The sequence below is a fragment of the Artibeus jamaicensis genome, unplaced genomic scaffold (assembly GCF_021234435.1).
Source record: "Artibeus jamaicensis isolate MK-2021 breed Jamaican fruit bat unplaced genomic scaffold, CSHL_Jam_final contig_585, whole genome shotgun sequence".
In the NCBI taxonomy this organism is placed as follows: Eukaryota; Metazoa; Chordata; class Mammalia; order Chiroptera; family Phyllostomidae; genus Artibeus; species Artibeus jamaicensis.
This window is the reverse complement of record NW_026521894.1, coordinates 4,830,482-4,902,570: the sequence shown is the minus strand read 5'-3', so window position 1 is coordinate 4,902,570 and position 72,089 is coordinate 4,830,482. Positions and strand designations below refer to the sequence as shown.

General features: G+C 42.1%; 1 protein-coding gene and 1 long non-coding RNA gene across 2 annotated transcripts; one reads left to right on the top strand and one right to left on the bottom strand.

The window, feature by feature from the left end:
* Positions 1-22,378: 22,378 nt before the first annotated feature.
* On the bottom strand, positions 22,379-46,779 carry POU2AF1 (POU class 2 homeobox associating factor 1). Its single transcript, XM_037152352.2, is given in 6 exon segments — positions 22,379-24,753; positions 27,323-27,588; positions 27,673-27,715; positions 28,211-28,341; positions 46,522-46,639; positions 46,642-46,779. Coding segments are annotated over 6 exon segments (996 nt in total). The 5' UTR covers positions 46,765-46,779; the 3' UTR covers positions 22,379-24,438.
* Positions 46,780-46,806: 27 nt separating this feature from the next.
* LOC119054466 (uncharacterized) lies at positions 46,807-67,913 on the top strand. Its single transcript, XR_005083522.2, has 3 exons — positions 46,807-46,894; positions 55,612-55,712; positions 67,623-67,913. It is a non-coding gene; the product is annotated as an uncharacterized LOC119054466 (long non-coding RNA).
* The last annotated feature ends 4,176 nt before the right edge of the window (positions 67,914-72,089 follow it).

Genomic DNA, 72,089 nt, shown 5'->3' with positions numbered 1-72,089 from the left:
GTTCCTGTGAGAAATAACAAACTAAGATGTATACAGTTCTTAGCATGTGGCCCGGTCCCTGATAAAAAGACAGTGTGTGTCATCTCGTGCTATCCAGGTGAGAACTAGTGAAATAACATACCCAAGGGTTGAAATCCAGGACTGTCTGGCTCTCCGTGTGGATGACAGGGTGGGATTGCCAATTGTCCTAGGTCTTGCCCCAGCACTTGGAGAAGGGAGTTTGGGGTACAAACCAACTTGTCCTAGTTTGCTCTAGACTCTCCCAGTGTTAGGACTCAAATTCCTACATCCCCCCAAACCTCCATTAGTCTGGGGTGGCCTAGGACAGTTGGTCACCCTAGGAAGAGTGCTCCTGGAAAAACAGAGCTCTGGAAACTCAGAAGCTCTTCACACTCCGCAGACTCACTAGCTTTGTTTTATGACGTTTTAGAAACTCAGTTTCATAAAAAGAGCATATTTGTTAATTTCACCAAGAAAAAAACAAGCCTCCTCTGCCAAATCTGCCAGGCTCTGTTCAACTTCATGCTCTGTGAGCTGACAATCTCCCAAGCCTCTCACCCCACAGATGAGAAAATCAAAGCTCAGCACCAGCAGACATGGCCCAAGGCTACCCAGCTACCTAATCCTGGTCTCAGGGCTCCCAGTCCTGTGATCCATTCGGCACACCTGGACTAGATCACCCTTTATGCTGGTTTTGGAGAGGGCAGCTCAGGCACAGGCAAACCCACACGAAACGCTTTTCCTTTAATGGTGATGATGAGCAGGTGCTGCTGAACATCACTGTTGAAGGTCCTGGGGTGTGCAGTTTCCTACAGATAAAAAGCCTCTGGTACCCAAACAGACCCTTCTTCCTGTGCCCAGATGCCCCCATTTCCTGCTCTCTCAGGAAAGAGAAGTTTCCAAGAGGCACTGGAGACACCAGCTCCCTTCTGACTTCCCAGGCTGCCCAGTGTGATTGTTGTCACTTCTGGAGAAGGGAGAACTAACTTCATAGTCCTGGGGTTAAAAGGGAGACAGCAGAGTCACCAAGACAGGAATGTTCGCAAGCATAAAGATTTTCTTCAAAAGCTCCTTCTCTCTCTCTCCCAATTTCCCTGTTGTACCATACTTAGGCCTGCCCTCCCAGGGCCCCAGGGAAAGTGTCCAAACTTCTCCACCATCAAAGCTGAGCCCTGTGGTGTCCCATTCTCTTGCTGCCCTGTCCTCACATTCCCATAAGATGGAAAGCCAGCTCTAAAGAGCTCCAAGGTGCTAAGATGCTAACATGCTCCTCCTGTGGAATTTCTACCTTAGGTTTCAGTGGAATTTAGAAGCTGGAAAAGGGGGGATTGTTGCAGACCGCTCTGCCTGGTTCTAGGAATTGTATCTCGATCCCTTGTGGCTAAGGGCCAGCCACGACCTTTGGAATGCAAGCTGCAGGAGACAAAGCTTGTCTCTGGTAGCAAACTCTGCCTCAGTTTCCTCCCTGCCCCCAAAGCTTGGTCAGAAGTCAATGACAGGTAAGACCCCTCACGGCAGGGGGGCAACCTAAGCCAGACTCGATCACTTGGGAGGCCTTCATGGAAGGACTCAGGGGGCTGCAACAAAGAGCAATGGACTCTCACTCCCCAGCTTTGACATAGTCTCCATGTTTTCTAGGAGAAGTGCTTCCTGGCTCTAATCCCCTTAAGCCTGAATACCAGTTGGGGAGAGGTGCAGCTCCTTGCCTTGCTAGAGGGTGTCCTGGGGGAAAATCTGGCATCGCAAAGACTTGCTGATAAACCTGTGAAATCTGCTCTGCTAAGAGTACTTTCGTTCATATGATAAGGGTCCGAGAGGAAATGAGTATATCTCCCAAAGTTTTTACAACTCTCTTCCTGATGGACACTGACTCAGACTAAGCCCTCAGATTCTTTGAAATGTTATCTACTGTTTGATCCTTGCCACCTGTATTCCTGTGTATTACAACCCAATAAAAGCCCTGGAGCAGGGTGCTCGAGGCCTTTTTCTCCTCGGAGGAACTGGCCACAGCTGGCCTTTGTCTCCCCTGAGAGACTGGACACTGCCCACTTCTCCTCCCTAAGCAGATCAACTCATGTCTTGGCCATATTCACTCGTGTCCATGGCACTCAGGGGGACTTTCGAGAAAGTTGCCCCCACAGGGCACTAAGCTTTGGGCAATCCTTTGGCACAGTGGAGGTGGGGAAGGGCAGGATGGAAGGGGCAAATGATAGTTTTTCAAGCTCATAAGGATTCAGGAGCTCTGGTTCCAGTCCCAACCTGCCTTGCCAAGTATCAGATTACCACGAAGGCTTCCAAGAAGCAGGTGTACAGTGCATGAACCCTTTGTTTCTCTCGAACCAAGGATTGCCAGCGCTGGTCTTACCCACCAGGCCCGTGAGAAGGCCACTTCTCAGGAGAGCTGGGCCCAACCTGCCATTTGGGCTCGGTTATCACTTTCATGGTTATATTTACCTCAGTTGTCACAAGAGCCTTGGCCTCCTGGCTTCCAAGCCCACCTCAGTCCCCAAACCAGAGTGGACCCAGTGGGCAGCATCCCACGCTGGTGCGTCCTGTACCTATTCCCCTCCTCTCTCCCATCATGGTCAGGAAGGGGCCCTCTCTTTGAAATCCCATGGGATATTTCTGGAGTCTTGTAAGTCAATCCATTACCCTTCCCAACAAAACTTTCAGAGACACAGAAACACTGGATCGCCTGCCCAAGATCACACTGCTAGAGGATTCGAACCCACATTTGCCCCTTAGGACCACCTACTTCTACTTATTTGAGATAATAACCCACTAACACACATGAAGTGATTAATTAGCACAATGTCTGGTATATTTTGAGTGTCTTATAAGCCATTAGCTTTTCTTCCAGATAATCTTATCTGGCATTTACAAAGGATGGGGAGGGACTTAAAGGGATTCCACAGTTTCCTCCAGTTACTCACAGCAAGTGGAAGTCGAGAGCCTTCACTATGCGTGATGACTATGCCATGACAATAGGCAAGTTAAGCCCACAAAGTGAGAGCATTACTACTTCACCATGTTGTCCTGCATATTTGCTGCACAGAATGTTAAAGAGGTTTGAGTTGAAAAGCTAGGCTATTATAAGGCAAAAACATCAAGAGTATTTCTTGTGAATTTGTAATTTTCATATGAAGCTGATGCCCATGCTGTATGGTTTTCTACCTCTCCTAGGCTGACCTGTCAGGTTCAAAGTCATGGCTTTTCTGGATCATAGCTGCACTTTTATATTGGCAGGATGACAGTATTATCCAGTCTCCTGCCTCCAGGAGATGGCACTTGAGTCTAGTCCAGGTGCAGGCTTGCTGTCCCTAAAGGTTTTCTAGGAAACACATCCCCGAACCTCCCCTGTCCCCTTGCCTTCCCATGCAGCCAATGATAACTCTCATCGAGTGCTGTGTATGCAAACTCATGGCCATGTGCTCTGAGCTTTTCACATAGCATCTTCACTGATCCTCACAACAACCTGAGTTAGTGATATGTTTGCCTCCATTTTGCAGATGTGAACACTGAGGTTCAGAGAGGTTGTCCCTTGCCCAAGTGGAAGGCTGTGAAGCCACAGTGCACATTGCTCGCTGCCTGTGGCCTGTGTGTGTGTCCTTTTGTTTTGTAAGCCCATTTTCTCTGGTGCCGTCCTCCCTGCAGAGAGCACACTTTTCCATGACATGTGTGGAACAATTGTTAAAAAGTTATATACTTATTGGTGCAGCCACTTAAGGGGATCATTTGTCAGTATCTGTTAAAATTTTAAATTTGCGTACTCTATCACACAGCGATACCGCTTCCTCTGCCTTAGAAAAAGAGTCATAAAAGTGCCCAGCAGCCATGTTCAAAGGTCTTGGTTGAAACATCATGGTAATGAAAATTTGATAACAACTGAAATATTCACCAGTTAGGGAATGACAAAAAAATTAAAAATTAAAACTAGAGTATATACACATAATATAAAATTCTAGCCAGCAGTGCCAAAGAATGAGCGAATCTGCTCATGCTTACATGGAATGGGGGTCAAGACACAGGGTGAAGTGACATCAGCAGCTCAGAATGGTGCCAACAGCAGGGTTCTATGTGTTCATGGACAGTACATGATGCTGATGGTTTCTGTGCATGTATTTACATGCATGTAAGCATGTAAGAAAAGTTCTGAAATTACATTAGCTAAACTCTTAGCCAGTGAGTGGGAGAAGTGACAGGAAATAGGGGATGTTCTTCAGAAAGAATTCAAGTATTATCTGAGCAGTTTCAATTTTTTCACAAGAATAATGTATTCATGTGCTACTTGTACAATCATAATGAGTTTAAAATGAAGTTGTTTTAATTATTTCCATTAGAGAAATGGTAGCATGTAGTCATAAAGAATATAGCGTAGACTCAGATTTTGGCTTTCATCCTAGCTTGGCCACTCACCAGCTGTGTGACCTTAAATAAGTTGCTTAACTTCTCCGTGTCTTTTTAGCCCCATCTGTAAAATGAACTTGATAATAACACTTAGCACAGAGAATATAGTGAGTAATTAAATAAAGGTAATGGATAAAGTTCTTAACCCTGTGCCTACAGCATGAATAATAACCAGTAATTGTTGGCAACTTTTATTGCTCCTGAAAACCTCCGAGGAACTGTGATCTGTGTGAAGCTGGCAGACATGCAAAATATTCATCACAACTCCAGGATTTTGATCTGGAATATACTGAGAGCTCATGCCCTGACACCCCTACACACACACACACACACACACACACACACACACCCCTTAGGAGAAGAAATGAGAAGGCCATGATACCCAGGAGGAGAGCTGGGTGGACAGCAAGAGAGACAGCACTTGTCTGCTGAGCTGAGAGGATGTTTATGGAAGCAGGGCCAGGACTCAGAACTCCACCTCAGAGCACCTAATGTCCTATCCCCAGAGTGGCAGAACCCCTTACCAAATCCCAAAAAGGAGTCATTTAGAAATAGAAAGATGCAAATATAAGAACTTAAACAAAACATTCTTCCTTCCTATAAGGCCACCCCTCAGTTGACCTTGCTTAATCCCGGCAAGGTCAAGGTCTGAGTAGACAAAGCGGACAGAACAAATGGGGGCCAGGCCCGGTTAGGACAGGGGACCGTTTCATACAGAGCAAGAACTGAAGCCTCAGGCCCTGTGCATCTCAGCCCAGCCAAGACACAAAACCCCAGCTTGGCTATTAGAGCTCCGGGGGTCTCAGGGGCTCTATGGCATGGAGTACTTATCTGAATTCCTGCTGCTGAATTTTGGGGAAAATAACTGTAATCTTAACCTTAAAACATGGGAGAGACAAGTACTTCCCTTGGTTCTTAGCCAGAGCCTGCAAACACAGCTCCCAAGTGCTGCCTTTATACAGCCAAATCCCGTGTATCCTGATTAAGTATTGAGGAGAGCTCTACCAGCCTTATCTTGATTTGCTGCTAACGCCTTCCTTCCCTGAGGAGCTATGCATGCCCCAGAGTCCCCTCCTGAGCCATCACTGCAAAGAAACCGCTCTAAGATACATAAAATCCAATCCAAACTTCTCTGCAAAATAAGTTTTCCAAATTCTTAAACCCTAAAATAAGATTCTCCTTCAGCCACCTGTGTTTTGGGGGCAAGGATCAGGAATATCACCTATGGGACTTAATAACTCACTCATTAACTTTCTACCTTGCAGATGCAGAAGAGTGGGGACTGGGAAGTAGTGAGGCCCTGGGAACTGATGCCTATGCCTGAGGCTGCTCTCCCAATTCAGATCCTTCCAACCCAGGGGTCAGTGGGGCTGGCTGGCCAGAGGGAGTCTAAGAGTGCCTGGCCTAAAGGGAAGAGCCAGCCTGGAGTGAAATTTCAAAGGGACAAAGATTGTCCTCAGCCCAGCTTGCCCAATTATCACCACAATGGCCGTCAGACTGTGTGCCACAGCTGCTTGTAGTGTCTTCTTTGGACACATCCCAGGTCTCTGATCAAGACCCCTGTCCTAGCCACAAGCACCTGCTAAAAGGGTCAGGATCAGCATACAATCATCTCCCTGGAGATGAGGAGGGGGTGGTCCAACATTCTAGGTCTCCTGTTGGACAGAAGCCATCAGGGTCTTCCTCCAGAGGAGAGCTGCTGATGGCAGGGTTCACTGCAGTTAAGGAAGGTGGGGATCTGAGGCTCTTATAACTCCCTGGAGGAGAGAGAGGGTGGGGAGGCCTGCTCTGCAGCCCTGAGAGATTTGTTTCCCTGGCAGAGAAGTGAACCTGAGCACAACACAAAAGGCATGTGTGTCTATTTGCACAGTGTCCTAGACTTTTCTGATAGAATCTCTGATTCAATGCCATCCCTCGATCCCTTCTGCCCCTCAACAGTCAGCAGATTGTCTAAGGGGATGGGGATCACCATGCAGGTGGGACCCCAGTCATCCCCTGATGGAGTCCCAGAGTTCAGGGAGAGGGGGCCACATGACTGTGAAACACTGCAGATGGTCTTCTGTTCAGGCGAGGATGTTTAGGCATTGGGTCTCCGAGGCTCCAGACAGGAGCTTCTGAGAAGATAGGCTTTCTTCTTCCTTGTCATCCCAGCCACAATCACTAAAAATGCCAGGCTCTAGGCTCAGTGCTTTACTTACATTATCTCATCGAATCTTCATTTTAGTCCTTTGAAGACCTATTTTATATTGAGTAGATGGAGAAACTAGAGCAAAGGGGCACCGAGCCACTTGCCCCTAGTCACCTGACAACTGAATGATAGAATCAGAATCTGAAACTAAACTTGTTTGACCTCACAGATCATGCTCTCAGCCTGTCACAGACTCCAGAGCTGAACTTGCTGAGGTTCCTATAGGGTGAAATGCGTTAATACTATGAAGTACTTAGAGCAATGCCTAGCACATAGTAAGCACTGTGTGAGTGTTTATTAAATAATACAAAGCCTCATGGGACCATGGGAGAAGATGAGCTTGAACATCTGTGTAGCCATGATGAAGCCTACAAATGAAGGAGTAGAGTAGGGCTAGGCTGAAGAGCCTCTCAGCCCTCCCTGTCCCTTTCAAACTCCCGACCTTACTCCTAACCCTGTGTGGTGAGAATGCAGGGAGAGTCACCATCAGCATAATTCTCACCCCAGACATAAGGAGTTATGTCTGTACTTTTGCTTGCCTTGGGGCCAGAGAGAGGAAGGCTGATACTCTGCAAGGGCTCCTGGGAAGAGGCCAATCAGTCCCCTAGGCCTAAGAGGTTGGAGTTTGTTGGCATTGGGGTTGCAGGAGATAAGTGTGCATTATGTAAATCACTTATGCCAGGATTCTCCAGAAATTGCCAAGCCACAGGGGAATTGCCTGACTACTTAACCCTTTCTATCCAGCTATAGAGAAAAGTTAGACACTGCTGATCAATACAAAGGGGTTTCCAGGACACAACAACCTGATAAACAGAGTGTAAAACTGCTTGGGGCTAGTGCGACAGGCACACAACTCATCCAGTGGGGTTGTCCTTAAGTGGATCTAAAGCCCCAGACCTGCCTGCCTGTACTTCTTAAAGGGAAATAAATTCCTTCCAGGGATCTCCGTGGCTCACTGGAGGTGAGAGGGCCTTCAATGAGCCTTGGGAGTTCAGACTCATTTACTCTGACTGACCAGTTCATAGAAAGCAGTATTTGACTGGAACACTGAAGGTGAGTTGACAAGGAAAGAAAGGGCAGATCAAGGACACAGAGGCAGTAAAGTCCACAGCTTACCTGAGGAACAGCAAGTGATTGAAATGAAGTGGACTAGATGGTAAATAAAGGCAAAGTTCATTTTTTGTTATAAAAATCACTCTAACAAAGCTAAGAATATTTAATAAAATCATAAATTCATGTCTAGATTTAATAAAATCATAAGTCCATCCAAGTGATTCATGTCACCATTTGGATAACAAAGAAAAAAAATCCACTAGACAGATTCCCTTCTGGTGGGCATCAGAGGTTTAAAACCAGAAGGTAAATTCTGCACAAATACAAACTTGCAATTGATTGCATAGTTGAGATCCTCGGTCCAGCTGTAGCAGACATGCCCCAGGAAGACCAACAACAGCAGGGTCACCTGGGGTTTAGACTACCAGGTAAGAAGCAAAGAACATCAGTTTCTCCAGGTGAGTGGCAGCTTGAGGTACCAGTTTTTCTTGTAGCCTCCATAAGAAGGAATTATGGAATCTCAGGGCAAACAGCCAACCAGAGATCACCTTATCATCCCCTCTGCCTCTAGGCCAAATGATAGTACAAACAGTCTAATGAAGATAAATTGCTGATGCTCATCAGATGTATTTTGTGTCGCTGATGTTTACAGACCATCCCTTCCTTTGATAGAACTCTTAATGAGTTCATGCACCCTCTGGTGAAGGTCTCACCACCTTTATAACAAAAAACTTTTTCTTTTAAGTCAACCATGAGTCCTGGAGTAGAACTGTGAACATTCATGTCTTTAGATGATACGAAATGAACCACTTATCATTTAACATGTCAAATTGGATATCTCAAATTCTCCTTCCACATAATCTATGAAGAAAATCATATTATAATGGCCAAAAGCCCAGGCATTAGGATAAGACAGTAACTGGGAGCTGGCATTCACTAACTGCTATGCTCTTGCCAAAGTCACTGCATTCCTGCAGACTCAGTTATATCTCAGAGAAATGGAGATAACAGCATCATTTCTCTATAGATTGATGTGAAGATCAAAGAACTAAAGCTAAATCTCTTCATAAATAATACCTATAAATATATAATATTATGGTATTATTTTACTTACAAAGGAATACCAATATCATTGAGCAAACAGAAAGTATAATGAAGCCAAAGTGACTATATTAACATCAAATAAAGTAGACTTCAAAACAAACAATATGACCACAGATAAAGATGTATGTACATTGTAAAAAGGTAAAAAATTTATTTATAAGGAGAGACTAACTATCATAAATGTGTATTTACCTAGTAAGAGAAATTCAACATATCTGTGTCACAGAATTAAATGGAGAAATAAACTCATAATCATAATTACAGATTTTAACACAATTCTACCAGTAATTAATAGAATAGGTAGGCCAAAACAATCAATCAATACAACACTATCAGCAATCTTAACTGAATTAACGCTTACAGAATACTTCATCCAACAATTAAAAGATTTGCTCTTTTTAAAAAGAACATACGTTCATTAAAAAATCAAATGGTGGCCCATAAAACAAATCCTAATACATTTAGAAAGATTGCTATCTTATACAGTATATTCTCTCACAATGAAATTAAATGGCAAACCTGTAACATTGTGGCATCTAGAAAATAGCAAAATATTTGAAATTAGTCAAAACACTATAAATAACCTATGGACCAAAGAAGAGATTACAAGGGAAATTAGAAAATGTTCCTAACTAAATATTGACTGTGTCTATGAATATATATAGATAGATAGATTGATTGATAGATAGTATGTCCAGAAAATATCCAGACATGTACTATGAAAAGTAGACATTTATTGAAGAAGATAGAAGATACAAGAAACATTATACATAGGACAATGATGCCTCGGTCCCTGTCAAAATAACTTAGGACCTCACACAGTTCTCCCAATCACCATCAGCTACCCCATTATATTTTCCTGAATCTCATCATGGTCTGAAATTTCTTCCCTTTCAAATGTGATTTTAGTTTTCAGAAAATCTAGAAGTCGCAGGACCCAAATCTGGGCTGTAGTGGGGCTGAAGCACATGGGTGATTTGATGTTTCCCAAAAAAACTCTGCATGACATGTGATTCATGAGTGGGCATGTTGTTGTGATGAAGGTGCCAATCACCAGTTGCCCATAGCTGCAGCCTTCTGAATCATCCAAACAGTTTCTACAGAGGAATGTTCAAGCTTAATGCAAAATTTGATGCAGATTAGTTGCTCTCTACTCACTCAGTCATTTTGAATTTGATGGCCACACACTACACACACTCATGTAATGGTGTCTACCACCCCCACTGACTAGTACAGTAAAGTCATTTTTGTTCACACACACACATTCCAGTCCACTCTCTTTGGCTGCCAGGTTACACTGATGTCAAGCAAACCATTGTCATTATGTTAACAATGGCTGGACTTCTTCATGACAGATCTTTTTTATGTACATATAAATGTACACATAAATGTGTATATATATGTATATATATTAAATGTAAATGTTTCTTTATATATGCATATATAATGTATATTTATATATATATACATATATATATTTACAAAAGTTGTTAAAAGAAAAATCAGTGACCTTCAGATAGATCTTTAAATATAGATCAAATGTAATTCTCAACCAGGAATGATCTTGCTCCTCAAGAGACATTTGACAAGGTTTAGAGATATTTTTGATGTCATTCATAGCTGGTTGAGGGAAAGTAACCAGCACCTGGTGGGTAGAGGCCAAATTTAATCTTAAGTGTTCTACAATGCATAGGACAGCCTCCCATAACAAAGAATCATCAAGTCAAAAATGTCAGTAGTGAAGATTCAGGACCCTAATTAAATATGTCATTAAAAACATTCCTAGAGAAAAACTATAGACCCAGATAATTTCACTGGTAGATTATATCAAACATTTCAGAGGAAAATTAACACCAATTTTATGTGAGTTATTACAGAAAATGGAGAAAGAACACTTCCCAAATCATTTTGTGAGGCTAGCATAACCTGATAACAAAACCTGCTAAAGACATTATAGGAAAAGAAAATTACAGACCAATAGCTCTCATGAATATAAACAAAAAAATCCCCCCTAAAGTTTGTAATATTTGGTCTTCCTCCGATTATGGACAAGGAGCTCCTAAAAACCTTGGAATTTCCCAGGTGAGGAGAGCGGAGAGTGGAAAGGTATCTTTTGTTATGTTAATGAGGTGACTTTTGGAAAGCCCCAAAGTAACCAGAAGATGGAGGCTGGTTGCCAGTGGAGTCAACCCCGTGATTAGAGGGTTGGAGCTGTCAGTCCCACCATTCACTCACACCGCCCCCCCAGTCTCTGGGGCAGGAAAGAGGGGCTGGCAGGTGAATCTATCACCACTGGACACGATTTAATCACTTGTGCAGATGTCATGAAGCCACTATAAAAACCCAAAAGGAAGGTGGGGACACATTTCAGAGAACTTCACGGCTGGTGAACACAGACTTGGGGGGTGGCAGCAGAATCATTGGGATAAAGCATGGAAGCTCCCAGGCCTTTCCCCACACCTGTGCCCTATGCTTCTTTTTCATCTGCCTGTTGAGTAAATGTTTCTCTGAGTTCTGTGAGCTGTGCTAGAAAGTTAAATCCAAGGAGGATATCATTGGAACTTCTAGTCTACAGCCAGCCAGTCAGAAGCACAGGTGACAACCTGAACTTACAACTGGCATCTGAAGAGGGGTTAAAGGTTGTCTCCTGGGACTGAGCCCTTAATTATGGGATCTGATGTTATCATGAGGTAGACAGAGTCAGGAAAGAGTTAAAGAATTTAACTCATAAGGCATTTGTCAAATGGGTAAATGAAATATCAAAGGAATGCCAAAAAAATGATGGAAATAAAGCCACCACCATCATGCTCCTTGATTTTGAAAAGCACACCAGTTCCACTGAATGCTGTGCAGCCACAATCTACTAATCCTCAGAATGCCTTACCCTAAAAAATGTTCAAACGATGCTCCCTTTGACTGTTAGAGAAAAATAAAAAATCTGAGCCCACAGGTGGCAAGACAGGCTCAGAATCTTAATGGCAACTTTCAGAATCCACACACTTGAAGAACAGCCTCCGCACACGTGCCGCTGCCTCTGCCAACCCACCCATTGGCTGTAGGTCACCTGAGGTCAAAACTGCATAGACACCACGAAAGTACAAAATGCTGAGAATTCCTGCTATAATCTGTGTAACCCATTTAATATATCTAATTGTGTATATCTACATCCATTCATCTATATTATGTTGTGTATGTTATGGATCCAAAATGATATTACCTCAACTAGTAGTGAAAACCACAGGATTTGGAAATTAGTACATAAATAATCAGTACCATGAGATGAGATGAAAGTTTGAGATACCATGGGACTATAAGAGAACATATTATGATTTTGAGAAGAAACACCACTATCTGGATTCTAGATGTCATGGTAAAAAAAGGAACCAACTGTATGGGAAAATATATTTGCAAATGATATCTCAGACAAGGGTTTGATCTCTAAAATACATAAAGAATTCATACGACTCCACTCCAGGAGGACAAATAATCCAATTAAAAATGGGCAAAGGACCTGAATAGACACTCTCCAAGAAGGACATACAGAGGGCCCAGAGATATATGAAAGGATGCTCAGCATCACTAGCCATCAGAAAGATGCAAATGAAAACTACAATGAGATACTGCTTCACATTGGTCAGAATGACCATCATAAACAAATCAACAAACAATAAGAATTGGCAAGGTTGTGGAGAAAAGGGAACCCTAAATGCATTGTTGGTGGGAATGCAGACTGGTGCAGCCGCTATGGGAAACAGTATGAAATTTCCTCAGAAAACAACAAAAAAATGGAACTGCCTTTTGACCCAGCAATTCCACTGCTGGAATTTTATGCTAAGAATCCCGAAACACTAATTCAAAAGAACCTGTGCACCCCAATGTTCATAATTTGCACAATGTGCACAATTTACAATAGCCAAGTGCTGGAAGCAACCTAGATGTCCATCAGTAAATGAGTGGATCAATAAACTATGGTACATTTACACAATGGAATACCACTCAGCAGAAAGAAAGAAGGAGCTCCTACCCTTTGTGATAGCATGGATGGAACTGGAAAGCATTATCCTAAGCAAAATAAGCCAAGCTGTAAAAGATAAATACCATATGACCTCACTTATAAGTGGAACCTAATCAACAAAACAAACAAGCAAGCAAAATATAAGGGAGACATTGAAATAAAGAACAAAGTGACAGTAACCCGAGGGGAGGCAGGAGGGGGATAACAGGGAAAAGAGGGGAAAGGGCAGTCAAGGAACATACTAAAAAGGACCCATGGACAAAGCCAAAGGCGGGTAGGATGAAGGGTGGGAGATAAGGATGGGTGGGGTGAGGGAATGTGGTGGCAGAAAATGAAGACAATTGTGCTTGAACAACTATAAAAAATAAGATAAAACAAAAGAGAATTTTAAGAAAAAATAAAACAGTGACTAAAATGGCAATGACTACATACCTATCACTAGTTACTTTATTTAATTTTTTTGCAATAAACCAGTTTCAATGTTTATATACTATACACACAATTATACATTTAAAAATATAAGTTATATACCTTGGTCTCACACATGCAAACCTCAGGCCATAAGTGGTTTTGAGCTATACATATATCTTGCACATATATTGAGAAAATTTTTGTAAATATTTTTTAGTGTTAACATATATACATACATATAAGAACATAAATTACAGTAAAAATATTTGAGAAAATGTTGATAACTCAGATGCAGTGATGCCTAAATACCCTGAAATGATAGAAAACTACAGTTCAGGGGCATCTCACTCCTGTTCTCTTTTTAAAATAAGTAAATACATCATATGAGGCATTAGTTATTCCTCTAAACAACTCAATTAGAGCAATGTATATATTTTAGTCTCTACTTCCCACAAAAGAAAACAAACCAGGCATCTCATGTACGACACAATATTGTTGCTCCCCTAATCACACAGCTGTCGCAACACTGAAACATGATAGGGTCACATGATCATTCAAATCTTTTCCTGAGAACAAAGTTTTTTTTTCCTCAACTAACCCTCCATGCTCACTGCTAAGGCGCAAAGTCAGCAAAGATTTCAAGTGTGCACTTGATCTAAGCTGTTCCTTCTGAACAGAATAAAAGAGAAAACTCAATATAATGAAGGGAATGAGAAGCTATTTTAAAATTAAAGTGTAGCCCTTTGTACATGTTTAAAATTAATATAATTTCAATATCAGCTATAAACTTGAGGGAAGACATTGCAACTCAGCCATCTTCTACCTCCGGGAGGAAAGATGGCTCTTGGTAGCACTCAGCTCCACCAACCCCAAAAGGGACTCAATCCAGAGAGAAAGCCTTGCTTGTTAAAAGTACAATCTAAATTATTCTGAGGTGGCCAGAGTGGTGTTCAATAATTAAAAGTAAATAGATTAAATACTACAATCAAAATGAAAATGGATAAAGAAGATGTGGTACATATATACAGTGAAATAGTTTTCAGCCATAAAAATTAATAAAATTTTAAACATGGATAATCCTAGAAGGTATTATGCTAAATGAAATAAGTCAGACAGAGAAAAACAAATGCCGTATGATTTCACTTGTGTGAGGAATCTAAAGAGCAAAGTAAACAAGCAAACAAACAGAAACAAACTCATAGATAGTGGAGAACAAACTGATGGTTGCCAGAGGTGAAAAATGTGAAGGGGTTAAGTACATGGCAGTTAGACAGTTACAGAACAGTCACAGATGCGAAGCCAGCACAGGATATGCAGTCAATATAATTGTCATAGCCGTGTAAGGTGTCAGGTGGGTACTAGACTTACATAAGTTATATAAATGTCTAACCACGACACTGTATACCTGAAACTAATAAAATATTGAATGTTAACTGTACTTGAAAAAAATGTGTACACCAGCATGGCCATTAACTATTTCTTCCCCTTATAAATGGGAATTTAAATGGTGCATTGTTTATTTGCCTTTTGAGAGGACTGAGATAGTGGTAGTAACACCTTCGTTAGCAAATGTGAGCTAGGTAAAGCACCTGTGTTTATATCTACCACTCTACTTATTTCACTGTATTATAACCCTCTGTTTTCCCTACTAATTCTTAGTTTCTTTTGGCCAGGGCTTTGCCTGACTTTTCTTCGAATTCCCTGACAGCACTCAACACTGTACACTATTGCACATGGCAAATGAAGCATGGGTCTCCAGGAACATTTACCAAACATTGGTGACAACCTTCCTTAGGCTCTTGGGAGTCAAGTCCTTCAACTCTCTCAGGCCTTCCAGACATCAAAATCTTCATCCACTGAAATATGGACACCAAGTAGGGACATCAGTCATGACTTAGTTAATCCCTGTTATTGCAATAAGCAGATTTCTCAATCCTACATTTTTTATTCTTTGCAGTTTGATTTGGCTTGAATGTCACAAAGCCCTCTGCCAAGGAAGGCCCCTGAGCTGACCACAGCAAAGATTTGAACGGAGGAGTCCACCACAGCTTCTGTCTCCATTACCTTTTCAGCTGGACCGACCTGCTCCATATTTCAAACCTCAGTTCATTACTAAGGTTTGAAAGTACTCAGCTGAAACAAGGGGGGAAAGTTCCAACATTCTGCTCTTTCCTTTATGTTTCATTCTTGCAATTGCTTATGGGTGTGCACACATTAAAAGAAAATCCTCCTGCTGTCAGATAATGAGCATATAAAATAACTTTATCTGCTATCTCTCGATTGAGGGTGTCCACTTTAGAGGATACCTCTAGTGACTGCTAAGGTCATTGGGCTGTCACTTTCTAAGGGTGAGATTATGCCAATACTGTAACTCTGGTTTGATAGGAAAACAACTGTAATTAAATGGAAGAGCATCAATTTTACATGGCACGTACAAGTTGCATCTGAGATCTCTTTCAGCATTCAGACCGGACAGCAGTCCCAATACCACTGGAGGGGAAAGGGTAGATGAGCCATGATTCTCAGCTTTGGTTGCACTTTGAAGTCATCTGGAGAGCTTTGCAGACTCCTGAATCCTGGTTCGCACTCCCAGCAATTCTGTGTTAATCTGTCTAGCATGTGATCTGGACACAGGGATACTTAAAGCTCCCCAAGTGATTTTAATGTGGAGTCAAGATTCACAACTGCTGTTACAGTTTCCCACCTGATTGAACTGGGGGGAGAAGATGGCACCTTGACCTTATGAAAAGAGTTGGAGTATTGTGTGCTACCACTCATGTGTGAAATATAAAAAAAGCCAAACTCATAGAAACAGAGACCAGAATGGTGGATAGCAGAGTAGATAAAGCACACAAACTTCCAGTTATGAGACAAATGAGTTCTGGAAAATCTAATGTACAGCATGGTGATTATAGTTAATAATGCTGTATTACATACTTCATAATTGCCAAATGAGTAAATCTTAAATATTCTCCACATACACAAAAAATAAATGATAATTATGTGATGTGATGGAGATGTTAGCTAGGAATGACAGCAAATCATTTTGCAATATATAAATGTATAAAATCAACACACTGTACCCCTTAAAATTAAATAATAATATATGAGGGGTGAGGGGTGAAAAGGTAATGGGTAATGTCAACAATTTTGTGCTGAGTTTGCACAAAGACAGATGATTACTAGAATTAGTGGGTGATGACACGGTAAGGTATAAAAATATCAAATCACTCTATTGTGCACCTGAAACTAATATAACATAATATTGTACACCAACTACACTTCAACTAAGATATAAATAAAATTTCTCTTCTCAAGAAAAGAATATATGCCAATTATATATCAGTAAAGCTAAAAATATGTATAAAATAAAAAAAACTGTATTTACCTTCTCTTAAGATTTTCCCAGATGAGTCCACATTATCATATTAATATAGATGTCATTTTAGGACCAGTTTGGAGAAAGAAAACCATTTATGAAAACTCAATTTTAATTCTAGGGAGGCATGTAATGAATGACTGTGTATCCCATGCTACTAGTTGGCCCCTGACTGAAGGATTTTCTGGAATGCAGGACTTTTAATGTCAAATCCAGGAAAGTCCCAGGCAAACCAGGACTAATTGGTCACACTAATGTGAACCAACTTGGTCATGTATGATCCATGGTTCCAGGAGTGTCCCCAGGGACAAGAGAAAAGTTATTCACAGGAGGAGGAGGGGTAATGATGGTGATGCACTCTGTCAATTCATTGACTTCCAACATACTGAGGTTTGCAGGATGATTATAAGTGTGATTAATTTTATAGGCACCATACCTTTAAATAATATCATCTTTATAATAGTAAGAAAATCACTGATTTTCTCATGGTAAAAGACCTCAAAGAACTATCAAACTTAAATATAAATTATGTACTTTTTTAAAATACAAATATCACATTACATTTGCCAATCATTTTTGTTTTATAAGTTGGCTATCCAAAAATGTTGCCTCCAGATATACATTTTTAAATCCTTCCCTGAGGATATGTTTATTTGTATATTGATTTTAGAGAGAGAGGAAGGAGATTGAGAGAGAGGGAGAGAGAGAAAGAAAGAGAGACAGAGAGAGAGACATCTATCAGCTGCCTCCTGAACATGCCACGATCAGGGGTCAAACCCGATACTCGCTTAATGTACAGGACAATGCTCCAACCAAGCCACCTGGCCAGGGCTCCAGATATTTCTTATACTTTTTGTTTATTTATTTATTTATTTATTTATTTATTTATTTTTAGAGAGAGGGGACAGGAAGAAGAAAGAGAAAAAAAGAAATATCAATGAGAGAGAGAAACATCAATCAGTTGCCTCTTGTATGTGCCCTGTCCCCTGTCCCCTGTCCCCTGTCCCTGACCAAACTCACAACCCAGGCATGTGCCCTGGCAGGGAATCAAACCAGCAACATTTAGCTTTGTGGGATGACACTGACTAAGTGAGCCACACCTGTCATGGAAGTCTCCAGATAGTTTTGAAATAATAAACACAATTTGCATTTAATCGGGCTCATCAAGATAAAGACAACATTTTCATGATGCTTTTAGAAACCCATGCAATTGAGAAAAACATTTAAAAACTAGAAGTTCAGTGGATATTTGGGAATGTTTCTGTCATTCTGTGATATTTTTGCCAAAAACAATATAGGTGTGTGTCATCTATAAAAACTATCATATCTTCACACTGTTTTCTTAAAAAGGTAGTAGAATACTTTTTTAGCTTGTTTAAAATTTTTCTAAATAAATCATTTGAATGCCTTTAACCCAATGTGTTCAAAATGTAAAAAGGCAATACATTCAATCAGTTACAAGAATAGTTGACATCAGCCAAAATGCAAATTTATTAGCCAAATTTTAAAATACAACCTTTGCATAATTGATGGAAGAAATTTTAAAATGATTCTTATAGTATTTACCACAACCAATGACACATTATTTTTATTTGGATCTAAATGGCTTTTGGTTGCCTGTTTTTCAACAACCATTTAGAGTACTAATATCAATGGAACTGAAACCCAAACCTTCAGATGGGTGTATTTTTTAAAGCAGTTACATATATTTGATACCTTTCTTCCTTCTAAATATTACTTATAGATAATAAGGTCAAAGGATTTTCCATCATTAATAAATAAAATAGTTAAAATATTATCTTTTTTATATTTCATGTTTTTGAATTTCTATTATTGTGACTGTTTTATATGGATAGTTTATTCATAGAGTAGTTTAGGAATGCAATTTATAAGTAAATAAGTATACATGTGTAAGACTTAACACATACTAAAAATAAAGGTTGTTGAGACAGAAAACTAGCTTAGAGCAGAAATCTGTAATAATTCCTGATGCCTGTCTATCCCAGAATTGGTGCTCAATAATATATGTTCAATGAATAAATGAACTTCTCAAGATTCATAGATGTCACATATTAAAGAAATTTTTATTAAGGCTAAATAATATTTCATTGTATGCAGATACCATATTTTTCTGTATGCATTGAAGGCATTTTGTGAAATGACCTATTCAGAGGACATCCAGCCAAGATGGAGGCGTAGGTAGACGCACTGTGCATCCTCGCACAACAAAAGAAGGACAACAATAATGTAAAAAAATGAAAAACAACCAGAACTGACAAAAATCAAACTGTATGAAACTCCAACAACCAAAGTGTTAAAGAGGACACATCCATCCAGACCAGTAGGATGGGTGGAGTCCTGGAGTCAGGGCAGAGAGGACTCCTGGCATGGTGGGGGCTGGTAGACCCAGTGAGCCAGCAGATTGTGGAACAGGGCGTGCAAGACTGCAGCTTGCAGACTGGGCAGTCCCACATTCATGTGCAGATAAACCAGGAGAAACAAAGGGGGAGTGGAAACTCCCAGCCTCACAGGAAAGTTTGCCAGAGAGATCCACAGGGTCCTAGAAAGTACACAAACCCACCTAAATTGGAATCAGCACCAGAAGGGCCCAATTTGCTTGGAGAAAGTGGGGGAAGTGACTGACATCTGGTAGAAAGTGAAGCAAGTGAAATTGTTCCCTCTTCAACCCCTTCCCCATAACACAGCCACGTGGGTTGCTCCACCCTGGTGAACACCTAAGACTCCTCTCTTTACTATGTAACAGGCACATCAAGACAAAAAATGGCCCAAACCAAAGAATAGGTCAAAGCTCCAGAAAAAAATATAACTAAGTGACTAAGAGATAGCCAACCTATCAGATGCACAGTTAAAAACACTGGTAATCAGGATGCTCACAGAAATGGTCGAATTTGGTCACAAATTACATGAAAAATGAAGGTTACCCTAAGTGAAATAAAGGAAAATGTACAGGGAATCAATAGCGATGGGAAGGAAACTATAACTCAAATCACCGGTGTGGACCAGAAGAAAGAAAGAAATATCCAATCAGAAAAGAATGAAGTAACAAGAATTCAAAAAAATGAGGAGAGGCTTAGGAACATCCAGGACATCTTTAAAGGTTCCAACATCTGAATTATAGGGGTACCAGAATGGGAAGAAAAAGAGCAACAAGTGGAAAAGTTATTTGAACAAATAAAAAGGAGAACTCCAATCTGGCAAAGGCAATAGACTTCCAGGAAGTCCAAGAAGCCCAGAGAGTCCTAAAGAGGTTGGACCTACGGAGGAACACACCAAGGCACATCATAATTACATTACCCAAGATTAAAGAGAAGGAAAGAGTTCTAGAAGTAGCAAGAGATAAGGGACAATCACCTACAAAGGAGTTCCCATCAGACTGTCAGCTGATTTCTCAAAAGACACCTTATAGGCAAGAAGGGGCTGGAAAGAAGTATCCCAACTCATGAAAAGCAAGGACCTACATTCAAGATTGCTCTATCCATCAAAGCTTTCATTTAGAATGTAAGGGCAGATAAGTGCTTCCCAGATAAGGTCAAGTTTAAGGAGTTCATCATCACCAAGCCCTTATTATATAAAATGTTGAAGGAACTTATCTAAGAAAAAAGAAGATAAAAAATATGTACAGTAAAATGACAGCAAACTCACAATTATTGACAACCACACCTAAAACAAAAACAAAAGCAAACTAAGCAAACAACTACAACAGGAACAGAACCACAGAAATGGAGATCACATGGAGGGTTATTAACAGGGGAGTGGGATGCAAAGAGAGGGGGAAAGGTACAGAGAATAAGTAGCATAGATGATAGGTAGAAAATAGACAGGGGGAGGGTAAGAATGGTGTGGGAAATGTAGAAGCCAAAGAACTTATATGTATGACACATGGACATGAACTAAAGGTGGGGAATGTTGGTGGGAGGAGGTGTGCAGGGTGGAGGGGAGTGAAGGGGAAAAATGAGACAACTCTAATGCATAATCAATAAAATATATTTTAAAAAGAAATAAGCTATTCACAGAAGGACAAAAACTACATGATTGTAATTATATGAGGCATCTGAAATAGACTCACAGAAGCAAAGAACAAAATGGTGGTGACCAGAGGCTGGGGGTGAGGGGTACTAGGCAACAGGCATAAAATTTCAGTTATGCAAGATGAGTAAGTTGTAGGAATCTGATGTACAACACTGTTCCTATAGATAACAATATTATACTGTACACTTAAAATGTGTTAAGATAAATCTCTTGTGTTTTTACTTTTTAAATAATTTTAATTTAAAAAATTAAAGCTTTTACACAGCAGCCATAGGTATAGATAAAAGAGCTGACAAGTAAACTAAGAACATTTGCTTATGAAACTTTTCTACCCGAACAAACATTTGGGGGGTGGGGAACCTTCTGAAAAGCATCATGTATCTATAAGTCTAGTAAAGAAGACATCACTATAATCAATTGCAATCATTCATATTAGTGTTTCCTAAATGGTATATAATAGAGAACCTCTTAAATCAATTCAGTGAAGAATTATTGAGTGCCTCATGTTTGACCCACAATTAAAGCACATTAATATGAAATAAGTTATCTATGATTTATGATTGCAAGAAAATCATGTTGAGCTTTAGCATATGTCTTCAAACTTCCACTTGGACATGGGTGCAGACTAATGTTCAGAGAATTTGAGTCACTTGGTGTGATTTCACTCTTCAGTAGATGTCCAGCTTCTTCATCTTACTACATGCTTGTCTCCTTCTTGTTCCCCTATTTCATGCTAGAAATGGACAGACTCAGGGACCAGTATCTGGCAAGGCACCAATCTATGCCAAACGGGTCACTCTCCTCATGTTGCCAATCAAGTGATTCACACTTCCTTCACATTTTTAAAAGGTCTTACAGGTGAGCTTCAATAAAGATGAGGGTGCAGGAATCTCAAATCCCTTTTCTTCCATGTCTTTTTTCTGGATTATGATCGACATGGAGAAGAAGCAAAAAATAAAATAAAATAAGACAATTCTGATCATCTAAAGTGAGCCAAATAACTAGATGTAATATTATCCCCAAAAATCTGAAAATAAGAGCTATGGAAGGATAAGGTGAATTTTAATAATAATTACCTAGTAAAGATAACAATGAAGGCAGTGAACACAGAAGCTGTTACTAAAAATCAGCAGAAAAGGAACCTCCTCCAAATCATTATTCAGTCCAAGGATTGGTGTTAGAAGGGACTGGCTGGCTTCTTGAATTTCCATTTCATGTGATGTCTGGCCCTGAAAGACGGCTTCCTTTGGACATAGTGTCTACATCCTGTCATAGGCCCTTGGGTTCTGACTGATGGGCTATTCGAGCCTGCTGCGGAAATGTCAATGGTTGAACTTATGCTGGGACAACTGGGATCATTAGAAGTCCCCCATGTACATGACTAATAGGAAGAGCAATAGGGTTAAACATTTTCCTTCCTCTCCTTAGACCCCTGCTCTCCTGGAGACCCACCTACTGGCCTCATCCATTCTGCTTGGGAGAAAGGGACTAAAGGAACAGTGAGGTTGATGTCATCTTCCCTTGCAGCAGGTCTAGTTGCAAAATCAACAAAATTGCTGTAAACTCCTTCCTATAATGACACTGCCAGACATGGGACTGCAAGCTAAGGGGGGTTAATTTGATAATAAAACACTTCAGCACAGGAAAGTCTGATCAAGTCTTTACTGAAACTATTCCCATCTTAGAAAAACAAAATGGGAAGAAACCTAGGTGACTAATGCATCCAAAACGTTTTACCTCAAGATAACAAGAAAAAAAGACACCATTTAAATATTAGTAAATATGTAGAATACTTTATTGCTTTACCAGTTCTTGCCAATTTACATGCTCTTATGGAGATTGCTTCTGAGTCCTATCGAATCTTCAGACAGTAAGGTGAGAAATTTACATAGTGTTTTTTATAAGAAACCAGGATTTTGCTTTGTTTTTTTAAATCTTCACCAGAGGATATGTTTATCAATTTTAGAGAGAGAGGAAGAATGGGACAGAAATGTTTTTCTATTGATGTGATAGAAAAACATCATTTGGTTAGTTGCCTCCTGTACACACCCAAACCGTGATCAAACCTGCAGGCTACATATGTGCCCTGACAGGGAATCAAACCCAAATCCTATTGGCACACGGATGAGGCTCCGACCAACTGACCAACCTGGCCAGAATGAAACCAGGGCTTTCAATCATCACCAGGGCCTACTCACCATCACTAGAAACAAAGATTGAGATCATTTATCTAAAATGCTGTCTTAAGTTTTTCCATTTAAAAATTAAGTCTGAATAAAAATAATTCAAGATATTTGTATTGGGATTTTAATCTGATACTGAGAAATTTGGGTCAAAATAAACCCAAACCAGAAAAAAAAATTTTAAGGCAACTCTTTAGAGTTTTTATTTTAAAAAGGAAAAAAAGTGTCAAAGGAACAATCATTTCCCAGAAAAGGCCATTACTTCTACACATATTCTACCAACTAGTGTGTCTGCTTAATAATGATGTCATTAGCAGACAGATAGGCCAATTCCCAAAGCACACAGCCACTCTCAGGAGCTAAGCTCACCCAGTGACAACTATTCCCAGACCCCTGCAAATCTTATATTCCTGCAGACAAAAAAAAAAAAAGAAAAAAGAAAGAAAAGAGGGATGGAGGGAAGAAGGGAGAAAGACAGGGAGGCAGGAAGGCAGGCAGGAAGCAAGGAAGGAAAAGAAATGGAATTGTACTTCTGGCCGAGGCTCCCAAGGCTCTTAGGAAGTATGGTGCTTGTGGAAGAAGACTTGGCTCCACATAATGGTGGCTTATGAAGGATTTGAAGACATGACAGAGGCACCTGTGACAGCAGTGACCAAGGACCCAGGCACAGGGGGCTTCAGTGGGCCTTGGCCCCCACATAGCACCACAGAGGGTCTGGGCATGGGAAGAAAGAGCAAACACATCCCTCATCCTCTTTATTAGAGCTGAGCTTTCTTTGCAAGTATCATCAAAGAGAGTAGCAAAACTACCTACTAAGGCAATTTTTCTTAAGTTTATTCTTCTTAATAACCAACTAATCTGGAGCCAAATCATTATTCCACTCTCCCACTATCCTATAAAATCCAACCTTCCCCTCCCCGTACAGTCCCCCTCCCACCATATAAACACACCCCATCTACACACACCATGTGCCCACCCCTCCTCTGTCCCTTTGACCCTGCCCCAACCCACTCCAGTGTTCCTTCTTCTCCCCCACTCCACCAAGCCCCAGGCCTTGAAACCCCGCTGCCTAGGCTATAGATTGGGACAACACTGAGAATGGCAAACAAAGGAACGACTCTTGAGAATGGACAGCTCAAGAACTGTGGCATTGAGTCTGCCCTTGAAGGTCCTGGCAGGGCCAGTTTCCCCACAGGACACCCCCATACATCTCACTACGACAGAGGGCAGGGCATCCCTGGCTCAGATGAAGACAGCTCAGCAGGGCTGCTGCTCCAGTGAAGCAGTGGGAGTTCCAGAGAAGGGGCCTTCCCCAGGAATGAAACATGGCAGAAATGAAAGCACCTGAACCATAGATATGCAACACTTGCCACCCAGTATTATCTCTAAAATCTCTATAATTCCCTTCCCAAAAGGAACATAAATGCAGGTTGGGGACGGGGATGAGAAAGGTAGAGGCAGAGAGAAAGGAAGGAAGAGAGGGAAACAAAGGAGGGGGGGGAAGAAGGGAGAAGAGTGCAAGGGAGGGAGGAAGGATGTCAGTCTACAATTCTAGTTTGGTGTAAAAAGTGTGGTTTTTCTCCACACAGACATAGATCTGAGGTTCGGTCCCAGTTTCAGGGACCATGATTCTCAGGCGGGACCAGCCCTAAAAGCCTTCCACAGAGAGTGTGTGGTTGAGCGTGTACCCATCTCCATCCTCTTCCTCCAAAAGCAGCTTGTCGATGGTCAGGGAACTGATGGCTCTCCTGGGGTCTTCCATGTCCTGAAGGACTGGCTCAGGGATCGAGATGGGGAGCTGGACAAACTGGGGCCCAGAGAGAGCTGGGGCCGGAGGCTGGTACTGCAGAGTGGACGTGGGCAGCGTAGACAGGGGCTGAGGCCATGGGAAGTAGGTGAGAGGTGCTTGGTGCTCTGGGCCCTCCAGCTGGGGCCCCACTGTGGGTGTGGTGGCGCTTCTCGTCTGTAATGGGACAGACACAGGACTAAGGGTTAGCAGCCCTGAAGTATTCACTGCCCACCCTTGTCATCTAGAGGTTCCCTATTTCCCCTAACTAGGCTCTTTCTTGCTGCATCACTGCAGGGGGGGGGGGTCCATCTTCACCTACTCAGTGTTTTCCTGAAGGGAGAAGTCAGGTACAGTTCCCTGTCCCTGACTCTGTGACTCAACAGCTCCATATCTTTGCTCATGCCACTTCCATATCTGAAGCTAATTTCATTGGATATAAAATTCATCCCAATTTCAGAGATATTAAAATGCTAAGAGTGGGGATGTACATCTTAAAATCAATGAAAATACTAACAATAAGACTATCACATAGCATAGTAGCTGTGTCACAAAGGTGGCCACAGTCCTGCCCAGAGATAAAGACGATCCTGGATGCACACAGCAGCTTCAGCACTCTGAGAGCCCCTCGGGCCAACACAGGTCCACTTACCTTCCATCCTCAGCATCCTCTGTCTCTGAGCTGGGCCCCTATTGCCACTGCAGGGACCTACAAAGGTCAGGGCCATGCTCCCAGGTACTCTAAAACAATGCCTCTCAGCTGCATAGCAACCACCCTGCAAACTCCAGGTCAAGCCTTCGAGAGAGATGGGGCCCACACACTTACTATCTACCACTGTGGAGGAACGGACAGAAGAGGAAAGTCTCTGCATGGAATGATGCATTAGGGGCCCAAGGGTTCCCCTACCACCCCTATCTTCCCTGTCATATTTCTCTCCAGTGTACCACCATGTCTTGAGACTGAACTATTAGTTATTCAGGAAGAGCTTATTTCAATGACCTGGAGACCTTGTTACAACAAAGATTCCAGTACAGGAAGTCAGGGACAGGGCCTGGATTCTGCATGTCTAATCAGATCTCAAATGATGCCAAAGTGGCTGGTCCAGGGACCACAGATTAAGTAGCAAAGCTAAAGGGTTTTTTTCCTATGGAATGAGGGAGCTAGAAAGTGCCTCAGAGGCCTTCCAGCTTCCTAACAATGCCTTATTATTTCCAATATTCCAAAAATCCAAATGGAAACCCATAATTTTTTAGTTTTACATTTGTGTAGGTCAATTACAACTGCAGGTTTCTTTACTCAGGGCCATGATTTGTCTTATCTCCTGCTGATCAGGAGTGCCCACAGAGTAGCTCTTATCAGCTTTGATGAGTCAGTTTACAAAAGGGCAAAACAAATAAATTATTACTGGGTAAATATAGTTTGTTTGATACACAGAAACTTTCAAAGCAGGAGGTGGGAATGATGAAAGGATAATAATGAAAGGAATCCTTGGTCATGAAATGGTTGGGAGCCATTAAGTTCACCACCCCCACTCCCAGCCCTTTTGGAAAAGGTGTTGAATTAAATCCTTCCTATCTGGCATCATATATAGCCCCTGTATGCTGGGTGGCCAGATAGGCATGGGGTGGGAGTGTTGCTGCAGGCCATGCCTGGATGATACTCAAAGGGCAGGGGAACATCAGGATAACACTGAGCCCTTGAGGGAAAGGAAGGGGTCTTAGAGAACCAAAGCAAGCTCCACCATCAAGGCTGGGCTCTGCAACTGTTCATGAGGCCCCAAGTCTATCTCCCAGTTTTCCTTGGACTAAAGCTGGACACAGCTATAACCATAGGCCTTTTGTCCTCTCAACACTCGGGGAATACCCAGTTTTAATCAAACAGATACCATTTGCATTAAACTATTTCTCTTCCTTCCTCATTCCTGGGGGAGCAGGCCATTCCTCTCCTATCTGGCACTTGAAGACAGACCTCGGATAAAATTGTCAGTTGATTTGAGAGACTTATAACAACTAGCACTTATTGAGCACTTTCTCTGTGCCAGAAACCATGCTGAGGACTCTACGTGCATCATTCCATGGATCCTGATATCAACTCTCTTGCTAGTAGCCCCATTTTATAGATAACAACAACAAGGTTCAGAGAAATTAAGTCACTTAGCCCAGGGTCACACAGCCAGTAAGTGAAAAGAGGCAAGGATTCGAGCCCAAGCAATTTGATACTAGAGGCATAACTCAGAAAATAACCCTGCGTGTGGGTCAGACTCCATCAGAAGAATCGCTTTCTAAAATCGGGTATCACATGCTGCTCAGCCCAGAAGTCTCTGATAAATCCCACGGTTAAGTGGATGACTACCCATTAACTTATCTGAATAGAGAGAAAAGCCTAGCTCTGGCAGGAGACTCCCTGAAATCTCACATGGTATGCATTTACTAAAAACTTAGACTCATAACCCAGAATCACTGCTCACAAGGCAGTAGGGATGGTTTAAAACAGAGAAGCAGAATGCCCCAACCCCAAGGAGCATTAAGCATGGTAAGGGAGGCCATAAGCCTTCTTTGTGGAAGATATTTTAGGTCAATGGGAATAATAGCAGGCCTTCCAGGAGGACAAGGTGAACTTAGATAACCTAATTATCCTGGGAATCAAGAGCGAGGAAGATTGGGAGTCGGGAAGCCAGCCCACGTTCTAAAAGGGTGCCCCAGGCATGAGTTGGTGCAGCTCTGTGGAAAGCCTTGTGCAACATACCGTGACATTAGTGATCAGTGGCTGGGAGGCGTAGGTCAGCACGGAGGAGGGGCCCACAACTGTGTAGCTGGGGCACACTGGCTGCACATACATGTCAGCTGAGTAAGGGCAGCTGACAGCTTCATGGGGCACATACTCAGTGTAGGGTGTCCACGGAGCCAGGGGCTGGAGGGTGGCAGGGGCAGGCTGAGAGAGCCAGCCAGCACACAGGGCCCCCTCCTCCGTCACTGTGGAGGCAGAGACCTCCATGTCAAGGCAGGAAGGACCTGTGGAAAGAAGGAAATTGCAGAGCTGCAGGCGCCGGCCAGGTGAGAGTCCTGGAGGAGCCCAGGGCTGTGGGGAGCTCTTACCCACTGCGGTGTATGTGGCCAGGGGCTGATGCGGCAGCACCACCTGGAGGGAAGAAGATGACCAGGGTCAATGTTCAGCCATCTCCAACTAGCCCCCTGCAGCAAATTTGATCAGAGGGTCCCAGAGCAGGAGAGAATGGGAGGAATCGGCCTTGTTAAAACACCTACCCCATCCTAACCACCACCACTTCCACTTTTGAGGGATTCCTGCTTCCACTTAGCAAAAAGGCTGTGCACTTAGGGGACTGCTATTGTCCTCTTCCGAGGAGTTTCCAATTCACACCCGGATGCACAAGTCATTCACTCACCCAAGCTCTGGCAATGGCTTCGCTCAGTGGGCCACGCCAGCCCACATCCCTCATCCAACTTCAAGGAATCACCAATTTGTTCTACCCCAAGTCCATTTTGCAACAGCCATTACCATGGCAACATGTGGCCTTGGTGCCCCAGTGAGTGTTCCATGGGGCGGGGAAGTGTGTTCCGGCCCAACACCCTCCCCCTACACACACTCTCTCTGTGGCCAGAGTGGACCCCTCACCGCTGTAGGTGTGACCGCTGCCCCGCTGCTGGCATGGCCGCGTTTCCTCCTCAGCAGTTCCTTCACTGGCTCCTTGACACGGACGCCCTGGTACGGCCGTGGTGGGGCTGGGGCTTGCTCTGGAGCTGTGGCTGTGGAAAGCAGTGTCACTGGGGCTCATCTCCCTCCTCAGACAAGTCCCCACCTCAGAGTGCCTGACCACCTAAGTGTCTGAGCGCAGAGGAGCACATGAGACTTTCTAGAATATTTCTCCCAGTATTTCTCCTACCTCCAACCCTCTATGGCTCCCCCCTACCCAGTCCATTAAGGCCAAGCTCCTTAGTCTAAAATTGAACGTGCCCCATAGGGTGATCTCAACCCATTTTTCTAACCACATTGCACACTAACTATGACATAAACCCTGACTCCAGCCTGAAGGCTTACCTAGACTTCTCTACATGTTCTTTGCCTGGGGTTTCCCATAGTCAGGATTTCCTCTCACTTTTCTTAACCCCTTAATTCTTCCTAACCTAAGGCTAGTGCAACCTTCCTGGACCACCCCGGCAGCCCACAGGGATTTGTTTCATCCTACTGTCTGTCACTCAAATGCTGCCAGACCTGGTTAGTATTCACCACAGGGGGCAATAGAGGTCAACAGCCAGAGCGAGAACTCTATGAGTCAGATGGCAAAGGCCTCTAAACCTTCCCCTGCAACACAGTAGCTGTGAGGTACTGGGCAAGTTACTATACCTCTCTGTGCTTCCTAATCTTCAATGTCTTATTAAAAGAATGTTACAAGGAGTCACTGACCTAGTTAATGGGTAGCATAGTATATGTAATATAAAATCAGATACAGAGTAAGCATTCAATTAATTTTTAGTCTACTCTTTAATAATGTTACCTTTTTCAGTATAAATTTCTGATGCCCCTAACTAGATTATAAATTTCTCAAGGTCAGATATTGTACTTTATTTCTCTATACCTTCTCAAGTAGTATGTTCATAACAAGCTTAGTCAGTTACTTGTTGACTAATCGACTGGGTGAGAAGTTAAAATGTGCCATTCCTCTTCCCTTTACATCTCCTGCACCTTTGCGTGGGCTGGAGTAAATGGTTCCCACATTCCCCAGGCTGCCAGGACATATGACAAATACCCAGTGGTTATCCATGTACCCTCGGGCATCTAGACTTGTTCCCTTTGCCTTTTGTCATCAAAGCCAAGAAACCAAAGGGTAGAGCTGTACCATGGGGTTCTTTCTATCCTGGCAGAGCAAGACAAAAGCAGCCATCACTGGGCAGTGACAATCTGCCTACCCGGACAGTCCACAGCCTAGAGTGGCATGTAACACTGGCCTTTAAGACTCACAGGTGGGAATTCATTATCATCTACCGATAAGGGCCCGGAAGCCTGGGTATCTATAAAACCCGGATCTGCAGCACTGCCCTGGCGGAACTTTGCTTGGTAAACACCCAGCTGATAAGATCCCATGCCTGACTCCGCACCAGGCCTGCATCTGTGCTCCAGGCACACTCATGGCCTGGCCTCAAAGCTCAGCAGGCAGAGAAGGTGGCAGGCTATGGCAAGAGGTGTCCAAGAGCCCCAGGAACACCTGGTTTGAAATCAGAGAACCCCAAACTCAGATGCATTCATGAGGGCTTCTTAACCTGGCCAAGTAGCAATACAAGAGAGACCCAGGCCCTGCACCTGATTCTAGGGGCCAAATATGGGCCTAGGAATCCCAGGATTTTATAAAAAATCTTTCAGGTAATTTGGAAGCTGTGCTAAGATGAGAACCACTAATAATCCATCCCTAATCTAACACAAGAAACTTTCTCCAACATCTAATAGGAGATTAATTTCCTCTTTTTAGCATCCTCTGTCATAATGAGGGACCTCTACTAGTATGCATTGATTCTTTCAGATATCCCTCAGCACTAAGAATACATTGCTGAACAAAATAGGCATGGCCCCCACCCACAAGCACCTTGCAGTCCAGTGGGAGAGACCAGCATAAATAAAACATTTGCAACCTGTGAATTCAGGCTTACAGAGAAGTATATAGCAGAGGGAGCCAGCCTGTTGCTGCCTGTGCCCTAGGACCACCTATGCACCATCACCTTTGTCCAAAGTAGCAGCAACAATGAACTTGAGAGCCAAGAATACCTGTATTCAAAGGGTTTATTTAACATCCCTGGGCCTCAATTTTCTCATCTGTGAAATGGAGATAATAATTCCTGTCTCATACAATACTTGTGAGGATTAACTAAACCAATACATGGGAAGCTCCCAAACCAAGTCCAGCATATGGTAGATGTTCAATACATGTTATTTTTCTTCCCCTCCCCCCACCCACTCCCACCCTGCCTGGAAAGCTGCAATATCTCATTCTCTACCATACCTGCCTCATGGTAACAAAGCATAGCTTTCCTTTGCATTACTTACCAATGAAACTCACAATTCATGATCCATTCATTACTAGTTTCCTCATCTATAAAAAGATGATCATTGTGGTGTATACCTTGTAGTGTAATTTGAGAACTGCACGTAAATACTTAGGATAGAGCTTGCACCAAGTAAGCATCAAATCAATGTGAGCTAATACAGGATGGGGGAAAAGTAGGTTTACAGTTGCAATATGCAAAACACAGTTTATTCTTGTATTATTATTTATTAATTGTTGTATTATTTTTCCATACTCACAACTATAAACTTACCTTCCCCCCACCCTGTATATTCATCACTAGCAGTAACACTAGCAGCCCTTTCCAGCATCTGTTGATGGAGACCAGGTGCCCTGCAGAGCCTGAAAGAATATCACTTTCCTTCACCTTTTCTTAATGACACATGTGGAATCCCTTCGACCTTCCTTCTACACACATCACGCCTGCACAAGTTCCACTTACCACTTCCCCTTATGATGGGTGATGCCCAGTGCTGACCACAGACCCCAGGTGTGGCCTGACATGGCAGAGAACGGGGGCACCTGCCCTCCCACACACTCCTTACTCATTCTCATGGTCACCCATGGCCACTGCATCTTTGTTCACACCCATATCACTCAACCAAATTGTCTCTAATTGGGTTTCCATCTGTTTTTAGGCACAAAGTGTAGCCTGAGACATTCTGCATGCAGGAAGCTCAGAGCACAGAGTTATTTGAGGGCCTGAGCACTGTGGCCACATTGTTAATTCAGTTGAGGACAAGAAATGCTCGATCTCTCTCTCTCTCTCTCTCTCTCACACACACACACACACACACACACACACACACTCACCTCAGACCAGATCAAAGAAAAGTATATAGCTAATCCCCTACCCCTGCCTGATTTGCATGTACATTTCTGAGGAAGGCCTAAGAGCATGCCCGCTCCCACTCCCTCCCAGGAATAAACACTTCTAATACTTGGCTGCAAAGTGGCCAGTCAGGCATTTCCAGGATCTTGTCAAGCAAAGGCTTCCTGCCTCCTGTTGTTTTGGAATCAATGAACAAACAGGGCTTGGGGAGGTGCTATAGCAGAGGGCACCACCCTCTGATGTCTGGAGTTCCCTGAAACCCAGTGTCAACAGGTGTGCCCTGGCACAACCACCATATGGAGAGCAGTACCTATTGCAGTTACAGAACTCCCACAGCTCCCCAGGATGTGCTGACTGCCCACCAGTGGGTCCACCACCAACTGTCACGGAATCTTGTAACTGACTCCAGTGAGTGAACAACAGTGAGGGTGCTTCGGACCGTAGCTTTGCAAAATGACTAGGAAATATCAGAATCTGAAGCTCAAGACAATTCCCACAGAAGCCCAATGGCCGAGTGTATTTGCAAGATGAAAACTTGAGATTGGTGCATTTCACACCAGCCCTTGTAAAGCAACAATAAACATTTCTAGTTCTACAATAAACCCTGTAGTCCCCATTGCCACTGGCACAAGAAATGAACCCACAAATGCACATTTGGAAAAGAAAAGAAGGCTGTCTGAAGTCATGATTGCTTTGCTATGGAGCTTCTGGATCCTTGCATTGAGCTAGCTTCAAAACAAATAAACTAGAATATACAAAAAAATTAAGAGTATTAAATGATTTCTTAAAATAATAATAATAAAAGAAGAACCAGAGAAAATAAAACAGGAGATTTAAATAATATCAGAACACAAAAATCCAAGTAGAGTTTACCAGAGAATTTAATAGCCCCCTTATCAAATTGCAGCTCTGGGTAGTAACCCCCCCTCAAAGCCTGAAGCTTTCTCACCATTTATCCTGTGTTCTGAAGGCTCTGTAATTCTCCTGTGGGCATCCAAGTATCCATCACTGAGAGAAAACTTTTCACCTAAACACAAGCCTCTTGGCCCTCATTGGGAATCTCATTTTTCCGGCAGAGAACTTCTGCCGTATTGCCTTTCCACAACTGGAAATCAGTCACAAGTTGAGTTTGCGGGGCAGGGGGACTCATTTACAGAAAAACCTATGAATTCAGCCCCAGTAAGGGCTTCCCTTTTCCAAAAAGAGCAACGAGAAAATCTAAAGGTATAAAAAGTCAGCAGAAGACATTTCGGTTCCCCCTGCCACACACCCGGACATGCTCCACATCACAAAAATAAGAGTCCTGCAGCTGCCGCTCTGCTAGAGAGCACAGACCATGACAGCTGCAAGACAGTCGACTGGCCACTTCAGACAGTGCTCTGGCTATATGTAGGCACTGTGCTTGCTTTGCACCAAGCTTAGGGAATATGTGGATTCTACTGATTTAAATAAACATGGCCCTCCAGTGCCTTGATGAAGGCATGCTAAATATCACTGAGGAAATATGCAAAATTGCCAGCACTTGTTTATTTAGTGACCCCATGCAAACCACATTCATGCCAAAGTGAGGAAACTGCTTTCCTAGCAGAGCTGACACCCAAGCATTGCTCGCTGGAAGTTCTGCTCTGGCAGGCTATAAGAGAGGCCTCTCCAGACAGGTGTTCCTAGCTAGAACAGCCATCAGGATGTTCTTGAAAGAAGACTCTCCTCCCAACCAATGTCCTGCTACAGATTTCTAAAGAGCCACCACAGCCAGGCAGTAATTTGAACACCAGTTGGGCCAGCTGCTGTAGGGGCTAGGTAGGATTCAGAATAAGCCCACATTTTTCTCACCAGGGAACCAGGAAGATGAACCTCTCCCACCCATCTTGACTGTCTAGCTCTGACTGGCATCCATTTACAACTGACTGGTTGCAGCTCAAGGCCACTGAACAGGGCCATTTTGAAAGACAAAACCCTCCCTACCCAGAAGGACAGGTGATTCACTATTAATCATTCCAAGTAACCAGAGTAAATATTTTTCTCTCTTGCTGCTGAATCTTCAGTATTATTTTTATTAAAAGACCCATTAAGAAGAAATACAAATAATTTTCTCTTTACTTGTAGCAAAACCAAAAACAAATAACTGAACAATAGGAATTCAAGCCTAGGGCCAACAAACTTGCCCTAGCTTCTAACTGAAAAAAAAAAAAAAAAGTAGCTGACACTTTTCCCTTTAACGTGAAGAAGTTTGTTTGTGTTCTATGCCTATGATTGCTGAGGTCTCCTGGGTAAGTTTAGCTCAGGTTGGCTAAAGGATCTCTCTTATTGAGATCCTTAATTTAAACACCAATGCAAGTGTTCTTCCCATAGTGAAGGTCTGAGCATCTGAGTTTTCAAATTTGCTTTTTCCATTCATGGACAATGGCTGATTTTTTTCCAAACAGGAAGAAAGAATTTGGGCTTTGGCCAAAATTGGATTTGACACACTACAAAAAAAGTTTTCCTGACCAATTTACACTAGATTGTAGTTAATTTTTTTTAATGTAGGCCAACAAAGAGAATCCATATGCATGTCAATGTAGGCTTTCTGTTCACCAATGTTTGAACAGAAAGGCCCCTGCAGCCAGGAAATATTAACACTATATACTCTAGCAATCTGGATAAATCCCAGGGCACAGGGGCGGAAAGGTGGTTTTAAAGAAGATGTTCCAAAGATATAAGAAAGTGGAACCTCTACTGAATTACAGTTTTATCTTGCTTATAAGACTGCTGGGACAGCCCAGGAGGAGTTAAGTCTTGACATCTTGATGTCTCTGTCTGAAGATCTCAAAGACCAAAGACAGTGGCTGACTCCATGTCTCTGCTCTGATTGGAGAGAAGAAGGGCATGTGCCCTCCCTGCATCCCCATCTTATGAGACATATTCTCATCAACCTTCACAGAGCTCACTCATCAACCATAGGTCACTGGGAAAGACTAAGGAGAGCCATGGGCCCTTAGAATTTCCCAGAACTTTAAGCAAGTATAAAGGACCTTCAGGGAACACTCTGACAAAGAGGAGCCAGGAGATGTTCCTAAAGTACATTTAGGATGACTGCAGAGGATTGTTCGGTTTTAGAATCAGAGAACCCCAGACCAAAAGGATCTAGGAGCCAAGTAATCCCTACAAAAAGGAAGCCACAGCCAGCCTGGAATGGACACCCACAGTGATTACACTCCTCTCAAACTCTTTCAGGCTTAAATAGAGAGCCTGTCTACCCACAAACCACTCTCATGCACCAAGCTCATGCCTAAAATGTCCCTGCTCTGCAATCTCAAAATTACATGGACTGTCCCAAATGTTTTTAATGTCCCACCCCATACATGACCTTGGGCAGCATCAGTCAAAAGGCCTGTAGTGCCAGAGCCTCACAGACACAGCTGCTGAGGCATCCAGGCTCCAGAGAGCTCTCAGCACCTTTCATCTTCCTTTCACCACTCATTCATCTTCCTTCTCAACATCCTGCAGACCAGGAAGACAGGGAAGGCTATTGCATTCTGCTCTCTACTCCCAGGGACAGTGTCGGTGTAATGTCTCTTCTGTGTGGAGACTCAAGTATGTTGAATGAATCAATGCCAAGAGTCCATGTGTTTCCTCACCTACAACCTTAACTCCCAGGAACTCAGAAATAACCACACTCACCTTTGCAATGTCCTGTGCCTCAAATAGGTTTTAACACAAACAATTTCATGTGAAGCTTCACCACAACTTCTGAAATAAGCCAGGGAGCTCTTCCTCTTACCCTCTTTTTCACTGATGAGAAAAGTAATGCTCAGAGATGTTAAATGACTTGCCCAAGGACTGCACTTATAAATAACAGTGATCATCTAAACCTAGGACCTCTGATTCCAAGTATAGTCCATTTCTGCTTCACTGCCTGCTTCCTCCCCACCCAGGCAAGTCACATTCACTTCTCTAGGTAACAATGGAGGTCAGCTGTAGAATGGTCCACTGTCCTTTTCTAACCCTTCTTCCTCCAATTGGAGTCTGGGCTTGGACCATCCTGATTCAGTCTGCCTTGATGGCCAATTCCCCAAGAAATGGTGTTGACAAACCAAAAGAGAAGAGAGAAGTCCATGAGAAGCTTACCAGCAGTCCTCTCACATGAGGACTGACGAGAACTGAAAGACCCAAACAATTTCCCGCAAAGTTTTATTTTTGTTATTTTCTACTGAAATGACAGTGGATAGGTCCACCTGAGAAAGCAGCTGCATCTGCCCGCCTTTTATAGAAACTTGGGTCACCAGAGCAGAAAGAGCTCCCATCTCAGATGCATCATGCTCCAGGACAGGAGCAAGACCAGGAGACCCCTGGCAGAGCATTCATTGAACAAGTACTTGCTGAGCAGATTAAACCATGTTCTTTCTATCATGAAGCTTATTATCTAGTCTGGTGAGGTATAAAGACCTAATCAAATAATTGCACAAACAAGCCTAGAATCACAAACTCTAACAGAGCTGCATCTGCCTCAGAGTTGAAATGTTCTGGCTTGTTTGGTTCGTCTGGCTGGCCTCCAACTACACTTGCTTCAATAGGGTTTGCATGATCAGCAAGCTGGGTGCCCCAGTTTATAGAAGTTGTGTATAGAAAAAAGAGCCATGGTCATTTTGTCCCAATGCAGAGAGACTGCTCTGGGGCCAGGCTCAACCCACATCAGGATACACAAAATAACCCCAGATGTCCAGAGTCCTTCCCTAGCCCAGAGATCCTGAATAAACCCAAAGATGCATTCACCAGCTGGCCCTATCTCCTCCTGGCTGATTAGCCCACTGGAGAAAACTAATCCTAGGAACTCAGATTCTAAGATGAAAATCAGCTGGCTCCAGAGGTTCTATACTGATTCCCAAATAAAATATCCTGGAATTCAAATTTTCAGGGGCTTTTGACTCAGACTACCCCCAATGAAATCAGAGCCCACCTCCATTCAAGGGTGGATATATTTCAGTTGAGAGGGAAAGAAGCACCTAATGCAACCCTAAAATTCTTGGTATTGAGAAGTGGTATGGGATCATTTAGGACTCAAGCAGACCTCATTTGAAACAGCTACTAGGCAGCTTATCACTGTGTGATTCTTGGCAAATCACTTAACCTGTGTCTCAGTTTCCCTATTTGTAAAATGAGATAATGTCCATTTCATTGGATTATCATAAGGACAGCATAAAATTAACACAGTTAAACACCCAGTACATAATAGCTGCTCAACAAGTAGCTGATTCTCCTTTGATCTCAGCCAAAAATCCTTGGCCCTTCATTCATCAGAAAAGTAGCTCTAACTTTGCCCTGTCCTGCTACATCCTGATACTGAATGACTCCCTCCTCGATATACTCAGGGCCCTCTGCTGCCAGCCAGGCCTGTCTCAATCTGCCTTCATTGTTCTCCTAGAGGTCATCCCTCAGATACCTGGGGCTGGTTTCCCCGAGTAACAGGACAGCTCTGTTTAGGACACAAGGAAGCCAATGATGCTGCAGAGAGACTGGTCAAAGACCTCACTTGCAAATAGAACAAACCTGGACAGGAGGAGTCAAAATCCTGACACTGGCCTATGGTAAAGATACCATAAGCTAAGCAGTATGGCTTCTTTCTTTAGAAGCCACCAGAGGATTAGGTTTGTTGCCGATTTGACTTTTGAAAGTATGATCCCCCAACAAGAAGCATGTTGGAGATTTTTGAGTGGCAAACAAAGTAAGGTGGCATGCCTTTGTCATGACATTAGGTATGGCCCCTCAAAGAACCTGTATCTACCTCCAAAAAGATAGGGATATAGCTGAGATTAAGGCCATAGTCATAGATACTTTTTCAAAGGGCTCTTCAGTGGTCAGAAAGGGGACTTTTATCATCTACTAGCGCAAGGCAGACTTCTGGCTGATATATCTGGTATAGTCTCAGGTTTATTAAAGCAGCAGGGATAAAAAAGGGAAGAAGGGGCCCACACTGAGAGCATAAGACCATATCAGGGGGTGAACCAACCCCAGTTGCCCACCCAAATTCTATAGCAAGGCAACACCTAAGTGAGAAAGTGGAACAGAAGGTGGAAAAATACTTCCTTTCTTTTTAGATCAAGACCTGTGTTCTGGTTCTAGCATTGCCAATCTGATATAGAACAGGAAAAACCTATAGTTAGGCAGCTAGAGAAGAGGAAATTTAATTGCTTGTTCCTTAATTTAAATAATACCCAGTTTGGAATTTTCAAGACCAAAGAGATTTTTGCAAAAGAAATAAACTTTTCCCTAGACCCTCAGACATGGATCACTTCCTTGAAGGAATGACTCTTTAAACCCAACATCGACTGTGCATTTTGGGTCTGACCTACTTATTCAAGTCCCAAGGCTCATGGTAGCCTGGAGTATAGCCTATGTAAGTGGAAGTAGCCCTGATTGTTGGTTCCTGGTGTGAGGTACAACTGCCAGTCCAAATGAACTGTTTTGCTAGGTCTCTGGTTTACTAACCAATGGCTCCATGGTATGCGGAGAGGAGTTATTTGAATATGAAGCCTGGGAAAAAAGTCACTGGCTCCGTCTTTAAGAAATATGTCCCCCTTTTAATTCACAAGATACCCATAAAGACAGAAAGCATGATCTTCACAGCCTCAAAGCTCTGTGGAGACCAATTTAACATGCTTCACAGAGACTCACTTTGCTCCAGGAAAGAGGTCTTTACCCTGGAAGTAACCAAGGACCTGTAACCAGGTGTTAGGGATGTTGCTGAAGGAATGGAGGATTGGTCCAGGTCAGGGCTGTCATTCTGTGTAATCTAAAGAACCTGGCAAGACTATACTTTCAGGGATCATTTCCATAGTTTGCTAAAGAACCTGAAATACAGCAAAGGTGCCTGCAGCTGCCAATAAAGAGGAGGAAGCAGAGGAGTGAATGAGCAATCTGAGCTCTGATATCGCCCCAAGAGTGCCCTTTTTTGTGTGTTAGAGCTCTGCAGTAGATTTTGTTTGAATAAAACAATTTATGACAAAAATGTTGTAGATGTCAACCTAGGTATCCTTGTATTTTCTTCTAAACACTCATATTTATGTCCTAAGATGTCTCTTTGCTCCCAGTATCTGTGCAAAAAGTCTGATTATCATTTATTCTTGAGGCTTCATATTCAATGACATATACTCCATGACACCTTCCTTAACTCCATTTTTGCTTCCCTCCTGTTAAAGATAATTCTGTCATTGGATGGATGTGTGCATGCATAGGGTGATAAATGGATGGCTGATTTTCCTTGTACATCTTTTTTTCTTGAACTGGTGCTGCTTTCATCGGCCATTCAAATTTGCTCCTATTTTAAATCCTCTTGCCTCTCTTTCTTCCTTTCTTTTCCCTCTCCCCAGGATTTCTCAGTTCTAGAAAGTTATAACTTTGGACTCTTTTTCTTCTCCAACTCAATTTATGGTTCTTCCCAGAGGATTCAAAGGTAATTCAGCTTTTCTTAAATGTGGTCAAATCCTTTCTGGTCCCAACACCTGGTCTGAGAATGACTTTGGTTTATAATGTTTTGGCTACTTGCTCTTCCCAGAAAGTGATACTAATGAAACCATTACTAAGAAAAGAGCCAGCACATTGCTGTTTCAGTTTTCAGTATCATCTGTGCTATTTTTTGCATACTCAAGTGTCATACTCCTCACAGAAAGATTATAAACACCTCAGTTCAATCCCGTAAAATAAAAAAACAAATACAAGTTTGCCAGTCAGTACAAGCCTTCTGCCATCACTCCTTATAAGGCTGGTGGGAAATTGTGGCCCAAGTTCCAAGTTCAGTAAGAGAATGGCCAGCTTAACTGTCAGCATGAGCCCTGATCACTAGCCTTACCATAAACTACAAGACTGGAAATATGCATCCTGCTATTTCACAAGAAACACAGAACCCAGAGGCCACACAAGTCATAATCTAGAATTAGCTGCATAACATTTGTCCTCAGAGGTAAAAGTAAGAGAAAATGAGAAAATAACACTAGTAATTAACATTTATTGAGTACTGACTTAATGCCAAGCACTGTTGTGAACACCTACCACAACCCTATGAAGAACCACATTCTCATTGTATCTATAAGGAAATGGCAGCAGAGTGAGGCTGGTGGACTTGCCGGCATCATACAGCCAGTGAGGCATAAATCTAGGATTCAAATGCAGGTCTGCCTACCCCAGGGGCTCACTTTAAACCACTAAGGGCAAAGAAAGAATGGAGATGTCTCTCTCTGATTTAAAATTAAACTTTACTCTCTATACCTTGCTTTCCACACCCCAACCTACACACACATGAGTGTGCACGCATGCATTTCTGCAGACACACACAAAAAGAGATGGCCTGACTCTTCTGAAGTCTAGACAGTTCAAGGGAGAAGGAAGTGCCAAGGAGACAGACTTCTTGGCTCCCAGCACAAGCTGCCACACAGGACTCTCCTTAGTGCTGCCCAGAAAACAGGTGAACTGGGTTATCTGGGAGAGATTCTAGGTATCTCTCTTCCATTTGAGCCCTGCTTTGCAGCTATGATATCTGCAAAAAGCCCTACAGAGGAGGTATAGTATCAGGGGAATGACCTTGTTTCCTTCCATAAGTAAACTGAAACACGTGCATTGAAAATAAGTTTTCAACATATTGAAAGGCATTTATACCTGTTTCCATTTTTCTTTATTCTAAGCATCAAATATCCTTTTACATTTTTATCTTATTAATATAAATAGATACACAAAAAGTACATTAAAATATATATATGGAGTTCAATAAATTATTATTAATTCACTGAATAATTCAAGGAGCATAATATTGAAACCCCCGGAAGTCTCCCTCATCTTCCCTCTCAAACATTCCTTTCTCTCTCTGCAGAGTTTACAAGTATTATGACTTCTGACATTGTCTATTAGTTTTTTTTAACTTTACATAAAAAGAATAAACCAGCAAGTAATTCTATGTTTGCATTATTTGGCTCAAAATTAGATTCATTTATTTTTTACAGGTAGTTATAGTTAAATGTTTTTATTGTTAAAGTATTTTCATTGTATGAGTGAATTACTAGCCCGGTTTTTAAGCTTTAGTTTTCTCATCTATGAAGTGGAGATTAAAACAGAACCTACCTCACAGAGTTTCTACCTCATTTAAATGAGATAATACATTCAAAGTGTGGCAAAGCCAACACTTGCTACTCCCAACATCAGCCTTCTCCTTCCTCAATAATAACCCCTGCAATGCAGAGGATGGTGATGTGCCAAGCTAAAAAATTACACTATTCTCCCTTAAAGATAGAGCTGACCATTAAATGTCATCAGAATTATCATATTGGGGGGAGAGGCAATGATGAAGAGTCATGGTCTTTTTGCCTTTCCCTTGTCTTCTTCATTGTCCAAAACACAGACCTGATAGCTGGAGCTATAGTGGCAACCATGAGGCAACCTTGAAGACAAAAGCCACATGACAAGGACAGCAGACCAGAAAGACAGAAATAGCCTGGGACATTGTGGACATTATAGAGGCTCCATACAGTCCCACACAGCCTACTACAAACTTCTTTTTGTGAGAGAATGTATATCACTATCTTATTTAAATCCATGTTGTTTCTGGTCTCTTCGCTAGCAACCAAATATAATCCAGACTGATCCAAAAGAACATTTGGTACACTGCACAGCACCAAATAACTACTCAATGCCCCATAGCTGATATTCATCCCTGTGAAGAGAATTGAACATTTCCTGCTCACAGTAGCACAGTGTTCAGAAGTGTGTTAGGAGCCAGCTCTTTCAACCTCCAGGTCAGTAGTTCTCACACTGACTACCCAGTAGAATCACCTGGGAAGCATTTGCAAACTTAATGCCCAGGGGAATTTAAAGAGAAACTCTGGGTCGGGAACTAGGCATCAGCATTTCTTGAACATCCCAGAGCATTACAACATGGAGCCAAGCTTGAAAAGCAGCGCTCCAGGCAGATACAAGAATTGTTTCTGTCCAACTAAGGACTCGTGTTTGAAAATGTGTATTTATGTTGTATAAGCACTCATGAAAGCTCAGTAAGTTGAGCTGGAAAAGGAGTCCAGTGAAGTTCAGTTTCCTTGCCCTGAGCCCAGAAAAGGCAAGTCCCATTTTACTGCTGGACACTTGAGACCCTGAGCAATTAGGTGGTCTGCCTAAGGCCCACACAACTGGCAAATACAATCCACGGGCTCTCTTTCCATAACCTCACATGACAGGCCCACAGTATTTCAAAGAAGGCCTCCCCATCCCAGACAGACCCTCTCTTCATAAGCAGTTATTGAACAAGAATGAGAAAACTGGAGTGTTGCCAAATATTTCATAAAGGTGAAAACTATGTTAATGATCATCATCAATTGGCCAATTTTGGTTTGGCTGGCTCAAAGTGAAAAATTGATGGACATCTTTATTTTATGGAAACATACACTTTAGATATAAGTCAGAGGGGAAAAAAATAAAACCTAATACCTTTACTTTGAAAAAGTTTAAAAGCAACACTTCACAGGACTTCTAATGATGTGAATTAAATGTTCAGATATTTAGCTAACAGTTGTAGAGGACCTTGGTTCTTTTTGTTCTTCACAATAAAGCAGATTTGCAGCTTTGAACTTAAGAGATTTGAGAGATTTCAAAATCTGTGACTCGGAAACTTTCTGGGTGTAGCAGGAGGCAAAGATGGCATTTTTCTTTGGTAAATATAGGGAGCAGGAAGTGAAGTGCCCACCTTGAAAATCACCTGCTCCTTTACCAATAATCTGTGTGCTTAGTAAATGCACGTCACTTGTTTCACCTCTTTCTGTGCCTGGGAATCCCTGTGTGTCTTCCAGATCCTACTTTTCCTTATCAACGAAAACCACTGAATCAATAAATATACTTGGTAAGAAATAAAGGTGCTTACTAGGCTTCTTGAGTAGGCAAATGTGGTAACAGAATAGAAATATTAAGCGGCACTCCACAAACCTAAATTACTTCTTTTGGTAAGTTTGCCTGAATTTATGCAGGAGATAGAGTTTCCAAAACTGTACACATATGACAGGTTTTCCTTATCTTTAACTGCATTTTTATCTGCCTCAAATTATTTGGCCACTTCATGGAACCCTGGAGTAAATCCAGAGGTCCGTGTCGATGAGAATTTTGAGACTATACTGTATCTGCCTGGTGAACCTCTGCCCTGTGCAAGCCGTCTGAAAGCAGAGGCACATCCATACATGTGTAATTTGGTAATAACTATTCCCTGTTCCTAAGGTGCCTCCTTGGGAACTACACCAATGAAATGCCAAGGCTCAGAGTATGACATCAAGACAACCAGCCAATTCAGAGAAAATCAGTCAGGCCTCCCTTTCATCATCACGTAGACTTTCCCCTAACACAGGTAACAACAAGAAGAAACAGTAGTTCCTTCATTTTCTAATGGGTGGGATTGAGTCCATTATATACAATTTCATTAATTTTAAAGAGGAAGTCAACCAAATCTGATTTAGGTGTGGTGCAAATCATTTACTCAATTGACTACAAGCTTTACCTGCCCTGGCACTGGCATTGTGCAACCCCGGGACGCTGAGTGCCCTAAGGAAATGAATACCAAAGCAACTACCCACATCAGTGTAGACCCCAGGTCTGCAAACTGTTCCTGTCAAGAGCCAATAGTAAATATTTTAGACTTTGCAGGCCATAGGGTCTCTGTGGCAACTTCTCTCCTGTCTTAAAAACAGCCCCAGACAATATGTAACTGATAAGACGTGTCTGTGCTCCTGTAAAACTGAATTTACAAAACCAGATGTCAAGACTGATTTGGCACCCCGGCCATTGCATGCCCACCCTGGTTTAGACAGGCCCTTGGAAAACAGTTTGTAAGAGCCTATCATTCAAGAATATTCTGAGTGTGACTTTTTAACTATTCTCATCAAAGTGTGGAAAACAATAGACATGAGGGAATTTGTCATAACCCTGATCACTCAAGGCAGGCCCATGGGAGGTGTCCAGGAGAATGGGGGCTCTCTCATTACTGTTATTACTTATCAGGAGATTGACGACACATTCTACATTCTCTAATTTAGCTCTGACAGAAAACTTGTAAGGTGGGGATTAGACACTCCCCCCCATTTTCTAGGTTTTGAAGAGTATAAGGTTAAATAATTCAGTTGCAGAGCCAAGTTTCAAACCCAGACTCGTCCCTGTGCATCACTCCTGCTGTCTCTGCTGCACTGTCTGTAGAAGGCCTTAACAAGGGCTTCTTGCTGGGGTGGATGTTACGCTTCACATCCAAGAGAGACCTGCAGGACCAAATGCAGAAGCCAGGGGGAGAATTGCAAGTAGAGTGACTTTTTTAACTAATTGATCAGCCAAGCAAATCTCAGGCCCATGGATGGGGCTCGAAGATTTCCACTTCTGTGTGCCAGCAGTTCTGAGCTGATCTGAACCAAAAGCCCATGTTCACATTTAGTCCACAAATGAGGGTCATGGGTCAGGTGGGGAGGAGGCAACAATTACAAAGTGAATGTTTTTTTAACCCTTTCCAGAACCTCATAGTACAGTCATTTCAGCTCATGCCTTGAGGGTGTTTTCTGAAAAAAGAAAGTGCCCTTTCAGCACTCTTGGTGTCTGATTTCAAACCCTGCCCTTCCATCAGGTGATTCTAAGTGGGCTGACAAATGTTGCCCTGTTTTTACTGGTTTTCACACAGGGTTTAGTCACCCAGGTGCCCTTGTTGCCCTTGGTACCCTAAACAAGGGCCTTACTTGGATTCGGGGTAAGAGGAGGGGTCCAGTGCCCAGGGATCTTCCTAAGTTTTTTTAAGGTGCCCAAGGACAGCTAAGGTGCATTTTAATTGTGTGCATCTAACACCGAGAAGGTTCACACAGTTATTCCACTGACAAACTTTCAGTGCAGTCTTCCTAAGGATGGAGTTTTGTGGCCCCTGATTTGACTTCCAGGGTATGAGCAGGGAACATTCCTCCAGCATCCCCTTTTATAAAATTTCTAGTCTCTGAGGCAGAATTAAAGAAGAAAAATGTAGTGTGTAACCAAGAGGGGAGAATATGAACACGGGGAAGCAATGCCTGTCTCAGACACTGAAGCACAACCAGAGCATCAACATCATTTCGGTGGTATCTCCGCTTACTGAGGACAGCACTGCAGAGTAGGTTTTATTTTACCCCATATTACGTGTGAGAGACCTAAAAATTAAGAGCAAAGGAGAGTGACTTGCTCTGATAGAAACCAAAGCAGAAGTCCCTCCAGGGGCTCACATAAAACCCACTGATTCAGTGCTAAGTGTAACGGCATAGGGACACATAGCAGCTCCCAGCAAAGATGACGCCCACCTGCCCTCTGCCACACGGCACTCCCGCAGGGCTGGGTGCCATTGTCCCCGAAGACTAGGGTCCTGCTCGATGCTCCTTCAGGCGGCAGCTGCACACCACCCACACCAGAATATCCCCAATTATCTTGGAAGGATTCCACAATTCTCAGATCCAAATTATAATTCATTTTTTTATTTCTTAAAAATCATATCTTGCCGATATGATGTGACTTCACACTCTGAGAAATTTTGAAGTCACTCTTCACAGTACACATTAACCAGCTCAATTCCAGAGAGTTTACACAAGAAATAATGAAACAATGAATTGGTGATAAAGTGACCGTAACTTATGTTTTAATCAATGAAAGTATATTTTCAGAACTTTAAGGGCTCCAATATAATATCTTTTTGTAAAATAAATATACTCCCTAATTTATCTTTTTCTGTAAATCTAAATTTTCTCATATTAAGTTTGCTTGAGGTAGGGCATACCTGAACTCATTAAAGGTCATTTTAAAGACCTAAGCACCTTTAAAAAACCAATAGAGCAATTTTTTGGTAATATTTCTTTCTTGAGGAAGTACAGAACTGAGTCCCAATAAGCTTCAACAATCATAAAGCCATTGAGTTGACTTTGTTATTTCAAGAAAGGAATGTTGTAGATAATCTCTGTATGATTTCAGTTATTAATAACACAAGTCTCTGCTCAGTTCCATATAATGGAAAATAAAGTTCTCAGTTGTTCCATCCAACTCCAGGAATAAACATGAAGATTCAAGATAAACCTGCTGCCCTTTTTCACTGGTACACACAAGTCTTGCCACAAAATGAGAAGATTGACAAGAGGCAAGACAGTGAAGCGGGTAAAGACATGCTTGACAAAGCCAGCTTTTCAAATTGTCTCATCTGAAGCAAATCACATCTTTGACAGGCAGAAAGCTCAGTAACTCAGCCCTGGCCAGTGTGGCTCAGTTGGTTGGAACATCATCCCATAAATCAAAACGTTGCAGCTCCATCCCCTATCAGGGCACATGCTTAAGTTTCAGTTTGGTCCCCGATCAGGGTATGTACAAGAGGCAACAGATACCTATTTCTCTCTCACATTGATGTTTCTTTCCATCTCTCCCTCTCTTCTCCTCCCTCTGTCTAAAATCAATGACCATTTCCTTGGGGTGAGAATTAAAAAAAGAAGAAAGAGAGAGAGAAAAAAAGAAAGAAAGAAAGAAAGAAAGAAAGAAAGAAAGAAAGAAAGAAAGAAAGAAAGAAAGAAAGAAAGAAAGAAAGAAAGAAAGAAAAGAAAAGAAAGCAAGCTCAGTAACTCAAAGAGAAATAGGCCCATGGAATTGAACCACAGGCTGAAAAGTAGCTGTTTATAAAATAAAGTCAAGTAAAGAACTGCATGGTTTTCCCCTCCGAACCCCAAACCAATATCACATTTGGCTGTTGTTTGTGAATCATAAATTGCCCTTTCTTCACCACAGTGATTCATGCACAGCAGCAAAGTTACAACGAGCTGTCCCACCTTGGAACAGTAGTTCATTCCCCTCCAACCTGGAAAATCAGCATCACCTCTGACAGGCTGGTTTCTCTACCAGGCTGTGTCTCGCCCACCTCACTCCTCCCTGATTTCCTGCCTGGGAACACAGACTCCCGTGGACCCCTTCACCACCACCACCACCTCTTCAATGACAGCTCACTGGTGAGCCCCCAGCCCCTACCCATGCTGATACGGCTCTGACAGCCACAGCCGAACCACTTACATTTTTGCCAGAGCATGGCCTGTGACAGGATGTTGCCTTTTTTCTTTGAAGCAGACAGTTTGGCTTCTTTAATGTGAGACCTGGGTGTGCTTGCCTCCAGTGTAGCCACTGCTTGCTCAGAGGCAGTTTCCTCAGCTTTTTAAAGGCCCAAGTTCCCGCTGCGCAGGAGCACAGCGTCATCACATCCTCCCACCTCAGACACCCGTGCACTTGGTCTTCAGCAGGCTGCCTATCACCCAGCATGCGCACCCTCAGAGGCCCAGCAGCTACAGACCACTTCACTCCTGGAGCCAGTCAGCTGGATCTGAACAACAACACAGCACACAAAGCCGTGGTCCTTCAGACGTGGCCACAGAGTGTGATGTGATGTAGGGTGAGTGTGAAAGTGTATCTGAGTGGGAACTGTGTGAGCATATGCGTCAATTCTATTACCTCTCCACACAAATGATGGGCCCATAAGGCCCCGTGGAAAACCGGGTTTTCTGTAGTCCCAGTTCAGGTTCTGCACCACCAGGATGTCAGCAGGACTCAGTCCGCCATGGGCCTTGCTCAACGGGAAATGTTATTCCCAGGGGTCACTGGTTCTCATTTGCAGGAGGAAACACCTGTAGTCTCTTCAAGCCTCACTAAGCAACCTCCTCATTTTTTTAAATACTGCTTTTCGGTTTATTCCATTTTAAAACACAATAACCCCTCCCCTTGCCCCCAGCCACCACCCAAACGGCAAGGTTTAATCATGCTTAAATATGGGGGACACTGCTTCTGACCATCCATCTGCCCACGGAGAAAGGCCAACTCAAGAGAGTAAGGATAAGATACCCATGCTCTTTAACTGGAGCTGGTTACTCAGAAGGAACTTGCAGGCACATATGAACAGGTTCTCTCTCCCAGTGCTCACCCATTAGCATGAAGCTTCTCAAGGGAAAGTAATGGGGTTCATCATCGGTTAGTGTTTAGGGTGTTAGGCTATGGGCTTCTTCCCAGTTTGGAAGCTTTCTGCCACTGTGTATGTGAATTCCACATGCTCGGGCCCCAGTGACCCATAGTTTGGGATCAAGACCACCTGGAGAGAACCCCCTAGGGCAGGCCTTGCCGCTCCATCCCACAGCTGCTTCAGAGCCATCTTATACAACCTAGATTGAATAATGCCATTCTCTGGTTTAAAAAGCTTTCACCTACTGCCTTCACCCGCACAGCTGGAGACACATAGGGCCCCTCACAATCTAGCTCTTGTCTATCTTTCCAACCCCATCTTCTGACACCATCACCCCTCATCCCTGCCACTGGTCCCCAATGACTTCTAAGCTTCACTCTGCATACCCTGCCATCCCTGCCACTGGTCCCCAGTGACTTCTAAGCTTCACTCTGCGTACCCCGCCAGGCAATTCCCCACCCTTGACCTTGCTATCCTCTCTTGCCAGGTTCCTTAATCCCCCAGGTTCCTCACCTGAAAGTCACCTCTTCATTTTTCAAGATCTAGCTCAAATAGCAACTTTTTTGGTGAAAAATGTTCTGGCCCACCAAACCACCTGGCCCGGAAAAGATTAGTCCCTCTTTTCTTAGCTCTTGGAGCACTCTGTTCATTATTTGACAGCAAACTGATACATGACTCTCTATGTTCCTCAAGGAGGTCTCACCTGTCTCCCCAGTGCGTCACACAGGACATGGAGCATATGTGTCCCTCAATAAATGTTCGTTTAATGAAGTAATAGATTTAATAAATTACTGTTGCTACTGGGTTGGTTTGGGGGCAGGTCTTGAGAAATGCTGACCACATATATGACTCACTCAAAAACAGAGAAGTCTATCTCCTGGCAAAGTTCTGAGCCCTCACCCTAAAGCCTCTGGACTTCAGGACATGGAGGGCCCCATGCTGACAGCAGGCTGGCAGGTAGGCCTTCTCATCAGGCCCAGTGCCACACTGAGAAGGTTCCACTGGAAACAGACATTTCCTTCAGACCTGGCTCAGTCATAAGAGATGTTAGTCCCCATCAAGGCTCTCCCACTCACTGGCTGTGGCCCCTTAACCAAGCCAGGTAACTCTTCTGAGTCTCAGATTTCTTGTTTATAACGTGAAGAAGTTTTATAAAGTTATACGACTAGAGCCAGACCTTTAAATAACTACACTAATCGATATTTATTAAGTTGAAATCAGTGAATGCTGAATGTCAGCCGTGTTTATTACTGGTAATATAGGATCACTGATATTAAAACCTGGAGCAGGGCCAAGATGGAGGCATAGGTGGAAACACTATGTCTCCTCACACAACCAAAATTAAGGACAACAAAGATTTAGAAACAAAAACACAACCAGAACAGACAGAAAATTGAACTGCGTGGAAGTCCAACCACCATTCATACAGACAGATAAGAGGGGCGGAGTCGGCAGCCTGTGGAGAGGGGTTGCAGAAGGAAAAAGCAGTGGCTGGGAGAACCAGGCATGCAGGTGACCCAGGGCTAGCAGACCCTGGGCATGGGGAGGGAACAAGCAGACCCAGTAAGTTGTGCAAGGCCACTGGCTGATGCGGTCACACATTCACACTCAGATAAACCAGGGAAAAACAGGCAGCAAGATAGACCATGCAACGCAAGGCCCCAGCGATGGGAAATAAAGCCTAAAAGCACTGATTGAAAACACTTGTGGAGGCTGAGGTGTTGAGAGAGACTCCCAGCCTCACAGGAGAGTTTGTTGGAAAGACCCACAGGGTCCTAGAATGTATACAAGCCCACCCACCCAGGAACCAGAGCCAGAAGGGCCCAATTTGCTTGTGGGAAGAGGCAGAAGGGACTGAAATATGGGCACAGCAAGCACCCTTGTTCCCTCTCTGACTCCACCACCACATACAACATCACAACCCAGCAACAACTGGGTTGCCCTACCCTGGTGAACACCTAAGGCTCTGCCCCTCACTGCATAACAGGTGTGAACAAACCAAAACATTATTGCCCAAATGCAAGAACAAATCAAAGCCCCAGGGCCAATACTTTTATGCGACCAAGAGATAGCCAACCTATCAGATGACTAGTTCAAAACACTGGTGATCAGGATGCTCACAGAACTTGCTGATTTTGGTCGCAAATTAGAGGAACAAATGAAGGCTACACTAAGTGAAATTAAGGAAAATGCACAGGGAACCAACAGTGATGGGAAGAAAACTGAGGCTCAAATCAAGGGATTGGACCACAAGGAAGAAAGAAACAACCAAACAGAAAAGAATAAAGAAACAAGAATTCAAAAAAATGAGGACTAGCTTAGGAACCTCCAGGACATCTTTCAATGTTCCAACATCTGAATTATAGGGGTATCAGAAGGGGAAGAAAAAGAGCAACAAGTGGAAAACTTATTTGAACAAATAATAAAGGAGAACTTCTCCAATCTAGCAAAGGCAATAGACTTCCAGGAAATCCAGGAAGCTCTGAGAGTCCCAAAGAAGTTGGACCCAAGGAGGAACACACCAAGGCACACCATAATTACATTAGCCAAGATTGAAATGAAGGACAGAATCCTAGAATCAGCAAGAGATAAGGGGACAGTCACCTACAAATGAGTTCCCATCAGACTGTCAGCTGATTTCTCAAAAGAGACCTTGCCAGCCAGAAGGGGCTGTAAAGAAGTATTCCAAGTCATGAAATGCAAAGACCTACATCCAAGATTGCTCTATTCAACAAAGCTTTCATTTAGAAGGGCAAATAAAGTGCTTCTCAGATAAGGTCGAGTTCAAGGAGTTCATCATCACCAAGCTCTTTTATATGGAACATTAAAGGAACTTATCTAAGAAAAAGAAGATAAAAAAATATGAACAGGAAAGGACAGCAAACTCAGTTATTAACAACCACACCTAAAACAAAAGCAAACTAAGAAGACAGCTATAACAGGAATGGAGCCACAGAAATGGAGATCACATGGAGGGTTAGCAACAGTGGAGTGGGAGGAGGAGAGAGGGGGAGAAGGTACAGAGAATAAGTAACATAGACGGTAGGTAGAAAATAGACAGGAGGAGGGCAAGAGTAGTGTGGGAAATGTAGAAGCTAAAGAATTTATGATACATTAACATGAACTAAATGGGGGGAATGTGGGTGGGAGGGGGTGTGCAGGGTGGAGGGGAATGAAGGGGTGAAATGGGACAACTATAATGGCATAATTAATAAAATATATTATTTTGTTTAAACCTGGAGAAGATCAATAGGAGTTTATAGCCCCTGGGATAAATCCTTGTTTTCTGGAAAAATGGGAGGAAGAGAACAAACCCAGTGGTGCTCTGACAAATCAAATCTTGTAGAGTGGGGGAGAAAAAAAGTCAGTTGGCAAGTCCACCATGATGACGGCCATCTATAAACCCTGCCACTTCTGACAACCTCAAAGTTCAGGAAGCAGATTTCAGCTCAGTGCTTCCAACAAAGACCCTGGATCTCAATGACCACATGGACAGACATTTGGGGGAAAAGACTTGATCAAATGGCAAATATTTTCTGAAAAAACATTTTCTGTGACTCAGAATCAAAAGTCTAACTACATAGCATAGTTCAAAAGAGGACAAGGTGTGCATGTTTCTGCAATATCTCAAGAAACAGAGAAAAAGGGACTCCGTTAATGCCATACAGATGTCTCCAAATACAGTAGTGCTCGCATTTTTAAAACATTGGATGTACCAAAATTAAAGCTCCTAAAATAATTCAGTAAAGAGCACTGATCCATGTTCCAAAAAGAACTCTTAGCTTTTCAAAAAGGATTCACCACAGACTTTTTTTCTTCCTTCACTCTACAAATGTTTACTAAGTACCCATTATGTGTTATCAGCTGTATTAGTCCTTATTTTTCCCTTTTCATTTGGGTATTGACACTTTATTCATGGCACTTTATCACCATTGGTCAAAAAATAGTCCCTCTCTTACCTATTTATTCATTTATTCTTTTGTTCATTCGTCATGTATTCATTCATTCACTTTCCTCCCTACCTCCCATGCATACTCTTTTTCCTGTCTCCACTCACCCCTACCAGTCACCTAGTTCCAATTAAAGCAACTGTTCTCATCTGGTGGATGTTGATCCTTTCTTTGTAAATAAAACACATCTGTGGCCTGTTCTAGTAAAATGTGTATCGTTTTGCACACATGGATTTTTAATTGTTGTAAATGGTATAGTATGAGAGAGCTCATACTGTTTATCTCTTCACTGTGTTGTAAAATCCATCCGCATTGTTATGTATACATTTCATCTGTTACTTCTAAAGGCTTGAAAGTATTTTTTCACACTACCTTTTAGTCCCCTTACATGTCCTCACCCCAGCAATCACCTCACTGTTGTCCATGTCCATGAGTCCTTTTCCCTCAATTTTGCTCAATCTCTCCACCCCCTAGCTGTCATTCTGCTCTCCACCTATGAGTTTGTCCCCATTTTCTTTGTTAGTTCAGTTTGTTCATTAGATTCCACATATGAGTGAAATCATATGGTATTTATCTTTCTCTGACTGACTTATTTCACTTAGCATAAGGTTCTCTAGGTCCATCAATACTCTTGCAAAGGGCAAAATTTTCTTCTTTTTTATGGCCAAGTAGCATTCCATTGTGTAAATGTCCCATAGTTGTTTTAACCACTCATCTATTGATGGACACATAGGCCGCATAAGCATCACTATATTCATTACAATGTTATTTACAATCACCAAGATATGGAAGGCTTGAAAGTATTTTGTGGAAGGGAAGCACTGCCTTTTACTTAACCAGATTATTTCCAACTCTCCCTTCACAAAACAAGCATCTAAACATTCTGATATGTATCCTTGTACAGAGGCATGTGAAAATTTCTTGGGGTTATATGAACAGAGGTATATATTTGAGTTGGCTAAATACAACCAGGTTGCTCTCCAGGCTCCTGGCAGCAGTTCATGAGGCTTCCCTCACCAACAGACTGTTCATCATTCAGCTTTCTAATTTTTGCCAACCTAATAGATATAGTAATAGTTCACGGTGGTTTTATTTTACATTACTAGTAGTAATAAATTTGAGCATCTCTTCATATGCTTACTAACCTTCTGGATTTTCTCTTTTCCAAAATTCCTGTTCATTCCTTTGCCAATTTCTCTACTGGGCTTGCTGTGTTTTTCTTATTGGTCAGCAGAAATTTTTGTATAGTCTACATGTAAAATTCTACATAGTATCAGTTTTACTCAATGCAAATTTCTTCTTCTAATCTGTCATCTGTTAACTTGACTCATGCTGTCTTTTTTTAATAGATATACATATGCTATATATATAGGCCTGCCTTTGAACCCTATTTTATTTCATTGGTCTCATTGTCTGTTCTTGTACTAAACCCTTAGAGGTTTCATTATTATTTATTACAGTGCATCTTAAAATCTTAGAATAAATTTATCAGGTCCCTCAAAAATACCCAACTGAAACTTTGATTGGTTTTTATTTAACTTATTGATTGCTTTAAGGAGGGTTGATATCATCATAAGAGTAATTTGGCCCATCTGAACATGGGATAGCTCTCCATCTATTGAGATGATATTCTATTTCTCTATTATGGGTTTTAAATTTTTCTCCATGGAAGTCTAGTATATTCTTAGATAAATTAAGTCTTATTTACTTTATATTTTCTTTTGACATTGTAAATAGCACCTCAATTTTTATTGTATTTTCTAGTTGGTTATTGTTAGCATAGAACATTTCTAATATTTGAGTTTATCTTATTTTTGGAAAGCTTGTTGAACTTTCTTATTAGTTCTAGTAGTGTGTCTGTTTGTTATAATGGTCTTTCTAGGTAGATGATCATCTGTGCAGAAAACAATGGCAGTTTTATTTTTTCCCTTCCAATCTTACATCTCTATTTCTTTCTTTTCCTTACAGTTTTGCCCAGTCACCTAAAATGGTGATAGTGGTAATTTTGTCTTGTCCTTGTCTTGAAGATATGATGAAGATAAATACCTAATTTTTTAAAATATGAAATATGTAAGATTAAAACTGCTCATGAGCAGTCAAACAATAGAGGTAAAGAAAAAACACCTGGAAACATTATAATGCAATTTAATAACAACTAATAAAAAGGAAATTCTAAAGCTTTACTGAGAAAAATAGTCTATTAATAGCTGAGGAATAGAACCATATTGATAATATACTTCTTAATAGCAAAAGTTGGTGCAAACAGACAATGAGATATTTTTTAAGTATTGAAGTAAAGAACATTGAACCTATAATTTAAGTAAAGCCAAAATATCACTTAAATATTATAACATGATAAAAGTGTTCTTGGCCATACACTGTCTCACAGCAGACTTGGAGGAAGCACTCAAGTAAAAAAGGCAGTCTGGGAGGATTTCACAAAAATGTGGGAGCAAAAGGTGGTCAAATACCTGGATAAAGTTTCGTATAGAAATTTTCTTAAAGCTGAAAAAAGAGAAAATATATCTATAAGAACCAATTATAAAATGTATAGAAAATATCATTATTGATTGCACAATCCAAGGGATACCATTCATATTTTATTTTATTTTATTTTATTTGCGCATACATGTGATGTGTGGCCCCCAAAGAAATAAAAAAAATAAATTAAAATATAGTGATGTTTTTGTTTTATAAAGGGAAAAAGTATCTGTTGATAAATTTAAGAACTCAATAGGGAAAAATGAATGTAAGATGAGATGGGGGCAACTGCCACTTTGTTCTTAGAATAAGAACTGAAATAGAATGTTTAATGTTTAAACCAGCTAAAGAAAATGGATTTTTTTATGGAGAAACAGGAAAGGTGTAGTAAAAAAATATATATAGTGAATAGAAAATAGAAATGAGGTAACTGGATAAGTTTTAATAGTACAGTAACTATAATAAATATAAAAAGTTTAAGTTTACTAATTAAGAGATACAGATTCCTGGATTGAATTTAAATTTTTAAAAAGATCTAACAATATGTTGACTCTTAGATATAGTTACATAATTCTTGATTTCAAAACTAGGTAAGGTCAATACAAGAAAAAAAATTTAGGCCCATCTAATTTGTGAACATAGATTCAAAAATCCTAAAGAATATATTAGTTTGCTGAATTCAATGGTATATTAAAAAATAATACCTGATGATATAATAATAATAATAATAATAATAACAATGACAATACATTACAATAAAGTAAGATTTAACCCAAAAATAAAAGTATGGTTTATTCTTTGAAGTTTTATCAATTCACTGCATTAAATTGTAGGAGAAAAATTATGAAATTACCTCAAGCAATGTCTAAACACTTGGTAAAGTCCAACATCTATCTGTAATTTTAAAAAATAACCCTCAGAAAATTAGAGGACTAGAAGAAAACTTTCTAGCTTGGAAAAATTTATATACCAAAAATCTATAGTGATGTATATAATGGAGAAATTATAGATAAGTCCCCTGTAAGAACAGGTTGTTCTATTGCATTTATGCAATTAATTTCTAAACATTTTTCACACAATTTTCAGAAACATATTAAACACAAAAAATAAAACATACAGATTATATCATGTAGTTGTGCTAAATTCTGTTCTAGGATTTAGGAATACAGCAGTAATCAAACCCCAAAACTGTTAGCAATAGCTAGCCAAATATTTAATGTTGGATAGATAACAAAATCTATAGGACCTTTCAATGAATGGTTTATCATAAATGCAGATATGGACAGACTAGAGCATAGAAAAATTGATAGCCTACAGGTTGAACAACCACTAGACTATAAAGATTATTTCTGGCTCAGAAAGTCAGAGCAATTTTTAAAGTCAAGGATCTAGAGAAAGATTCTTGGCCAGAGAGGTAGGGTAGGAGAAAGGGGAAACAGGGATCCTGTGTGCACATACACATTTCCTTGGCAGATGGTCCACAGACTTCATTAGAATTCCAAAGTTAAGAACCACTGTTTTTATCATATCAAATTTTTACAGAGATTATATAAGATGTTTACAAATGCTTACAGCTAGAACAATAATGGGCCTCCAGTGATGTTGGTAGAGTATCAAACTCTGTTGCTGCCTATACACAGTCTCCCATGTTTCCTTCACACACTATGTCAGCTAAGCCCATTTCTCATCTCTCCAGCAAATGCATATCATTTCATTCTACCACAGAATTTGCCTCTGGACAAGGCAGCAGGGCACAGTGAAGAGGTTACTTAGAGTCAGAGAACCTGGTTTGGAATCTGGCTGCACTGCTAACAATGTGATCTTGGGTAAGTTGTTTAAACTCTTCTACTTTTAGTTTCCTCCCTTTCCAAATCAAAATAATAATAATAATAATAATAATAATAATAATAATAATAATAAATTGTTGCAATAGTCTGTTGTAGAGTCCTCTACATACAATAATTTTCATTGTTTCATTACAATTAAGAAACTACCTAACTAAATTCCCTTCCATGTTTTTGTTCTCAAAATTCATGCACAAGGGCCCCTACCCCTTCAAGCTTTGTCAGTTTGTACTTTTCCAAGAGAAGTGTAGGTCTCAATGCCCATGTCAAAGAAGTGGCAGGATCCTGACCATGACTCATCATCCCCAGGTTCCAACCACCATCTGTGAATATGGCTAACAGCTGCATGGCAGGTCCTAATCTAGGAATGAGCTTAATGGTTGGGATTTCCAGCATTATTGTACCTTCCATAGAAGTCATGACCAGGAACAATTAAAAAGGAAGCCACATTTATTCTGATGAAATAGAGATTGCACAGACTCAGGCCAGAGTGGCCTGGATGGGCATCAGTGTTCAGAAGCTAGGGTTTTACTGTGTGTGCCAGCCTAGCCTCTGTGGCCAGCAGGAGGATGCCCAGCTGTCTTTATGGCAACCTTTGAATGCTGTCTGATACTAGACAAACAAAGTCTCGTCCCACTGACCACCTCTCTTTAACACAGGCAGCTGGAAATCATCCATGCCCCTACTTGGCTAATGAGAAAACCAATGACCAGGTGTCTTTAATTATTATCTATGGCCTAAAACTGCCATAAATAATTCTTGAAAATAGTTAAAAAATACTTAGTTGCCATAGTAACTTTTGATGCCCTTGTCACCATGGAGTTTTGGAAAACAGCCTTTGCAAAAGAAAATGTCTCTAAGCTATTTACCCACCATGTGGTCCTTCTATGGCAAGAGACAAAGAGAGTTTTAAGTTTGTTTTGTTGCTTGGTGTTCTAATTTTGCTTTTTTTGCTCTCCCATTCTTTGGCACCGCACCCTGAAAGGTAGTCTTAATTTGATAGTTTTACCTTCATGCCACCAATAGCAGCTTCCCCCACAGCCTGCGCAGTCGATGTTCACCTTTGACGAGTATATTCCATGATACAGCTACAAATGCTCTGTGCTGGGAATTGACTGAGATGTTAGCGATCCCGAGGTGAGGAAGACACAATCCTGGTATGAAGAATCTGGGGTGTTTTTTGATCAATGGAAAGCCCCACAGGAATTTCTAGAGAGTAGTTCCTATTTATATTATATAAGATAATTATTATAGGTATTCCTGAACCTTATTCTCAAAAAATCTGAATCAGTAGGTCTAAATAATCAATGATGTGATTATTTTTAGTAAAAAATTTAGAAAAATAAACAATTCAGGTGACATAACTTTGAGGTTCATGAAGCACTAACCTAGGCAATCAAAAACTAGGCATTCCTTTTTTCTCAGTATCTCCTTTTCTGTTCATCCTCTTTAAACTCATGTCCATTGGAATGCCCCTAGAAAGCCATGATTAAGAGGAAAAATAATCTCCGGCTTAAGTGTAGCATGGAAGTCTAGCTAAGCACATAACCGTTTTTCTCCCACTTATAGGAGAGAGCTTGGCACCATGAATGATCTGTATCCAGATACAATCCTTTTCTGCTAGTCTCCCCTCTCCATGCCCTAGACAAGGAATAGTGATCAGGGACTCTGTGACCTCACACCCACTCTGCATGCCCATGACTCAGACCATTCAGCCTCAGTGCTTCTCTGTGTAGCATTAAAAGACCCCCAAAAGATTAGAGCCACCAAAATAATAGATATCAGGGATGCTGTTGGCCTCTATTCTACTTGACCTACAAGCTCTAAGGAATAAAGTGAAGAGAGTTTGTCCAATGATCGAGGTGATTCATGTCAACCATCCTTCCTTCTGAAAATACAACAAAGAGCCTCCACCTCTCTTCCTCTCCCTGAAACACGAAGCCCTCAGTGACTCAGGATTTTCACCAGGTGTAGTTCATGATTTTCCAAACACTGCGGAAACAGGAGTTTCAAAAAGTCAAAGTCCATTTCCTTATTAATCAAAGGTTTAGTTTACTGCAAAACGGGAAAGGCTCTAGCACGTCAAGACAAGTCTATTTGCATGTGTGGCATGCTCCTGGGCAGTTTGCATTCACGGGTGGAGCTGATGGGTGCACAGCTGTGCTGTTTTTTTGAACCACCACTTCTCTAATTTAATGGGAGAGCAACTTGAATGAATGAGTGAGGAGATGGAGAAGATGAAAAGGAGATTGAAATATAAGTGGAGGATGAGTGGAGGCAAGAAGGGGAGAAAGACCTTTCAGAATTTTAGACATGTTGAAGGTTCAAAGAGAAAAAAATCTGCCTCTGAAGACAAAGCAGTTAATTCAATCAAGCAATAAATCTATGTGACATATATGTGACCACAGTAACACCAGAGAGAGCCTAGTAGGCTAAGGCTGGCCTCAGTGAGCCCAGAGACAAAGTCAGACACTGACAGTCAATCAGTACCTGAGTACCTGTGATCTCCTGGTCCAGGCACTGACTTAGCCACCAAAATATATAATGCCCAGTACATAGTAAAGACTCTGTAAGTGGTAGACATTATTGTTGTTATCATTATCATTATTAATAATGAATAACACATCCATTTTCTGTTGGTCCAAACTTTTTGTAAGTTTTTCAATATAGGCAGGAAATTTAGCTAGGTTTTCTAGGGAAATGTTGCATGAGCCCCAAGGAAAAGCAGAACTTGGCCAAATGTTGCACAAGAATCTTACTCTCTTTTCTTTTCTGGAAGGAAAAGCCACTGGAAAGAAAATCCAGCCACTGGATTCATAGAATCTAGGGCCTCTGCTGGCCACAACCCCTCCCTTCCAACCATCCTATGGGCCTGCTAGCAGAGTTGTGTCTGAGGCCTCTGCCATTTCCAAGGATCAGAAGCAGGCTGAGCCTTCACTGTATTCCATTCAGAAAACATACACAACAGGGAGTCATTGGAAGGTTTTAACTGAGGAGCACCAACATCAGAGTCATGCTTCTCTTAAACGTGGCTTTGGCAACAGCATGGAGCTATATTGGAGTTAGGAGAAAGAGGAGGTAAAGAGTCTTTCTAAAAATTGCCTCAGTAAGAATTAACTAGGATTGAACTTCAAGTGGTGACCATAGATGACCAAGCCACCTGGCTATTATTGTGTTCCATTAAGAAGGCATAGTGACTTTTTGTTCTCAGAATGTATTCAAGAAATGTTTGTTGAAAGAAAAAGTGAATGAGTCTGCAGTGAGCCCTTCATTTTAGAGACTGGAAATCAGGATCAGACAGATATAATTACTTGTGCATGGTCATCTAGCTAGGCCAGGACAGCGATGGGCTTAGAACCTAGCCCCCTGACTCCCTGTTCCAGTGAGTTGCAAGCTTTATCACATATCAGAATTAGTACTCCAAGAATTTCTGTCTTGGTAGCTCTGGATGGGGCTGGAGAATCTGCTTGTCTAACACGTTCTGAGGTGATGCAGATACCACTGGTCCAGGGATCACATTTGAGAATGCCTGCCTTACCCGGTTCTCCCCCTACCACACCTGGCCTTCATTTTCAGGAAGCAGAGCCTGGCTTGTCTCTTTTATCCCTCATTGCTAGGCTCTGAAGTTTGGGGAGAATAAATACTTCAGCCTACTCCAGCTTGTGCAATGTTATATAGCTGGGTGACTGATCAACAATGCCTGGCTTTGATCCTGCTTCAATCAACTTTGGACATGTTATTTATCTAATCTGGGTTCATATATTATAAAATTTTTGTAAGGATTAGATTTGTTAATATATACTAAATACTACAACAGTGCCAGAAAATAGTAAGCATCTTAAAGGGATAGCTTTTACTATTATGATATCACAGATGGGCTCATGCCTGTATCTCAGGGAAGTCCTGTGGTACTGCCTGGACCAGAGAGGCATGAGAACAGGTAACAGAGTGATGATAGATTACATGATATAGTCACCTAGATGCATAAATGAGTACACAGATTGTTAGAACAGAGAGATTGCTATGGGCTGGCACTATCCTGATCTCTCCAGGATTCCTCCAAGACCACGTTATCATGGCACTCTCCTGTTATTTCTCAGGAGCCAGGTTAATAAATCAGTTTATAAATGACAGTGAATCACATAACCAAATCTAGGCAGCTATATGCTCCAACCTGTCAAAGGCTGTGATGCCAGTTTGGACTGATTAGATTGACCAAAGCAAATGACAGACCTCAAACTTTTGACCACCTGCTCCAGTCCAGCCCCTAAAAAGCCTTCAGGCAACATAGCAGCTAACTAAATCTCAGTCCCCATGGATGCCTGAGAAGTACATGCTAGAACCGAGAAGTACCTGAGTGTGTGTCCCTGGACACTGGCCACCTAGAGAATTGTATATCTGGAGATCTTCCATTTTAGCCCTAAATCTTGGATGCACCATCAGACTCCTAGAATAATTTCCTCATTAGTCACTCCCATCTTTGGGGGACAGCTGAGAAGCATTGCAGAAAGAAGCACATTCATAAAATTATTGATTTCGCAAAAATGTCACTGAGAGCCTGTGAGGTGCCTGGTCCCCATTGGACCCTTCCTCCTGGAAGCTGTCTCAATAGTTCTCAATGCCCCCAGCTCAGGGAATGTCTGGATAGTGAGGCCATGAGTGTCTAAGAGAGAAGGCTGAGCAACCCAGACATAATGGAGAATCTCTCCAGGAGCTGGGGCAGGGGGGGAAGGGGGGAGAGGGACAGTTCTCAAACAGAACCAGGAAATACGGAAGGAATCAGTCTGGCCAGGTGGTTTGGGACGTGGTTCCCAGCAACCACTCCTCCCATCTTCCAGGGGCCCATGGCTTCACTGCAGGTGCAGTCAGGATGTGTGCCAGGGGAGGATGGCTTGGGATCCCCAGTGACTTCCTGCCTGGACAAACACGCCTGCAGCTCTGGTGGACTGTCAGCTCCACTGGGCCCCTCAGGCAGCACACACTAGTCCATTGTTCCTCCTGCGCTGGCACTAGCCCCGCCAGTGCTCTTGCTCCCTATCCCTGCCCCTAACGACCCCCACAAAGCCTCACCTGGTTTGCACATACTGAGGTCCTAGTGCTGCCACCCCAGTGGGAGCCAGAGTCAGGATGCTCACCAAGTCCCTTTCCTATTTTGGGGACATTCCTTCAAGCAGGAACCAACACAGCATGTCGTGGAAAGGACATTCTATTAACAAAGATTTTTAATTCATTTCTGCCATCAGAATCCTTTTTTAAAAAACTAATTATTAAGTAGATACCCCAAAACACAGAACAGATAGAAGAGGACCAACTCCAGTGAAAACAGGGCAGGGCACACAGGCTCTCTTTGAAGTCTCTGGCCCTCTATCCAGACAGCCCCATGAGCTTCTTCAGACAATACCCATTGTTAGAAATACTCTGCCCATGACATTCCTAGTTCAAGTCATCTTGCAGACTACTGTTTTCTAGACAGACTATGCCTGTCTTCTTTCAGTCTGGCTCAGACCTGATGCTGCTATTACAGGGTCCAGTTTTGGTCACTCTGCCCTTCACCTCCCTCCCTACCTGCTGCCCAGGGTGGTGGCAGGTGGCCTTCAAGTGGCAACTTGTACCTGGGACTTGAGAGCAATTCAGAGCCAAGTCTATCCTTCAAAAGAGTTGAACTTCTGCACAAGCAGATTGTCTCAGTGGCAAGGGACAGAGTTGGGGCTTCTGGTAAATGTGACTTTAGAAATGGCCCCTTCTGTTATATGTAACTTCTTAAAGCTGCCTTGGCACTAGATGCTATTCTAAAAACCAGAGCATGCTGAATTCTGGGGTGACCAGTAGTTACAGAAGACCCACTGAGCTCCCCTGAGGCAGTGCCAGGGCCCCCTCCGCCCTCCCAGGTGTCTTCCAAATCAAGCATGCCTTTCCAGCCAAGTCCACTCATACACTCCTATCCTGCTGCAGTTCCAGCAGGTATGGCAGAAAAGTGATCACTAATTAAGATGGGAAAACTTGCTGCTCCCTTATCCTTTGCTAAAAGCTACTGTGCTTTTTAATTACATCTGAGATTCTGTTGACTTTCCCTGAAAATCAAGACAAATGCAAACCACACGCCACCACAATGCCCACTGCTCAGGCTCCGCCCCGCCCCACACACTGTCCTCCCCACACTTGTCTGCCTCCCCACTTCCCAGGATCCTTCAGAGCCTTGCCCAAGACCCACATCTTCAATGCAGCTACTTCTCCTACTACTTTTAAAGCGTTGATGATTCCATCCTCATTTTTTGATAATTAATCACATTCTGCTTGAATTTTCAATGAACGTGTCAGTGTTTTTGTTATTTCTGTAACTCCATTGTTAGTTTCCTGTAGGCAGGACCAAACCTTCCTACACTTCCCCCATGGTGTCCAGTTTTATTCTGTGATTTGCAAATGGCTAGTGTTCAATTAGCATAGGTTGACTTAATGCCACTGGCCAGTATTCCACATGTCTGTCAAATACACAGGCACTCTTTGAATATTGCTGTTATAGATCTATTTCATCCAAAGAAAAGCTAGGGCTGAGAAAGAACACACATTTTAGTCCCATAATTTTTTAGTTCATTTAATATTTTTCCTAAGCAAACATTCATGAGTGTAGTCTGTATAAACACACATCTTCTATCTCTCAATACCCACCCTTCCCACCTCCAATGCACTTTCCAAAATGCAAATCTGTCATTTTCTTTCACTGTTTTAAACCCTTCAGAGGCTTCCAATTGCCCTTAGGCCCTGGTCCAAATTCTTCATCTAACCTCCTTGGTGCTGGGGGATCTGGTTTTGCCACCTCTCTAACCTCATCTTGTCCCCTTCACTACACTCTAGGGTCCCACATATTCAATTTGCAGTTCTTGAAACTTCTATACCAGGCTATCTCTCAACTCCAGGACTCACATAAGCTCTTTCTCTGTCTAGAATGTTCTTCCCACTCTTTCTTCCTTCCCCTGCATCCCTTCATTTGGCTCATTCCAGTTCAACTGTTAGTTTTCCGATTAAACCGCTCATCCCCAGAGAGCTTACCTGATCTCCAGAGGTAAGAGCAGGGAAATGTCACAGCATCTTTTCTGTGTCTCCTCTTCACTAAGTGCCTTCTCACCTGTTTCTGTTCTCTCTGAGATCCCGAGGTTGGGGACAGTGTCTCCCTTGTTCACTGATGCATCCCCAGTACCAAGAATAGTGCTAGCTGAGTAGAACTGAGATGTCCCCACATTTCAGCCAATGTTCATGACATCTCTCCCACATGCAATGCTTCAGGCCATGGAGACATTACCCTTCAAGTGAGTACTTTGAGACTACTGTTTTTGAGATAAAATGTACAATTAAAGAAAACAATAACATATCCAGATGTGTATTATAAAGATGAACACCTGAAACTTATATATTATTATTAACAAATGTCACTCCAATAAATTTAATTTTAAAAAGTAAAAAAATACTGTGCAGAAGAGTTCCATGGCCTCTAATTCAATCCAATTCAGCTCAACAAATCAAATCACTTCCCCTACCACAACCTTATTCTGTGCCTCTGCCCTGTCCACCAGCCTCACTTGTGGTCTGTGGCTTTTGGGGCATAAGAGGAAGGAAGGGGGAGTTATGACCACGACATAACCACCACCAATTGTACTATTACCCAGTGTGTTGTGGCCACTTGAAGAAAACCTACCCTTCCTACTGGAAGACAAGGTTCTGACACTGCTGAGGGTCTGTGGATCTGAGACAGCTTCTGTCAATCTACAAGTGACCAGAGATGGTTTTAGTGGGTACAGACTAGCCAACCACTTATGGAGTGTGGTTTCAGAGGGCACCCCTGCCCTCCGTCCATATTTCCATACCTCCTGACCAACCTGTTCCTATTAGACCTGGCTCCTTTCACTGAAAGCAGTGCTCCTCAAACTGCAGTGTGCGTCCAAGTCCACTGGAAGACAATAAAACAGATTGCTGGGCCCCACCCCCCGAGATTTTTATTCAGTAGGTCTGATTCAGGGCCCCAAAATTTGCATTCCTGAGTTCCCAGGCAATGTTGATGCTGCTAGCCCCAGGGACCACACACTGAGAGCCTCTCACTTAAACTAGAAATGGATTTCAGCCCTGCTCATGCCTGAGTCACCTTCGGAGCTGGGGAGCTTTTGAACAGCACAGAGTTTGAGTGCATGCTGGGCTTCCCTGTTCATCAGTGTACCACCCGTGATGCTGATGCACAGGGAAGGCTGAGAACCACGTGTAGGTGTTTATGCCTATTTAGGAGTGTTAGTCCTTCTGAAGGGCTGACACTCTGAAGTGAAATCAGTGATTTACATGCTAGTATGAATGAGTTCCCAAGCTTTTCTGAGAGATTCTAGTGGAGGGAAAAGGCATAGGTACTGAAGACCCTAGACAGAGGGACAGATATGGAGAAGGCACACCAAGGGGAGGGAAACTGAGGCAGTCAAAACCCTCTTTACTTGCCTTACCAAGGGAGGGTGAAAGCTTTTTGCAGGAGGAACCCTTGATGCTACGATTGCAGCCAGTTCCTCGGGCTCTCGCTACCTCTGGTTCTGCTTCTAAGTCTCATTGACTGTGGCCGAGACTGTCAAAATGGACAACATGGAAACACAGATAGTCAGGTTGTCTGACTGAGACCTAGATCCCCGACCTCACATGCCCCTCATTGTCCACAGAGATACTGGAGAGAGAGCACTTCCACATGGATTTGGTCCTCGGCATTTCCCTTGTGCATAGGATGTGAGTGGAACTTTAAATCCCACTTACTTTACAGGGAGAAATGACATATCTCTTTAGGTGAGTATATTCAGTCACACATTTATGACACTGCCTTTAACCCCAGTTGAAGTGAGTGGTGGGCAGAGAGGGCAACATTTTTCTCATTTCTTCTCCCAATGCCAACTTTTATATAGTTCTCACTGCCTCTTGAAAATAGCTTAGCTTAGCTCTTTTATAGCTTGAAGCCAGCCCAGTCTTCTAAGGAATAGCTCTTGTCCCTGGCACAGCAAGCTCTAAGAAAAAACTTTACATTCAATAGAGTTTCCACTTTCAAACTATAGCATCTGCAGCCCAAAGTAGAGCCTGGCTAAACTGAGAGCGAGTCCTCCAGCCATCAGCTGAGGAAGAGGCTGGAGGATACAAGGTCTTCTTGCTCCCCAGCTGAAGATGAGAGCTGGGTGGGAGTGGGGCATGAGGGTGTTTGTAAAATGTGCTCCCCTTAATCCTGTGGTGTCCTGAGGATGGCTGAACACAGGCCTTCTTCCTGACCTGCAGAAAGGATAGGAGACCTTGCACTGTGGAAAGAGCTGGGAGGGGGCAGGGGAGAGATAGTACAGATGCCATCAGCTGCTGGGGAGACCAAACAGAGGTATTTGCAGAAAAAAAAGCCCTGAGAAGCAGGAGGCCTGGGCTCCCTGTAACTGGCTGAGCAACCTCAGAAAAGTAGCACCTCCCCTCTGGGCCTCAATTTCCTCATGTATAAACTGAGGAGGTTGGACCAAATAATTCTTGTGTTTTACCTATGATTCCACAGTTATGTGGAACTGAACTGTTACTGAGTCACTTACTTTAAAATACACACAATAAGTAAGCAGTTGTTACAACTGTGTTAAACTTGAAAGGTTATTTCATCTGTAGTACTAGATTTAATTTACAAGTTACAAGAACTTCAGAACCCTCCAAAGAAATCTCTCTCTCTCTCTCTCTCTCATTCCTGTTAAATGATGAAGGTTTTCTGAACAAGGTGCTGTACAAGCAGATTAAATTTATGAATTTTCACATGACTTTAACATCACTTAAAGGAGAAATTATATATGATCCTTAAAGCCCTTAATCCCAAATATTCATATGTTATATAAAAGTGAGGAAAAAATCAAGAACAAAGGAAGCCTTCTTCTAAGAGGTAGAATTGAACCTGTCCTCCCCTTGAGTGTAAATTCAGTAACTAACTTCTATTACACAGAGCATATAAAGGAGGGACATGACTATCATAGAGAATCTTGGAAGACACCTTAACCAAGAAATGAAGGTCAACATGACCAGTGAAAAATCATGTAATGCCACACATTCCTGATGTTATACTGTGAGAAGGGCATGCCACCTCTGTGACATTCTTTCCCCCAAATCCAAACCCCAGTGTGGTAACAACAAAAAGCCATCAAACCCAAATTCAGGGACATCCTACAAAACACCTAACCTATACTCTTCCAAGTTGTCAAAGATATCAAAGCAAGGAAAGAATGAGAACTTGTCACAGATGGGAGGAAGCTGAGGTAAGATAGCTGCATGCAACGGGGTGTCCTGTATAGAATCTTGGAACAGAAAAAAGACACTAATGGAAAAAAAACTGGTAAAGTCCAAATGGAGTATATAATCTGGTTAATAATACTATACTAATGTTAATTTCCTAGCCTTGATAAAGGTGCTATAGTTACTTAAGGTCTTAACATATGGAGAAGCTGGGTGAAGGGTATCCAGGAATTCTGTGTACTTTATTTTTGCAACACTTTCATAAATCTAAAATTACTTCAAAATAAAAAGCTAAAAGATAAAGGACTGTGCATGGGGTGGACAAAGTCATTAATATTGAAAATGTGTCAACTAGTAATGAATATGGCATTACTCTTCGAATGTATTTTTTCAGATGTAAGTTTTAAAATGTGTACATCATTAAACCTGAATTAAATGTCAAAAAAACATGGCATCACTATCTTTGTTTTCATATGCACTGAATTACATTATAACCTCCATGAGAGATTTTCTGTCTTGTTCATAACTATATCCCTATCAGCTAACTCAGTACGAGTATGTGTTGAGGGAATGAATGAATGAATGAATGAATGGTGCTGTTCTGGGCTTTGCACACAGATAATTAGATAAACTCAGTCCCTGATTCTTGGATTTTATAATCTAATAAGATATATTTAAATATATTATATATCAAATTTATATTTTAGTATGTATCATTTATATATAAGTCTAAGAAATCTAAGATCAATATTTAAAATCTAAGAATATGTATATAAAATGTACATACATAAAACTAGAGAGAGCACAATAACAATATTAAGCAAATCTGGGGAAAATGAATTTACGTCGGTAGGAATTTTTGCCTACTTTTGTTCACTGCCATATCCTCAGTGCCTACAATAGGTTTGGCATTAGCTGACACCCAACAAATATTTGTTCAATGGATAAATGAATCAGCCTCATGTACAAGCCAAGAGGATGCCTTCCAGTTCCTTTCAGGTGAGTGTGTGGGAAGAGTGGGGCTGCTGCAGAGAAGTTCTCAGTCTCCCAGCCCGAAGGCAAGTTGGCATGTGCTGTGTTTGTGCTAAATGTTCCCCTGAGATGCCTTAGAGATCTTCCCCCTCTGCCTCCCATGGCCTTCCAGAATCCCCACCGTGCACAAAGGTCTGACTGTGTTTTTATCCAACGACAAAAAAGAAACACCACAACGGAAATGTCTCCACACACTCATTTCCACATTGAAATTTGTGTTGACTTGGTGAAGAAATTCAACGGAACTGAACGCCCCTCTGCAAAGTGGAACCTGACCTGAGAGCCCCCAAGCAAAAATTTTAGAATGAATCCCTTTACTCTTCTGAATTACCAAATAAACCTCTGTCCAGAGAAGGGCTTCTCTGGTGGGGTCCCCAAGCAGTATTGCTGTCCACCTTCCTATGAGCTTTTAATTGGAGCGTGACTCTGGACACAGCGTGGATAATTTCCCTGCTTCAGAAACCCTCAAAGTCTAGCCTCAAGTTACAAAGATGAAACACAACTGTGTACATAGAAATATGTCTCGGAAGCCAAAGGTAATTAACTCTGCTCTTTTTATGCTTTAGAACTACAGCCTCAAAATTTTCTATTGTTCTCTTCCAGGGACTCCTGTTATTATGGACTAAAACGGAAATGAAGCCTCCTCTCTTCGCCAGTGCTCTATCATTAAAGGGGAAAAGGGAAATGATTTTAGTGGGCTAAAGTCTCCTTTCACCTGCATTGTTACCATTGTTATTCATGGGAAAAATGAAGAGAGAGCTCAGTGGAGAATTTAACTCTGGGACAGACCCAACAGCTGCAGAGGAGGCGATTTGAGAAGCACCCAACATTCCATCCAATCAAAACTAACTTTCTTTCTCTCCCACCACAGCTAATAAAGTTGTCAGCATTAATTTTTAGCAAGTCACTTCTAACTCTTTGTGGATGGGTACCATAACCCTGCTTCTTTTTTTTTTTTAATTACTCTATTGTTGTTCAATTACAGTTGTCTGAATTTTTTTCCCACTACTCCCCCCACCCCAGCCAAATCCACTGCTTGCCTCCACTGCTTCTTTAATTCACCCTGTTCCCATGCCCCTGAACAGTGCTGGGCATGTTGTAGGTGTCTAACCTACATATCTGTAGTCTGTAGGTTAATAATAAGTATCTGTAGTCTGATTTATTTATTTTTCTTTTCTTGTATTGATTTTATATAGGGAGGGAAAGAAACATCAATGGAGAGAGAAACATCAATTAGTTGCCTCTTGCACACTCCCCAAATTGGGACCAAACCCGAAATCTAGGCATGTGCCCCTACTAGAAATCAAACCTGCAACCATTCCGTTTGCAGGAAGAGGTCCAACAAACTGAGCCACACCAGCCAGGGCTGTAATCTGACTTATTGAGGCACCTCTCCTGCAGTCAGGGTCAGCTACTGGCAACTGTGATGGACACTGAGACGCCAGAACAGTAAAAATCCAGAGAGTGTGAAGAGATTATCCAGCTGAACTATAAAATAAAGATGACCCTCTTGATAGTTTTCTGTAAGCACCAGGCAAGCTCTCCTAATGTTTGGGATCTATAATAGAATCAAGGCACTTACTTCCTCAAGAGGCAGATTCAGCTGAAAGTGAAGAATGGCCCAATTTCCTCTGTGCCAAGGGGTTCCCCTGTTCAGCAAGCAAGGAGGATTACTTAAGACGATGGATGTGGGTATGCTTTACAAATACACAGGCTCACAATCATTTTAACCACTTGGTGTTTAAGAGTACAGACTTGGAGCCAGATTGTCTACATTTGAATGCTTACTGTGCTAGTAACTAGCTATGTGACTTTTAACAATTTACTTAACCATTCTGTCTCAGTTTTCCATCTGTAAAATGGACATAATACTACCTATCATAATCCTCTTATGCAGATTAAACATACATAAAGCACTCAGAAGAGCTCCTGGCATATAGCAAATGCTGTATGTAGGTTAGATGTTATTTTTGCTATTGTTGTTATTTGTTTATCATTATTAAAGCATTCTTCAGATATAAGATATCTTTACCACTCTCCACAATGAATGATATTTCACTTTCTCCCAACAAATTCATGAGATAAGTTTTATTATTATCCTCACTGTAGATAAGGAAAAAATAAAGACCAGAAGATTTAAGTGTTTGCGAACAATCCTTTGCTCACTTTGCTGCACCATGCTTGTCTCTTGGTGGTGCAGACAGTGATCTTCAGGGGACAGTCAGGTCCTGCCATGCTTGTCGTGGGGCAAGGGCAGGTGGCTCAGTAGGGCCCTAATGGCTCAAATAGGTTGTTTTCTTTTTTCTTTTTTAATATTTTATTTATTTATTTTTAGAGAGAAGGGAATAGAAGGAGAGAAAGGGAGAGAAACATCAATGTGTGGTTGCTTCTCATGTGTCTGCTGCTGGGAACTGGCCTGCAACCCAGGCATGTGCCCTGACTGGGAAGTGAACCGGCAACCCTTTATTTCACAGGCCTGTGCTCAATCCACTGAGCTACAGCAGCCAGAGCTGTTTTCTTAAATAGTATCCTGGGTATCATCCTGCTTTGTGGGCTGACCAACACATCATTAATTCCATGCTTGTGCCCATGTCCTAACTCTGCTCACTCCTCAAATACAGTCCCTGGCTGCAAAATGAACTTTTATTTTTCTTATTCTAATTGGCTTGGTGATCATTTTGTCTCAGTATAACTTGCCTTGTATACCCTAAGTGTTTTTCCTTGGGAAAAAAAATCTGCCATCTGCTGCCAGGCTCAGATATAGCCTATTGAGTTGGACCAGAAATCAGCAGGAGGTCAGAGCTTTGGGAACTGGGCCCCGGGGCTAGGGACCAGGAAGTTGGTGCCCTTCCTCCTGGGATATTAGTTACTCAAGAGCTTGTATGTTTTCTGATCGCATCTGCTTTGTATAGGCTTTCCAAGATGACTGCAAACCTGCAGCAAGTTTCTGAGGAGGTTACAAGGTTGAATCAGATGCAGGCAATGCACCACGAGACTCAGAGCCCAGGGATGGATGAAAAGCCCACACAGAGAAAGCTCTTAATGCTGGAGCCAGCTTACCTCGTTTCAAATGTTGCTCTTCCTCTTACTAACATCATATCTTTAGGCAAGCTGCTTAACTTTGCTGTGCCTCAGTTTTTCATCTATAAAACTTGGATAATGATTATACCTATCAAGTTGGAATTCAGTGCATTGATACATATAAAACTCATGGGAAAATGTCCATACATGGTAAGCTTTTAATAAAAGTTATTATTACTATTTAACTGTCATCTATTTCATATAATTAAACATAGTATTAATATATACTACATCTAGTATACTGTACATGCACTACATAAGTATACAGTATACATATACTATATAGTATATATACTACATATAGTATACCATATGTAAGTATATAATATACACCTATAGCATATATAGCATATAGCTTATACATAGCATATTATATATACTATTATTAAAATAACTATATATTATTATTAAAATATTCCATAGCAATACCAAGGAAACAGTGATTATTTCTGACAAGGTTGGTCCAAGAAAGATATAGTTATAAAACAATGTAAGAGTCACTATTTGTTGAAAGCTCAAAATATGCTAACCCCTTTATAAGCACTAACAGCAATTTTTAACCTTTTTCATCTCACAGAACATATAAACTAATTACTAAAATTCTGCAGCATACAAAAAATATATTCTTTGCTAATCTTGATTCATTCACACCAGATGCTATTGTTGTATTGGCCGTTGTCAATTTTTTTATTTGACAATCTGTGGGGGTGACTTTGCCAGCAAGTCCCCGCATCTGCCACTGATGAAAGTGAAACTACCAAGACATGATCTGCTTGGGGAGGAGAGGTGGCCAATCTCTCAGAGAAGGGCCAGGAGCCCCTTCCTCAACAGCTTTTATTGTGCTGTAATACACAGGAATACAGGCAGCAAGGATCAAACAGTAGATAAGATTTCAAAGAAATCTGAGGGCTTAGTCTAAGTCAGTGTCTGTCAGGAAAGGGGGTTGCAGAAACTTTTGGAGACATACTCATTCCCTGCTCAGACCCTTATCATGTGAATGAAAATACTCTTAGCAAAGCAGGCTTCACAGGACTTTTAGGAATTCTTTCTTATGCTCGATCACCCCGGATCCAGCTCTAGCTGGAAAGGGGCACCATCATAGGTTTTCAGGCTTAAGTGGATTAGAGCCAGGAAGTGCTTCTCCCAGAAGACATAGGGTCTGGGGCTATATCAGAATAGCCAGGGGGCAAGGGTCCATCACTCCCTCTTTGCTACAGCCCCCTGAGTCCATCCATGATGGCCTCCCAAGTGATAGTGTCTGGCTTAGGTTGCCCCTCTCTCTGAGGGGTCTTACCTGTCTCTGACTGCCCAACCAAGCGTTGGGGGCAGGAGAGGAAGCAGCAGCAGCACTGTTGCCAGAGACAAGCTTTGTCTCCTAAGTTGCTCACATTCCAGAGGTTGCCCTCTCAGCCTTAACCATGGGGGGCAGTTACAACTCCTGAAACCAGGCAGAGCAGTTCCCAACAACAATCTAAGGTTAAAAAAGGTCAGTGCCCCTGACTAACATAGTCATGTATTGCATGCTTTAAAAATTCTTGTGGCACAACAGTTGAAAATCACTGATCTAATGTAATCCTCACAAAACCCCATGAATGGATGATATTTGCCACATTTTAGAAGAGAAAAAAAATCTTTAGAGGGGATAAGTAACTTGCACAGCAGTCCATGGTGGGGCCAGAATTTGCACCCGGATCAGACTGCCTGCAGGGTACCAATTCTGAACCACTGTGCCTTATTCTTCAGGACACATGGCTTTTGATGCAGATCAGAAAGGCAGGAAAAAGTGAAATATGTGGGAATTAGCATGGGGAGGGGCAGAGAGGCCTCCACTGCCAGGAAAGCAGTGCTGAAGTCAAAAAGCTCTGTCAGAGCAAGAGAATAATGGGTGGTCAGGCTCATATAACACTTAGCCTTACCCATCCTAAGCCTCCAAGCTCACAATGTAGACCAGATGGGTGTCCTGGATAACATCGTTGTGCAACATCTCTG